Source organism: Triturus cristatus, chromosome 2_1, assembly GCF_964204655.1.
Source record: "Triturus cristatus chromosome 2_1, aTriCri1.1, whole genome shotgun sequence".
In the NCBI taxonomy this organism is placed as follows: Eukaryota; Metazoa; Chordata; class Amphibia; order Caudata; family Salamandridae; genus Triturus; species Triturus cristatus.
Window position 1 is genome coordinate 1,059,105,770 of NC_140581.1, and position 72,089 is coordinate 1,059,177,858.

The 72,089-nt window shown below is 43.8% G+C and overlaps 1 protein-coding gene across 2 annotated transcripts; it reads right to left on the reverse strand.

Moving 5' to 3' along the window:
• Positions 1–3,926: 3,926 nt before the first annotated feature.
• Positions 3,927–57,415, reverse strand: C2_1H4orf54 (chromosome 2_1 C4orf54 homolog). 2 transcript variants are annotated; one of them, XR_014970868.1, is made up of 3 exons: positions 52,961–57,415; positions 33,863–33,967; positions 3,927–8,268 (listed from the first exon to the last, which is right to left on the reverse strand). XR_014970868.1 is itself a non-coding variant. In XM_085635776.1 (2 exons), the coding sequence occupies exon 1, from the start codon at positions 57,329–57,331 to the stop codon at positions 52,976–52,978; it is 4,356 nt and encodes a 1,451-aa protein (XP_085491902.1). In that variant the 5' UTR covers positions 57,332–57,415; the 3' UTR covers positions 3,927–8,268; positions 52,961–52,975. The 2 variants fall into 2 exon arrangements, 1 of the variants encoding a protein (XP_085491902.1); XM_085635776.1 differs by lacking the exon at positions 33,863–33,967.
• Between the last annotated feature and the right edge of the window lie 14,674 nt (positions 57,416–72,089).

The following is a 72,089-nucleotide window of genomic DNA, read 5'->3' on the forward strand; positions in this document are numbered from 1 at the left end:
CCGGTGAACAAAATAAACATGGCAACTCACTATCTTTGACTCTATACAAAATGTGTTGTGTGCTTGGAATTCCACACCTCTGGAGACCACTGTAGGTAGTACCTTTTCTCATGCCTTTAGGCAGGGTTCTTACGTTTCAGTTTGCCAACGAGAAAGGTTGTCCATTCTTAAACAAATGGGTTATTTGTTGTCAATGAGTGCCAATATCAGGCTAAAATGCCCATTTGCTATCAATTGGCCTAAATCCCAATCAAGGAAAGCAAACCACAGCTTCAAATCAGTTCTACAAGGTGTATTGCTAAGGAATCTTCCTCATCTGCAAAATGCCACCATTTTGGTTTCTTTTGTGTGCACAGTGATTCTTGGGTTTCCTCATCTTGTACCACAGCAGATATGTTAGGTAAGAGTGGGCTAAGTTATGTAATTTTGCCCCTGTGTAAAACACACTATTGTGGACAAAAACTATGCATTTTGCCCAAATCATGATTGGATGGCGGTCTGCCTGAAAATTGTATGGGAATATGACCTCAAGTACGAAACGCATGTGAGATACCAACTTAGTGCACGGAGTGCTTGTGTGCATGAAAATTCTACACGTGCCATGCAAGAAACCTGTTCAATAAATTGGTTTGTCAAATGCATTACATTTTCTACTCAAACCAGACTCCCACATGTAAAACAAATAGACAAAAAGCATAAAGGTAAGAAAAAACTAAACTATATGCAAAAACACAAGAAACCAACCATGAAGATTCGTGTAAGATTGCCTTTGCATAAAAATGTTTCACCCAGGCCTAGTTTTAGTGTCAATGAGCAATCAAATTGGCATCGCCTATATTCTTACAATGAGTGACAATCATCAGTCGAAGATTTATCTACCATGATCAGATAATGCTCAATTATAAATGTATTTACTTAGCTATCTGTTGTCTCCATTGATTACTTTCCTCGTTTATCTTGTTACCTGTATGAGGAGTGCAGGATTCTCATGCATGTTATTTGCTGCAGGCAGAAAAGCTTGTCATGACCCCACCATAACCTATTGAGATCTAAGCACAATCCCAATAGCACTGACCACATGAAGGAGTGGCAGAAGAGTTTAGGCATCAATGAATTGGTGTGGGAACAAATATGGCATAGTACTATGTATGTTATTGGTTGGTAGCACACAAACCTGCATGTGTTATATTGCATGACGATATTATTGCATCCATGTCATCAACCATATTAGTACATCACAGGTCTAGTAGATATGGAGTAAAGCATAGTAAATATAAACTTAGACTGCGATAAAATATTTAAGTCTATGTAGCGGCTGTGTTATTATTATGTCAATATTGTCCATCTCGAACTGTGTCCTTATATTTTGGTCCCATGCCCATACACTATCGGGAACAGACATATCTAAATGCTGGTACACACTGAAATCATACCAAAGAAATAAAAAATAAAACTTGCTTTCCACTGCTCTGATGTAACAATGGTCACGGTCTATAGACAGCTATAGTATTCATTTATTCTATTGGATGATTGTGGAAGCTTACAATTGTCTGCTGTTCACAAGGATACTTTACAAGTTGTATTTTCACAAGTGCAGAGTCTCCGCACATAAAAAGATATGGCTGTTCTATCTTTTTATGTGCGTAGACTCCGTAGTCATAAAGGTACTACAAGTAAAATACTTTTGCGAATAGCAAACATTAGTAAACTTACACAAAAGTGTATTTACCTTTGTGAATCAGGGCCCTGTGCAAGTAACATCTTCCATCATATAGGCCCAATTATTTGGAAACAATTACTTGCAAGTGTGCTTGGAACACTAATGGCTTAATGCCTTTTGATATTAAACATGTGGGTAACATAGTATCACATTAGTGCCCGATATTCCAGTGGAGGGTGCATATTCAGGCCCTCACTACGAGTGGCTAGGTATTTGGGCCAACGTTTCCTGGACCTGATAAAATCTTATTCTGGTACTGGGCCTTTGTGGACCTATCTTCAACATTTGATTGCGTGAATAGGAGCAAACTGTGGTTGACTTTAATTAATCTAGGGGTAGAAGTCCCCCTAGTTAATTTCCTACATTTCCTACATGAAAACCTAGGGGCTAGGGTACGTTATGGCCGTCAGGTGATCTCTCTGATGTTTTTCCATTAGCTAGCAGAGTGCGTTGTGGCACCCTTCCTTGTCATTATTTTCATTAACTATCTCAGCACCCATTTGTTCATTTCTACAAGGGACATGCCTAAAATTGCAAACTCCTTTGTTCTGGCACTATTATATGCAGATGGTGCCATCCAAATGGCAAAAACACCCCGTGCCTTACGCACTCTGGTTGATTCTTTTGTAGCTTTTAAAAGTAAACTGGATATGATGATCAATTTTGTGAAATCACACATAATGGCCTGTGGACCGGTAAGAAATCCCTGTCGCCCCATAAGCTCCAAGAGCAACATCTGAGTGAGTTCAGTACAGAACATTTGTTACTTGGGTGTTACTTTTAAAGCTGGCAACTCATGGCAACCCCAAGAGAATGCAGCACCTCCGAAATTGGAAAGGGCAGCAGGATCTTTGTTTAACCCAATCCAGGAGGACAGAAAGGGTACTATCTCTTCCTACCTTACGATTTATAGGCTGCTGTGTGTACATGCAGCAATCCTCGATGTGGGAGTATCACAATGCCTCCCCATGCAGGTAGAGGAGCATTTAATTTGTAGGAGGCTGTTGAAACTTCTGCCCTCCAGCCCCAATGTCATTCTGAACTCTATCTGGAATATGTCTCTGGTACCATTAAACTGCCCCCCACTCTTGCTCTGAGCAAGCGTGTGGACTAGTAACAATGCAAGTTTTAAGAAAGATGTTATTTTAGATTGTCTCAGTCAAGACTAGGGTCTTTCCATCCCCTGGCTCAGATACATCAGTAAGTCATTCTTTGACATTGGTCTCCCCGAAATGTTTTTCTACTCTAGATACTATTAGCAAGACTGATAAGAGGCTAGTCAAGTTCTGTCATGAAGAGTTCACCTTCTCCCAAAGAAATGAGGAAGTGTTTAGAAAACACTCCACCTGTAACTACTTCATTTCATTATCAGCAGGAAACCTACACCTCTATATAACCCTGGAGCTTACACGCTGGGAAAGTTCACTTCTGTTTAGATTTAGGGAGGCACTGTGCGGCGCTTAATGTGCTTCTCTGAAGGAGGGAAAGTATGGGATAGTAATTTGCATCCTTGTCTCTGTGAAGGGATGGCAGAGCAACCCTTGTTGTGCTTCATTTTTTTTTCTGTAAAGTCTTGCAATGTTGTCTTAAGCACATCATGAGATTATTGGCTATGAAGAAGTGCAGAGAGGCTAATGTACCTCTAGATGTTGTGTAACCATCACATCAGTTTCCGTGTTTGTTTCTTCCTTAAAATTAATATTTGTAGCAGGAAAACTATGGAGGGGTAATGAACGCAAAGGCAGTTTAGTATTTTGTAAATGCACTTTATGGCATTTCTTTGCACTGATTTATGTCTATTATTGAATTTACATTGATGTTTGAAAGTGACTTTTAACCTTGATATGTACAGTCTGTATGTGATGTACTTTATTGTATGTATTCTTATGCACTGAGTCGGTTACTCAGAGAAATCTATTGATGGCGACGACAGGCAGAGAATATGTCTATGCATTATGATGTTGCTGCCTTCTTTGTATCAACATCTCGTTCTTATTTATATGTGTCCCACTTTTTAAATTTTTACTTCAAATTTTGATGTAATGTCTGCACTTTGTACTTTTATGATCTTTATCTAAAGGTCAAATAAAGATTTTGAAACTGAAACTATTAATAAGATCAAACCGTAACATCTATGAACAAGACCTAATTCTGAAAGATTTTACACTTCACCACCCGATTTCCTTCAATTGAAAAGAGAGTCTGGTTTGCAAGATGTCTTTTAATGAAAAATACTTTTGAATTTGTGATAGTAACAATAAAAACAATATATAAAAGCAAATACAAGTATTTAAAAATATTTCTTTCCAAGGGGTTCAAACAGTCCAGTCTCACTATATGTCTTGTTGCATAGTTCCCAAAGTGCAACACACGAAGAGTGCAATTCTTGATTCTCAGATTTCCAGTTAACTACACTGGGCAATGCAGTCAATTCACTTTTCAGCCAACGGCTTCTGCCATAACATATTTCCTACTGAGAACAGGAGATATATTGAAATGTTCTTTTTGTCCTGTTCCACTTTTCTTATTAGATAGTCCATTGTCAACATACTGTAAACATTTCAACATCTCTACATCACGATTTGCTATGCGACCCAGCTACCGTACTTCATTAAAACACATACATTTTTCACCTACTATGTCTCAGTCTCTGCTTGCATTCTTCAGCAACACTTGGAAAAGAACTGACAGTGTTACATTCCAGTTTCAAAAAGGAAAAGATTTCCATTTAAAATCACACTTAGGCAAAAGTAGGCACCTTGAACTAAATAAAAATATTGTTTTTAAGAATGCGTATAACAGGCCTGACAGTCACACAAATGTGAGAACTGATACTTGTAAAAAATACAGCCCTCATCGTGTAATGTCTTCATTTTACATAATGAATCTAATATGAGCCAATAAAAAGTTGTTTACTAATGTTAAAAAGTTTGCAAGAGTGCAAAGTGTTTACTAATGTTAAAAAGAGCATAAACACTATGCACCTCTTTTTCGATAGGCTCAGTCTTCTAGAGTGCAAGATCTGGCAGTCCTTTCTTTTTGTCAGTAGGAAGTGTTTCAGGTGTGCCTCCAGCACAACCTAAGGTAACTAAACTGAAAAAAACAGACTTCAAATCATCTAGTCAAAAATATAATCCTTGACTTTATATATATAACTATCACTAAACAAAAAAAATGACACTCACCCAAATCACTAGCAAGCACTTGTCATCAAACATAGAATAAGTGGAATTAGAATAGTGAAATCAATTTGATGCTACAATATGTAGGAAGCGAGCTTGGATGAATTTAGTAGCTTAAAACATGTCAAATATTCTGCAAGGAGATATTTCAGCAAAGTCCAGATTCAGGTAGTTTTTTTAAGTAGATGACTTTTACAAATTCTGCAGTTTTAGTGTACATTTTTACATAAAATACTTTCAAGCACAAAGAAAGCCAAATATATATAATATTTGCCTGTACAGAGCTAAAAAGTATTCTTTCAGTTTCTCTCTGTCTAGGCTTGATTCACAAGTATTTTACATACTTAAGAGTCACATTGGTTCCAAGAAAAAGCCATTTGCATTTGTCAGTGCTACATTCACAGTAACATAACAACGAATGGTGAAGGATTAGTAGAATTTTAAGAAAACAATTTGTACTTACAATGGCAGAACATCTGAGAGTAGGGCAGATATTCTCCCATTGTACGTTTGTTGTTAGAACAGAGAAAATGAAGCAATCCATTAGACAGAGTGTCAGAGGTGGCTATGCAAATATTTCAGGATGTTTGGAGAACATTTGGGAGCCCACTGAACATTAGCAGATAGTTTCTCACTCTCACAATACCTATTGATTCACACCAAAATGTTGGCTTGTTTACAGGGTTGAAAAGAGTAAACAAATAATGCCAAACATGATTGTGGTGTTGTGGCAAAAATAAAGTGCAAATCCCAGTTGCACTGATCATAACCATGTACAGTAATCTGGGGCCTTTTGTATACATATGCGCTATGCCAATACAACCTACTTACATACTATGTAACCTTCTTAGATTTTCAGTAGGTGGAAATTCTGCCTGGCGTATGAGTAATGGAAGGGAAATAATGTTCCAATGAGTGCACAAAAAAGAAACAATATTAAAAGCAGTGAAATATATCAGTTAAGGTTCCTTGTAAAAACATGACATGAGGGTGCTATTCGAAAAGTTTAACTCACCTTGAACAATGCAATAACTCGTGATTTGTGTTGGTGTGCTCATAATTGTTCTGGGTTTTTGGATAGCGCAATAATATGATTTCTATTTAAAGCAGACCTTAACTAATGTGTTACATGAGACTTTATCACATTTTACATGTTGTCGGTTGCAACGATTGTAGACGCAAATTCCATTGAAAAATTGTATTTTCATATCATTTCACATTTATGAAAGTGAGAGAAAATGATTGAGTACAGTTTTTGAGGTTTTGTAAGATCAATAATCAACTAAGTATATTTAATGATTATTCATACACAGAGATGCATACATAGTTATGTGTGCAGTATATCCGCAGATGTGCAGAATGCAATATTCTTTTCGTTACCATTGCTGATTCTGGGGAGGTGGGCATGATCCATGAGAGTTGTAGGTTTAAGTGGATCATGGTGCCTCTCCCTCATCAGGCTCAGTGAATGATTATCTGAAGAGAAGGACCTCAGAATGAATATAGTTCTCCCAATGGACATTGGATGAATTCCATATTTTACAGGAATTATGTAATATCCTAAAAACAAAATCTCTGTCCACATGTTTTATCTTCATGACGTTCCTTAGCCACATTACAGAGCACTCCCACTGTTGGGCCTCTAAGATTAAGTGTAAAGGTAATTTATATGACACTTTATCTGAATAAGGAGGCACGAAAATTCAAATTAAGTGGCACATTCTCTGGCACTTTGTAATTTTAAATCACTGAAGTAAAAAAGCAATTGTTTCTGTTGAAATCTGAAAATTATGTGGCAAGTTATGCGCTAAGTTTGGAAAATACACAATTAAGTGGTGAATGCTACAACTACAGAATAGCATAATTACACTATCTGTGACTATTGGCCATTTTATTTAGTAACAATCTATCGATAAAGGTAAACAGTTACTAAACATTAAAATTCCAATCAGTGGTCACTGTTAACTGCCCCTGCAAGAGAACAGCTTCAACAATGTATAATATGCACCTTTATTGCCATAATCGGATTCTGGTGACATTTACAAACCACTCAGCATTTGGCCTTGTGGTTTATGATTTCATCAGAACACCGCAATGGCAACACTGGACATTATTATATGGTTAACTGTTATGTATCCTAGGCGTATCCTATATGGAACCATTATGTGTAATATGTTCTCAACCCCAACGAGGCACTTTGAACTGAACAACAGCTCTGTAACATTGAATCTACCTGAGTAAATGCTGGCTTAAAAAAATATTATTCTATTTTGTATGAACCTTATTAAATTCAGTTTAATCATAGGCTTATAGAGCATAACTCCAGGCTCCTGATAGTAAAACAAATTTACGAATATATTTAAAAAAATGATCTTAAAATAATGGCTTAATGCATTGATAATGTGAGTGTTAGTATGATGCTTTATGTAAGAAAGAATTGTACATCACTTGCTCTTCACTCCCTCTCATACCTCTTCAAAGTACTTTTGTATAATGTACAACTACATTAAAGCACAAGAGTGCAAATTAAAAAATATCTTTACAAGCAGCAGAGGAAATACTTTTAAGCCGAAACTTAACTAGATAAACACGAAAGAAAATCTATATGTCATTAGGCTGGTTGAGCTTTCATAAAGTGAGGTACACATTCCCTTCAACATCTGAATTCAAAACTCCTCTTAAGTTGTCTCCCCTGAGAAATACAATACTGCACCATACATTTTGTCATTAATTACAGGTTTGTGTTTTTAGTTACAGAAATGTGCAATCTGAATACAATAGACACAAAAAGCTGCTTCTTTTTAGGACATTGTAAAACCTGCAAACCCTGAGAGAGTTCATTGTGCAAACCAACAGTTTGTAAACTTTAACATGAACCTCCTCTCGGAGTAGTAAAATAGTCAAACATGTACAGTATCTCATTAGTATGTTTTACACAGATGCCAATCAAATGTATGCACCATACACTTGCATTCAATGAATGGCCATAACAAACTTTCTTTGGTGCTTATGTCATCCTACAGTTCAATGCACTTATCATAAAAAAGAGAACACACATTTAATATCACGCTCAAAATGGAACAAAAAAATTAAAAAAACAATTGTTGTTCAATAATAAATTTGACAGAAAAGCAAGTATTTGTCCAAATCTAAAATAGTACATTCAGGGAGGAATACATATGACAAGCAGTCACCAGCTCTTCTCCGAGAAGTATGAGATTTTGGTGCATACGTAAATGAAAAAAATGTCTTCCATCCAGTTCTGAAGAAGGTGAGTCAGTCATAACAAAGTAAAAACACACATTGAACATAATTATAGCTGTATACTTGCAGTGCACTTAATCTTGAGGATAGCTGAATCTGCACCTGTAACAGAAGACATTCGAGTCAATCACACATTTCAAATGTACATACAGCTGTACATGAACAAAGTCAAAATACAATTTACACCACATGCTTTGACATCGTTTACCCTAAACATGTTGATTCCTGCTTTTCTTTTTAATGTTAAAAGTACTTAAGAAAACAGTGGTAAATAGAATTACAGTTGCTGTCTTCGATATTCGTTTTTTTTTAGGTAGAACTGCATGTTCTGGAGAGACAAAACAGCCACTTCAATACTCTAATAATTATCAGATATATTTGTCTTTGAAAAATGTTCAATACAATTTTTATTATTTTCAAAAACATCAGATAATACGAAGAAGAAGTGAGATCTGAATAGAGAAACCAGAGCAGACCAGAAGCAATACACAACCCTATTTTCTTGTTTTCCAATTGTAAAAGAAAAGCTAAATTGTTCTAGAAAGAGCTCTCAGACTTGTACCAAATCTCCAAGTGTTCAGGGAGCAATGGAAGTCTACCCCTAATTGATTGATCAGGTTTTGATTGCTATAAAATACAAAAGAGTGTATTTTCCCTCTCCTCGTCTCAGAAATAGCATAAAAGGCAGCATCCTGCCACCAAAAAACAGCAAAGGTGGTTAGATTCAAGCAACAATGGATGTCCAGAGTTTCCAAAAGCTCTCACAGCTGCCAACTGTGCCTTCAGATAATCTCTTGGCATGATCTGCTAGAGTTATGGAGACACCCATGAGGCTTCAGAAGACGCTACGTTTTCTACTCCAACAATAACATCTGATAAAGTCTTTCCAGATTCACTAGCCAGTCCTCCAAGAAAAGGTGACTAAAAAGAGTAGCAACACTGAAAATGGCTGCCCAGGAGAGTGAAGAACTGGTACCTCTTGTGGATGACATGATTGTAATGTGAAAGGACGCATGTGAATGAAGGAAAGATCCAGAGCTCATTAATGGGATGATTCTATTTCAATGTCTCTATTTTGAATCTGGGAGAAGTAACATACATGTTCACACTCCTCCAAGTCTCCAATGCAACAAAAAAAATAGCGACAGCAGATTCTCTTCTCCATCTCATTCTAGGAAACTGGAATGAGTGTCCCTTTCTCTTGATGGTCTTAAATACCTGTTCCAACATTTCACTGGGTCCCCCGGTTAAAGGTTGGTCAGTTTTGGAAGAGCCATGATAACACAACTGTGTAACTACTGAAGCTCACATCTAAGAACCAGACATATGTCATATCCTTCTCTTACAATTTAAGGAAATTGTTCAGCTTAATCGCTGATGCTCTTTTTAGCTTGTGAGCTGATGGCAAAGCAGTGGAGTAGTCACGGGTGCTTCAGGGGTTGTAGGAATATGACTTTACTGGCCTTGAGAAGAGAAAGTAAAAGCAATGTGAGGCATCAGTCTACCTTTTTGTCCCCTGAACAAGAGGCAAAGTCTGGTGAATTGGTACAAAACAGCAGATACTTAAGCACCCATGTACATCAAGAGGCTACCAGTTGCCCAACCCTGAACCTGACTGGCAATGTATTGCTCCCTGCTGCCTTTTTCAATAACTCTCACAAGAACAGTATATAAAGCCATTGTCCAGTGAAGGGTATGTTTTGAACCATAACTCTCTGTGATTGGTTGGCATTCCAAGAAAACAGCCAAAAATGAAGAGTGACTGCTCTTCATCCAGGATCCCAGCCAAAGTAGAAGGTAGAAGGAAAGTAGAGGATCCATAAATTTAGAACAGTACTTCACTTATAAATCAATGTTGTCTCTAGGGGAGTTATTCTACTTAGTCACTGCAGTGTATACCAAGAAGGCAGTGAGCAGCGTGACCACTTTGAAGGGAGCCTAAATTTATTTTGAAGCCCTAGAGGGGACACATTTTCTGCCAGTAGCAAGAAATTAAGAAACTTCATCCTTGAGAGACCACTTTTTGGATACTTTGGTGAAACTGAGTCTGGCTTGGAGGAAGAATGATATTGACTTAAAATATACATCTGTCTCTAAGTCCAATCAGAGGTGGTCGGAAGGTCATGGACTCAGAAGGCCATGTTGTCAAGAAGATGGTTAATCCATTTACCAAGCATCTCTCTCTCTTGAAGCACTTCTCCTGTTATCCAAATTCGGCTCTGGTATAAAGTCAAACATGGTCTCCATATCCACTTCTTGCTGTTGGTGTGGATGCTTAGACTCCATTTCCAGAGGAAAGCACCTACTGAATACAGCCAACACAAACTCCTGAAGTATAGTACATAGCTGTTTCCTAGACAGTGCTTGGTCTGACATTAGGAACAATAGCCAAGGCAAGATCAGCAGGTGCCTTGAGCAGAGACACAGGGATTACAGCCAACGAAGCTGGTGACACTTGTACCTACAAAGAGTTCTGTTGGGTAGCGCAATTCTCTGAGAATTGTGAAGAATGTTAACATTCAACTTCAGTTACAAAGGGTCAATAAACAATCCCTTTAGTAAAAGAGAGGGGTGAAATATTCCCCTATCTACAAATGAGAAAACACAAATACCAACTTGTTGTGATAACAAATCAAAAAACACACAAATGAAAACCCAGACATGACACAAAGGACTCTTTGTGTCATGTCTGGGACCGCCGCGGCCCCGCCAAGCATATTAGGAGTTTCCTTCCTGCCATTTTTTTCATGGAAGTTCCTCTTCCATGAAAACCTTGGTGGTGAGGAAATAAACGGCCGCCTTCTGCCTCTGAGCCCTGGGGTGCATGCAGTGGGGGCACAACATATGCCCCAGTGTGTGTATGCACCCCAGTTCAGTCCTTGCCGCGCAGGAACTGTATTTGGAGTTCCCATTGCGGTGCCCATATTTAGAGGGCACCGCAATGGGAACCCAAAAAACATATTTTGGGCTGTGGGAACGCCAAAAAAAAGCCCACCTGACAGGGGGAAACTCTTCATCTGGCAGGCAGCCTGACCATGGTTTTGGCAGTGGGGCGGACCCTGCGCCGCACCGCCAAACTTGTAATCAGGCCCATAGTATGAGGGTACAGAATACCAAGGCAACATAGTTTTGATTCCACCTGATGCCTCTTTAATTCACCACCAGACACTCTTTGCTTCTTTACCTCACTCTTGCAGTTTGTATCATCCCTGCTTTCCCCCTTTGTCACAGTTTTTTCATCTTACTCCTACTCCTTCTTTCTAGGGGTTGGCGGAATTTGCGAAGTTGCCTTTCGCAAAATTCCGCGAAACGGCAAGAAATCTCCGCGAGCACGCAAAAATTGCGTGCTCGCGGAGATTTTTCTGCGCCCGTCGAGTATCGCCTGTAAAGTGGCGCTACTGTGTTTGCGTGAGAATAAACCAACCTGGTCACCGTGTCTTGCTATATTTATTTATTTATTTTATTAAATTGCCGCTTTGCGGCCAACGTGTCGTGGTTTCTCAAATCGCTGCTCAGTGAGTCGCAAAATTGTTTAGACTTTGTGCACATTTAATTCTTGACCTCTTTGCAGAGCTCACAGAGCGATGGTTAAATATGTGCCAATTGTAACTGTGATTTTAAATGAAAAGGAGGCACACCGCTGTTAAAATTTGACAGAGACCATGGGAAATAAAATACAATGCTTAATCCTGAGTTGGTAGTTAGGTTGTGTGGGGTCCGGGTAAAGTGAAGAGATGAGCACTTACTTATACACATCCCTACACACTCTTGCATTGCTGAAGGTGAGCTGTCCGTTCTGTGAGGGAGGGACGCTTGTACTGAAGCAGCCCTTCTTATGTTTGAGAAGCATTAATCACACCCACTGCCTCATACCTCTTTCTTTGGCACCGCGAGGCCTCTCGCTGCTAGTCGAGCTGTCTGATCCGCAGGGCACTGCTTAATATTAACACGACCATTGCTCGAGTCGAAGACTGTGGCTGTAGGGGGGGTGGATATTTGAAAACCTGTAGCGCGCAAGATCACTCAGCGTGACACACCGTCCACCAGAGTATGCGAGATTGTGACCTGCTGTGGGTATTTCCTTGCTATAGAATTTTAGTGAGTGAAGCTGGGGGCAGTGACTGCCGCCCGAGCATCCGACTGCTGACAGCGGAGCCTGGCACATCTTGGGCACTGCTGCAGTGTTACCACACCGAGGCACACTTGGACCGTGGCTTCACGAGGCTCGTGAGCTGGGCACCCACAAAAGTTTCACCAGGCAGGGCAGGGGCTGGGAACCAAACCCCCCCGCTCTTGGAAATGTTTACATTTAAAATAGATTTGTTTTATCTGTCTTGGCATCAAAAGGCTGGCTAGACCAATGGTCACCGTTTCAATGCTTTAAAGCAGCTTAGTTTGTTAATATACCTGCACCAGAATATTACATGTAATTTTGATCTTACATTTCAGGTTTAACTAATATAGTTTAGGTGTGAAAGCTTTTGGTGCAGATATCCTTGTGTAACCTTTGCCCCTCCACTTGACGCTTTTCTTTTGCATCCACCTACAGACCCCTCATCACTTGCTCTGCACATGGTGGCAATGAGGGTGTTGACTTAGACACAGTCTCCCTCAGCCCCCCTCTGTCTCAGCCTAGTTCAATCTAGCCTTTCTGTTGTTGTCTCTCTTCAATTCATTGTGTCATGGTGCCCTGTCACATGCCAGTGGGTAAGGAGGCAACAAGTGGGGCAATCAAATCAGTCAGCTAAAATCCATCCAGATGGTTCAGTGTTGGCTAGCTTAGTAGTGCATCCAGCTCAGGCCATACTTCCACCTCACCCTACAGCAACAGTACCCCTTAGACACAATTACTTTCACCTTCATTGCGCGATTCAGATCAAAGCAATACAATTGTCTAAGTGTTTGATCAATCAGTGGCACATCCTTCTGTTCTGCTGCAGATCACAGAAGTTTCGACATTTTCGTGTTCCGCGCGGAACGTGGAAAATGCCGAAATTTCGCAAGTTCCGCGAGCGGAACAGAGTTTGCCGCCCACCTCTACTTCTTTCCCCCTTTTCTCTCTTTTGCTCTGGGCCAACTCTTTTATTTATTTTTTATTTTTTATTGAGCAGAGCCTTGGTTCAAGAAATACATAGTAGACTGAAAAACATTCTTACTGACGTTGAGAAACAGTTACTATAGAAAACAAAAGTGACAAGAAGCTAGAAAAAAAGCAACAAATTATGTTATCATTCATGGAACAAGTATCAAATCTATCCAAAGGCACATCAGCATTAGGAAAAGCTCCTGGTGTACTTAAGTTCCTTTTTCCTTTATAACTGTAACATTTTCTCATATCATTAACCAAAGTGCAAAAAGCATTCTATAAAGTGCTAGAGCTATTAAAGTGCTAGTGCTTTTAAAGTGCAATGGAAAAAAGTGCTAGTGCAAAAAAGCTGCTACATTAGTTAACCAACTCAAGTGCTATGATCTCTCTTTAAATTCTTCCAATTCACTAAGAAACTTCCAATTTCTTTCGAATTTTTTTATGGCCCCTACCCTCTTCGCATAAGCTTCCTCAAATTTTCTGGTTCTTTTCATTTTATTGTACCATTTCAGATGGGAAGGTATTTCCAGAGATTTCCACTTCTGCAAAATTAGGGAACGGGCCACCATACATGAAATAAATAGAAAAGTCTTTTCGGATTCGGATAATAACCTTTCGTCGCTACTGATCCCAAATAAGACAGCTTCGGCCTCGAACAGAATGTTCTTACCGATTGCTTGCCCGATATCCGAAAAAATGTCCTCCCAAAAAAACCTAAGTCTTGGACATGCATAAAAAATATGGTGCCATCCGCCCTCACCATCTGTTTGGCAGCGAAAACACCTATTTTCTGCGCCAGGAAATCTTTTGCTTAAAGTGGCCGGAGTTAAATAGGATAACCAACGTGATAAGAAGGCCATCCTTTTAAAATTTGCGGCGCGCAAAGATTTACTTCCAAGAAGGCACATGGACTCCCACTCCTTAGTAGTCAGCCTACACCCAGTTTCACGAGTTATTTTGTCCAGATGGATCTCTAGCACGGAAGCCTGACCCTGTTTATGCAGCAACCTATACCAGTTTCCCACCCCTTTAATGTTGGCCCCATATAGGGCTGCCATAAATTGATTAGGAGTGTCCAAGAAGCCATCGGTGTTTGTTAGGAAATGAACAACACGCAAATATTCAAGAAAAGTCGGCTTTCGATGACCTTCTACCCTTGCCGTTATTTCTTGCCAGGAGATCGGCCTCTTCTGAACAATAAAATGCCTTAACTCGGAAAATCCACAGCCTTTCCAAATACTTGTATGTCTCATTTGCAACTGTAGGCCAAGACTTGTACATTCTCTTAATTTTAGGAACTGGAGACCAGATGAGCCCATCTTTTTAAAAAAGGACTGAAGTCTTAAAGAATAATCTTTCAAAGTCTTATAACGTGTTTTCTTTGGTAGTTTGGAAGTTTTTAAAAACACTCGAGTTAGAGAACCGATTTCTTGGGTCATTTTATCTATAAAAAAGTTGTCACTAAAAAAATTAGATCCTATCAAGCCAGATACTAAATCTAAAAAGGCAGCCTCATAATAAACTCTCACGTGGGGTAATGCTAAGCCTCCTTGTGTTATGGGTAGTTGAACCACACTTAATTTCACCCTCAGAGCTTTCTTACCCCAGATGAATTCCCTGAATAAAGTATCAATTTCATTGAAATAAGACTGATTTATTTTGATCGGGACATTAGAAAATAGAAAGATGAGCAGGGGAAGTATAGACATTTTTATCATTGAAACTCTACCCACAATCGAAAGGGGGAGTAATGTCCATTGTTCTAACAGCTCCTTGATCTTACCCTTCGTTTTTATATAATTTAATTCAAATAGCTGATGATATTGATTAGATAAGTATATCCCAAGATATCTTATAGGATCATTTTTTATAGCTTGTATCTTTAAACAAGATGGAAAAGAGTTCAAATCAGTATTAAGAGCTAGAACCTCTGTTTTATTAGCATTTATTTTATAGCCGCCTATTTGTTCAAACTCCGAAAATTCCCTCAGAGCTGTTTCGAGATTTTTTCTATTAGGAATCAAATATAAAATAATATCGTCGGCAAACAGTTTAACTTTAGCCATGCCGGGTATCGGAGGTTGGATAGCAGCACTATTTCGAATCTTTAAAACCAGAGGTTCTATAAAAAAAGTAAAAAGTAATGGCGAGAGCGAACAGCCCTGTCTGGTTCACCGGTTTATTTTAATGGCTCCTGCACAGTTAGAGTTAATTATGACCTGGGCGATAGCCCCCTGGTAAATGTTACTTAGCATATTAACTACCTGTGCAGGAAACCCGAACCGACCCAGAGTAAAAAACTAAGTTTTCCAATTCACCAGGTCGAAGGCTTTCTCCGCATCAACCATTACAATACTAGCCGGAATGGAGTTTGTATTAAAATAATCCAGTGCGCATATTAAAAATTGGGTATTAGCCGCCATTGATCTCCCGGCTATAAAGCCGGTTTGATCTATATGAATTATTTCTTGAGCGGCTGGTAAAAAACGTTCTGCCCATACCTTCATCAAAAGTTTATAGTCAGAATTCAGCAGGCTGATGGGCCTATATGAATTCACATCTTCCGGGTTTTTATCTTTTTTAACGTGTCTGGCACTTTCCCACCCATTTTAACAAATTAAATAGGTTTTTCAATGGAGTAGCAAGTTCTTTTAAAAATACTTTATAAAACTCTATAGGAAAGCCCACACGCTTTTGCCCCGGCTGTTGATTTGATAGCTGTAGAGCTCTCGATAGCTTGTATTTCCCTTTCCAATTCGCCAATCCGATTATCCGATAATTTAGGGACGCTAATATTTGTAAAATATTCCTGGATTTGCTCCTCCGTCACCAAGTACTCAGTAGAATATAACTGGCGAAAATGATCCACAAAAGTCTGTGAAATATCGCTGTTACTAACTATTTCTTGGCCAGTTTGAGGGTCCCGTATTTTAGTTATTATAGCTGATTCTTGTTTTTTCTTTGAGGAATTTGCCAAAAATTTACCAATTAACTGGCTTTCTTCGTATACTCTCTGTTGGAATATACGTGAGTTGCAAACCTTTTCTAAAGTAAAAAAGTCCCTCAATGCGGTTTTAGCCTGCTCATATTGATTTGGAAGAAGCTGAAGCTGGAGAGCATATTCTTGATCCACTTCAGTTTGCAGTTGAGCTATCTTAGTCCTCCGGGCGCTGAACTGGGCAGCCGTGTAAGCTATTATCTGTCCACGGGCTGCTGCCTTAAACCCCCCCATACTGAAAAAGGGGCAGCAGTGCTATCGTTAATCAGAAAGTATTCCAAAATCTATTTTCTGAATTTCTGAACGCAATCCTCATTTTGCAAGAGGAGACGATCCAGCTGCCACCTGGGACGTTCCCTACCTTTTCCCCCAAGCACCAATTCTATCCCGACATAGGCATGATCTGAAAATGGATTACAGCCTATGGCAACATCTCGAATCTGGAAGGATCTAGAAGTAAGAAAATAATCTATTCAAGATGCCGACCGAAATCGGTGTGAATAACATGTATAAAATTCTTTGTCTGGATTAACTTCCCGCCAAGGGTCCACCAATTGATATTCTTGTATAATGGTTCCCATTATTGTTTTTGTATTTGGTTTTAATTGTCTTTTATTTTTATTTGAAGTATCTTTCCTCAAATCCTGTATATAGTTAAAGTCCCCACCAAATACCACCTGTCCGGGGGATCCTATCAAAAAATCATTAATCTGGGTCAGGGGTATAATATCATCTGTAACAGGACCATAGTAATTTATAAAATGTAACATTGTCCCCTGTAACTTATCTATTACCCATAGCCATCTCCCATGTACATCCCTATGGATTTGTTTAAATTCCCAAGGAAGTTTACTAGAAAAATAAATTGCTACCCCTCTAACAGCAGAACCCGACGACGCAAAAAAAACTTTTGAAAAAATCTTAGGTATAAAAAGATTTGGAGAATTAGATTTCAAATGCGTCTCCTCTAAAAACAAAACTTGGGGATTTAAGGAGGATAGCCATCTAATAAGAGCGCCATATTTCCTTCTATTTAATTTCCCATTAGTATTGACTGATAGGATCTTACATTTACTGGTTTCCATATTTAACCCTTTTATATGTATTTCTTAGACTTTCCGAACCTTCTGCTCGTGCTCTTTTTCCTGCTGTAACACCCTTTCCATCCCAACAAAGAAGAAATCCACTCCTTTGAATGTCGAAAAACCCTACAACCCACGCTCTCCACATTCCGCCCCTCCCATCTGATTTCCTGGGTGTCATGAAATTACACCCTAGGTAGATCCGCTGACCCCTAGTCCCAACCGGGTAAAAAAGAGAAAGAGAGAAGAAAAAAAAAAGGGGGGGAAAGAGAAAAGGAGGAATAAGGGAAAAGGTCGATCTCTGCGTATAACAGGAGCTGAACGCAAGATATCGATAGACTCCCCCCTCCCTCCCTCCCCCTTCCCTCCTCCCCCTCAACCGGTACGGTTAGACCTAGTAAAACCCATAGCAATAATAACATCAAGTACTCTTAATTACGATTGCCAGTTATCTATCAAGAGGTATTTACATTCTCTGACCAGCCCAATTGATATCTTTCAACTTACATCTTTAGGGAGAACATCCTAAATATTTGTCATTGCTACTATTAATTTCTCTATTTATTCCAATAATTCAAGCGCTGGCCCCATCTGAGATATCCTTTAACAGAGCCTGAGCCTCCTCAAGATCTGAAAACATAAAAAACTTTCCTTTAACTAAGACTCTAAGTTTGGACTGCTGAGCAATCGATGCTTGCGCGCCATGAGCATTAAACAGATGCAAGATTTTAACAAATTCTTTTCTCCTACGTGCAGCGACAGCAGTCATGTCAGGAAATATGCAACACTTATTAGTCTCGTTCACAGGAAACTGTCTCTGCTGGATTGCTCTTGTCAAGATTCTCTCCTTGATGCGAAAGTCAGCAAAATTCAACAAGATAGTTCTTGGTATTGGGGAGCTAGGGAAAGGCTGTGCGAGGACACGGTGAGCTCTTGTGATGGTAAGGTCGCCCTCAAATTCAGGCAAAACACTCTGCTTAATAAATGAGTTCAGCCACTGTAGAGGTTGGGAGCCTTCTATTCCTTCAGGTACCCCAACAATTCGAAGATTGGATCTACGAGAATGATTTTCAAGTTCCTCCAATTTGTTCTCTATATAGTTTTTCGCCACCTCTTTTGCCGCTCCCATGGCCGTATTCATTTGCTCTTCCAACACGGAGATTCTAGCCTCTGCCTCCTGTAGTCTTATAGGGAAGCTGGTCATCGCTTCCTCAATTTTGCCCAATCTTAAATGAAGAGCAGCAGTTTCCACTTGCTGCGCCTTTTTCATTTCACGTATCTCTTCCAAAATTAGATTCAACATGTCTCTAATATTTAGCTGGTAGATCTCTGTTGACTCTATATTCTGGCTAGAGTTGTTTTGTGAGTTGTCTGTGCCGATACTCGGACTTCGCATCTTGGGATCTATCTGCACTGCTGTAGCTTCTGACATAGCATGTCCTTTAGGTCCGACTTGAGGCTGAGAATGGGAAAGTAGCTGAAGCTGGGGCTGGAGCTGTGAGGGCATCGTATTCCCAGAGATTTCAATTGTATTCCTACTAGCTGCTGAATCTGTTGAATCTTGCGAAGGATCTGACCTAGAGATCTTCTTCGCTACTGCATTCGAGGAGGTTGATGACATGCGACATGCTGCCAAAGTTTGTGCTTGAATTAACTCCAAATGCTGCTGCTGGACTCCTAAGTGATCTATTTCAGGATTTTGTAGCATTGCTACCTGGTCCTCAAGAGCTTCTGATCCTGTCTCCTGCAGTGAGGCTTTAAGCGATCTTATAACTAAGCCTGAGTTTAAGGTCGGTGAGGAGGGTTGGGGGTATAAAGGTTGTTAAAGCTGTGGGATAGTTCTCTTTACGAACAGCAGAAACTCTTTCATTTCTTTCACCTTTTTATTTAGGTCATCTGGTTGTGAACAAATTAATACAGCAGCGGCTTCCGATTGTTCTAATATGTCGATTGACTGGTTATTTGACTGGTCAGCCGCCAACACCGCTGTTTCAGGCTGCCGCTCACTTTGCAGAGAGAGAATGGTAAGGGAGGGCTCTTCCTCTGAGCTCTCAAGGGTACTGTCGAGGCCGGGAGAAGTGGAATTATTTTGTTTTCCTTTGTCCTTTGCAGCCCGAAGTGCAGCTTTTTTAGCTAAGGCCTGGCGCGTTTTTGTCTTAAGGCGAGCCGCAACATCTGCTTTGCTAGATTTACTAGCAGGATTTCCTTCCTTCTGGGGCTTACCCATTTTTTCCCCCTTTCTTCACTTTCAATACTTTGTGAATTTCTATCCCAATACAGCTCTCCCTTAATCTCCCTTAGCCCTTTTTTTTTTCACGTAACTTCAGTTTTCCTGTTTTTTTCTTTTCAAATGAGGCTTAGACAAATATCTCCATGATTTAACGTCTTTCCTAGACAACCTGTTTCTGTCCAACTCCTCCTACCCTCCTCCTCACCTCCTCGTTTCCGTTTTTTTCCCCCTTCCCCTTTAGGCTTTTGGCAGCGTCGCTTTGCTTTGAAATTGCGCTGTGTGGCTGTCAAGCGACCTCCCAGCAGCTGCTGTCACAAGAGCGGGCCCCAGGTGGAGGGGGAGAGCCTCAGGAAGCGCTGCAACTCCGAGCCGATTTCACCATCGAAAAGGGCGCGAAAGAAGATTTCTTCGCTGTAGATTCTCCGTTGCTATTTGCCTCACAGTCCCTTCCTCACACGAAACCGGACTTTGCGCACCTCGCGCACCACGTACCAGAAGCAGAACGCCAGCATTCCCCCAATGGAAGAAGCTCTCCGAGGCTCAGAAACCAACCACCGCCATTGCCGGGGGGGGGCGGAGTCGCGGATCACCCGTGACTACACGGAGGCGTGGAGCTCCGTAGCCAGACCCATCGAGGTACAACTTGTTGATGGTCTGGGCCAACTCTGATGAGGAAAAATAAGTGCTGGTGTCTAAAAATGAGGGCTAGCGGGTTCCACCGGCAAACACCAGCTTAAATTAAACACTGGCTACATTGGTTAATAGGTAACCGAAGAGGTACAACTTTCCACGCTGGCACAAGATGAACAATTGAGAGGGATTCAATCAAAGCACATGTAGGCAACAGATATGCCCAAAAAAAACCAGAACCTGCAACAGTTTGCATCATGCTCTGCAATAGAGGACTCCTACCAGAGATGACCAGAAGCAGGCCAACACTTTGACAACCATGGTGAGAGGGGATTAGGAAACTGCTACATCAATGTGTGGAACAGATACTAATTTAATAATTTATAAAGTTTTATCTAGTGTGAAAAAGACCATAGTCGGTATAAGAGTGCTTTACATGAAGGGGTAAGTAGGATATAGATGTGGGATTAGGAATCAAACACATATACGAGCGAGGAACAGACACTGAGGATTATCAAATTAATAAACTTTACCACCAAACGGAGTCAGAAAAGTAGTAGTCAGCATCAGCAGATGAATAACAGGAAGGCATAGAATCAATATACGAAAGATGTACTCCTAGGGCAAACACTTGTTCATCAGAAATGGTTTCACTTCTTTTTTAAGGCGGCGGTCGACGAAATCACGCTGGCATCTGTAGGCAGAGCATTCCTAATCTCAGGAATGGTGTTCTGCACAGGTACTTATCAGCATTTATAGAAGTTCATGGAGTAGTGGAGCCTCTCAGGAGGCTTCTGACAACTGCCATGGGAGACCATGGGCACCACAGCTATCAGACTGGGCCCGTCCAGTGCTGCTGTTTTGCCAGTCTAGAGGTAAGAGGGGGTAAGGACAGAGGCAGTAACTAGAAAACGGTTCTGGCCTACGAACACAGACCCATCCCTATAGAGTGGGGTAGGTGATGGTGTTCACAGTCAAAAGGTACTGCTTTCTCACAGCATCATTCATTTCCTCCACAACACCAGACTTTTCCATTGCACATCGAACACTGCAGCTCTCCCAGATTTCCATTCCAATGATGCGCTGTGGCTCATGCAAACATGCCCCCTCCTAATGTGTTTATTCCTCTATAATCTCCTATCTATCACCTGGCACACATTGGCAGTTTCCCCAGGCACATAGCATCCTATTAAGAAGAAATATCACTCTTGATCTAATTCAGGCCCCACGACTGGTGTGCTCGGAGGGAATGGCTACCCAGTTTGTCCTTGTTCTCACCTGTGCCTTACTCCCACCACTGCATGCGCCATTGAGTCTTTTGATCCTGGAGAATTCTGCCACTTACACAGACCCCTGTGGTTTCTCTGATCAACCCGTCCCGTGCCCAACCCGAAGATTCCTTTTGCCATTTTGGACATATTGCATTATACCCTGCTTAACCCAGTCGTACGGTCAATGACTTTTACCACCCCCTCAGCAAAAGTCCCAAGATAAGGTCCATCTCTATGCCTGGGACTCTGTGACATCTCCTCACCTGATACTGTATTTTATGATGCAAACAAAACACCCTGTCCCACTCTTTCTCTGGCAACGCCCCTAAAATCTGGAACTCTCTCCCAGTACATATTAGAACCAATCCCTCCATTACGAGCATCAAGACGCAATTAAAAGAATTTCTCCTCAACCGTCATCTCTATCCCTCTGGACAATAGCCGGTCTATGTCACCTCTTCATCCCCCACTAATGACGGCTTACCACTGCCACAAAGCTCCTCACTGCTCTGATCCGCAACTTCTCAATCAAACCTCTTCACTCTGCCTGAACTGAACTTTTACGCCATTATTTAGAATTGAAAACTATCTAGAATCTCTGTTTATTAGTGTACTATGGCTGTTTATGATTCTGTCGTGTTTATTGCTGTAAAGCGCTCTGATACCCCATGGGTCATGTCAATGCTACATAAAACTCCTAAAATAAATAAATAAATAAATAAAATGATCATGCAGTTGTAACCTGTGGCTGTGGCAAGCTTGACTCTAGGAGCTTGTCTCTAGACGGAGGGGAGATTAAACCATGTAAGAATCTATGTCCAAGTGCAAAGGGTAGAGTGAGTATGCACCTTGCTGAGGGGACATGTGGTAAATGCTTGGGAAAGTGGCTTGTTGATTCTTAGTATCTGATTGAGATGCTTATTGCAAGCGAGACTGTAGGCATTCCATGGAGGTTCATGCACATCTTGGGCATCAACATGAGCATCCATCTTGGAGCACTGTGCCCAGGGCTTTAAGTGGGCCGGGTCTCACCGGTGCTGAGCACCGGCAGATTTTTAGGGGAGGCCTCGAAACGGTTCTCTATCGGGCTCTGTTTTGTGCCCTGGCACAGTTGGTCTGGTTCTTTCCGACTGAAGTGACAGCAGACACATCGATGTGCGCGTGCTCACACTGCTCACTTCTCCCTAGTGGATAAGTTACAGCATGACGTCATGCCAGGTGAGAGTTGTAGGGGAAGGGAAATCCATTAAAGATAATAATATTCTCTCTGGATTTCCCTTTGTGTATTGAAACTGAGGAGCTACAACATCGTTGTGGTGTCACCAGGGCTTTAAGTGGAAGCTTTTGCAATATTATATACAATCCATAGTTGTTGCTTATTTATCTGATGCAGCTAACAACCCTTGACGAAGTCAATAGTCCTGACTTGTTGTAGGTATGATGCTAATTGTTGTATCATATATCTGAATGCAATGACCAAAACAGCAAAATTCAAGTCTCTGCTAAGCACAGATTTTTTTGCTTAGGTGTTTTTAAGCCGTGCCCTTAATTACATTGGCCACGCCCCTTTAAGAGACCCCCCAGTTTTTTCATCCCACTTAAAGTCCTGACTGTGCCCATGCTGGATAGGCAAAGTATAGAGACGGGGTGATGTCAAGCATGCACTTTGCGGACTGATAGTGTGTAGTATTCTCATGTTATGCTGTTATGCTCCCTTTCACCTTATCTCTAGCTGCTCAGCCAGTGTGAGTGTTCCGTGCTTTAATGCTGGCACCATTTATTGAAAATTGCATTTGGGGTAATCAGTGGTGGGGTAAGATGAACTTGCTCTCCTCTCTGTACCACTGCGCTGGGTGTAGCAGTTTCGGACCTGCTGTAAATGTTCCTGGAGGATTTATCTTAGAGGGACAGATCACTGCACTTCATCAGATAAGATAGGAAACCCCTGCATATGGACCTAACTGCACAGCACAACCAGCCTCCTGTTACTACCTATCGCTTTCCTAAACTGAATATGACTCAAAAAGGCTCGGCCTTGGGTTTGCAGTGTTTTATAGTCATGGTTTTGGATGTCTCTATACAACTTCAGCCTTGGTTAATTTGGCCCCCTATCATCGGCTGTTTTGCTTAGGAATAAAGTCATACTGGTAGCTCAAGTCTATGTATACTTTTTTGTCTATGCGCCGTTTTCTCCTTTGACTTGTTTCAAGGCGAGTCTGAACGTTGTTCAAGTCCTTTGACTATTCGTTTTTCACCAGCAGCGCCATGTGGCGAAATATGGTTTTGACTTGTACCACACTTGGACTTTGCTGTGTCGTGCCAGAGAAATGCTTATGTCTGTTGTGCACTGAGACATTTCCTGAAGAAGGCTCTTCTTGCCTGAATGCTACAGCTTTCTCTCCTCTGCAACAATCACATTTCCATCCTTGCTAAAGTTCTTTACCTTGCTGCTTGTTGCCTGCCTCATCCTGGTGGCTACTGTGGTTCTAGTCTCTTCTTGGTTCCCTGATCGTGAAGTATGGGTTACTCATTTTCCCTTCGGAGGCTGGCTGTCTTGTTGCTGTGTCTCCTCGGGCTATGCAGTAGGCATCCACGGGTTATCACTTTGTGTGGGCATCTTTGGCACATTTTGGGGGTTGATCTATGGCACTGCTTCATTCAGAATCGTTGATGAGAAGGCTTGTATTCATGTTGGGCTTTCATGGGCAGGGAACAGGTTTCCTATAAGAACTGATGTTGATGTGCTTCAGGTGTGTTTGCTAAATGTAATGGGCAGGTGCAAAGTAGTATGGTTCTACAGTGACGTGACTGGCACACAGACATCTTTTGATGTCAATGATGCTATTCAACTGGAATTGTTAAGAGTTCACAAGGGGTACAGGGGCAGGCATAGCTTTGAATGAGCGCGAGATGAAAATATGTCATCAGACGTGTATTGCTAGGTTTAACCTGTCCTCCAATCCTGCACCGCCCAAGAGGATATCCTGCATTGTGGTGTGGAGGTTTTTAGATTGGCAAGAGTTATGCCACAGGAGAGTTTGCTGTGCACCTTCCACCTTGAGACACCTAGATGGACAATGTACTAGCTGTTGTTCACCGAAATTCTTAGGGGGTAAATTGCAATGGTGGGCCATGTACACCCTGTACTGGTCTGGTTACGGGCTTTTAGAAGGGCACTGTAAAATGGTTGTATCAGTTACGATTGGCTGTAGTGGTGTTTGCATGATGTCCACCTTGGTACGTTTGAGGTGTTTGGATGTGGTTTCATAGTATCAGTGTCCGACATGCTTGCTGTGGATGTGTTTTTATGTGTGTGTGTTGTCTCTCTGGAGGAGGAAGTTCCCAGTGGCATGCTACACCCTCATGGATTTGACTGAAGCTCTGTGTCTGCATGTACTCGTCGTTGTTCAGTGTCTTTTCAACTTACATATATGGTTCATTGTGTGTGTTTGCTTGCTGAATATTATCATCCCTTTCTAGTGGTTAGATGCCCTTTTCTGCTGAATGGGTGCCTGTGAACTGGGTTTGTATTAGTGTGTTAAGCAGGGCTGGACTGGGACAGAAAATAGACCCAGGCGCCAAAAAAGGTATAATAGCTAATAAAGTATATTAGCTAAAAAAATGAACCACATTTGCAAATCAGGGTAGTTTTGAACTTGTAAAGTCATGCTCTGCAGGTGCTTTACAAAGAGTGGGAGACTGCATGCATGTATGCTTGCTACAAGCAATATTTTTAGTAATATGTATCAGAAAAATCAACAGTAGACACCGGCTCACAGACCATATAAACTAGAACCACAAACAGTCAAACAACCGGCCCAAGCACTGTCCTGTCAGCCCAGCCCATTGGGCATTGTACTGATTGCCAGTCCGACCCTGCTGTCAGTGGCGGCTGGTGACATTTGAAAGCAGTGGGGCGGAAAAGTTGGGCATGACTTTTAAGCAGCAAGCGAAGCGAGCAAAAGTGGGGTACAGGTTGGGTCCTCCTCCCAAGAGAAAATTGGAAAAAGATTGGCAAATGGTGCAGTTTAAAGCAAATGTATTCCATGATTAAGCCAGGCTTATAAAGCAGTGGGAACGTATAGTCTTGAAATAGTGTGCACCCACCCAGAATCTCAACTCTGCCCAACCCCATCAACAGGTTCAAACACCTTCAGCCATCATAAACATGTTTATAACTATTTCCCTGATGGTCTGTATCATCATTAGCAAACAATCACCCTCAACAGTAGTCATCTACTGCCAATTACATTATAATTGACACACTTAGAGACTCATTGGCACTAAACCACTAACACCGCCTCTTACTGAGGGCCACTTTCACTATTACCCACGCTATGCGTTCTCCTGACACCATGACCTCCCCACTGCCACTTTCACTCAACTCCTATATCGCCACTCAGACCACTACCTTTCCAAAGCCACCCAAGTTATCAATTTCATAGTCACCCACTCACCTAAACCTAGCCACACTACTACCAATCACTCACTGCCACTGACGAAGGACAAATTTGATTGCGACATTCATATTTTGTATGCTTTGTACCTAGACATGATGCTGACATAACAAAACACTGTAATGTTCCGATTAAAAGTCACTATTTTTCATCTGAATGTAATAACTACCTTTCACTGAGAAACTGTCCTAGCTAAAGAAACGATGGGTTTAGAAGATAGTTTAATCAAGCAGGGATGCTTAGAACTGAACCAGGAAGACAATCATTGAAAGGTGCCCGTTCAAATCTCAACCAATCATCAGCAATACTCTTGGGTACAGAACGTAACTATGGCAGTGAGACAGCAGTGCGCGGGGTAATACAGAATGACAAAGAAGTTGTTGGCCACCGCAATGCAGTTACATTGCCGTTAATTATACTGGAAATGTTTAATTATACTGGGAATGTTTAATTAATTGATTTCTGTCCCGCAAGATCCCAGACAGAGTGACAGACACTACTTATTCAGGACAACATGACACGTAGAGCAGTGAAAATCAACCGCACAAGCACAAAACTTAGCTGTAGGCGAAGCACCGATTCTTCGAGAAGCTGGAGACTCGTCCCTGGAGGAAAGCAACTCAGAGCCAAAATCCATCTGAAAACTGCAATTCCTGTTTTTGAAATATGGAGCCAATCTGCCCAACTTCCTCACTAATATTACACGTCATGTTTCAGTGTAAGAGCGGTGTAGTGTCTAGCTAGGCACGCTCTAGTGTTCACCAGTGATGTAATACACACTTCACACCCACCCACCACAGGCGTCACCAGTCAGGTGACGCTACCAATAAAAGGGGCCGGGCGCTCATGCCCTGGGCAGTTGTTACACCACCCTGCAGAGTGTCTGTGTCCGTCCTTTATTACTATGTGGGCCTGAGGCCCAACTGTACAGTGGCGACGAGGGTGGGATGTGTCCGCGTGTGCAGCTGCCGTTTGTGAAGGTGGTGTGAAAGGGGATGTGTGCGGCTCGTGTTAAGGGCACCCCCCTTGCGGATGGTGAAGCTATTGTTGGAAGAGCTGCGGGGAATGTGAGAAGCCCCGGGGTGAAGAAGATAAGCGGGAGCCCACCCCCAATTGAAGAGTTTACAGCGGTGCCGTCCCCCACGAGGTAAGCCCTGCGAGGCCAGACTACCCTGACGCCGACTGTAGGGCGAGTAAAGGGAGCCATGGCACGCTTCCGCCGCCTGCTTACAAGAGCACAGGAGGTCTGTAGGGGCCCTCCTGCCTTGAAGGTGGAAGGCAAGCCTGCCACGCAGAGGAGGGAGAACGGAGTAGCTACCCGCGAGGAAGAGGAGCTCTGCCAGTAGCGGAGCAAGGAAGTTCCGGCACCGGTTCTAGCCCCTCCCCCCTACTTCTCCACACAGCGAGGGAAGTGGAAGAAGACTGCGGAGGGCGGGTAGAGTAATGCAGTAATCAAAGCAAGGGAGAATTGAAAGTAATTATCTGCAGCACGTACTGCGAATAATCAACTGCAGCCGTCGGAAGTGGCAAGAAGTGTCTCTCCATGTAATCCACTGAAGTTGCACCTGGCCTGACTGCTTGGCCCCACTAAAGAAACAAGACTCACTGCGGTGAAGAAGGTCCTGCCGAGGCTGGCAACAAGCGTGCTTCCCAGAGGAAATATCCGTCTGAGAAAGTGCCCATCATGTGGCTGGGAAATCCTTAACTCCAGTAAGCCCGCAATCAAAGCACCGGAGGAGATCTGCAAAGTCAGCAGCCTGAGAAACTGATTGGGATCCTTAAAGCGGCGATGCCTAAGTAGTGGGGCTTAAAGCGGCAATGCCACCTGCTGGCTGCTGAGGGGACCACCTCTAAGAAAAGAGCACAGTGTTGAAGGAGAGTGCACGGAAAGACAGTTGCATGCTGCTACAATAGAAACAGCAATTGAGGCAAAGGTGAAAAAAGACTAAGTGACAGCAGGGGGGGACAAAGCAGCCCCTACTACAGTGGTGTCCCGTGCTAGATGAAAGCCCCCACAGGGCACAGTGCAAAAGAAAGAAACACAAGTGATGGGAGGAGAGCACTAAAGAAAAGACTGTACACCGTAGTTAGATCACAATGAAGACTGCCAGGTCATGCAGAGACTGGAAAAAGAGAGGCAACTCCATACGCAGACGTTGAAAAGGAAAATACAACATCAAGCAAGTGTGCAGCAGCACAGGAACAGCTGCTACAGTCTCAGACACAGAAAACTGAACAAAATGTGCAACAAGCGCATTCAGTGGAGAAAACGAGCGAAAGGCGCAGTCGGATGCGCGCCAAGCAGAGGCGACCAGAAAGAGGTTGAAGAAGTGGTCAGTTAGACCACCAGAAGCACAGACGGCCTGAAGAGGGCAGAATTGAAGAAGACCCCGAAGAGGGCAGAATTGAAGAAGACCCCGAAGAGGGCAGAATCGAAGAAGACCCGAGGAGGGCAGAATTGAAGAAGACCCGAGGAGGGCAGAATTGAAGAAGACCCCGAAGAGGGCAGAATCGAAGAAGACCCGAGGAGGGCAGAATTGAAGAAGACCCGAGGAGGGCAGAATTGAAGAAGACCCTGAAGAGGGCAGAATCGAAGAAGACCCGAGGAGGGCAGAATTGAAGAAGACCCCGAAGAGGGCAGAATTGAAGAAGACCCCGAAGAGTGCAGAATCGAAGAAGACCCGAAGAGGGCAGAATCCCAGAAGACCCCGAAGAGGGCAGAATTGAAGAAGACCCCAAAGAGGGCAGAAGAGCAAGACCTTCTCACAGAGATGGTTGCAACGAAAGTCCCCAAGAGGAAGTACAAGTCCTACTGACAGGACAGACCTGAGACAGGCCCACAGGGAAGGTGAAACTGTTTGGACGACGACGCGGCCAGCGAGGTGTCCATGTGACGTCAACATGAGACGTCTGGCAGGATATCACCTCCACGTGGGATCCTGATCGAATGGAGGAGAAGAGAGTGGCATAACGCCAGCCACTCCACGAAGGGAGAAGGAACAGCGACTAAGTGCCACAGGGCAGATAACCATCACGGGTGTGCAGGAGAAAAGGAACAGAGCGACAAGGCAGAGGGCTCATATCACCACAATATGAGCGCACCCCGAGACACCAGACAGCCACTCGCCAGACCGACGTCCCGGGAGACAGCCCACGGAAAAGAACCAAACGCAAGCCGCAACTAGCGCGAAGCGAGTATCTCTCCAATGCTTCCCCGCCCGACTAGTCAGTCCCAAACATCGGCGACCCGAGTCACATGACATCCCTGCATCTCACCGCAGATGCCACGGGTGACGGACAGCCTCAGCAAGATAAAGGCAAAATGCGAAGCCCTTCCAGTCCTTGCTCCACAAGATCAGACCGCCGCCTGCGGCCCAACTGAAGAACAATCACCGGAGTTCCACGAGGCGAGCCACCCAGGACCCGTCTGTGTGTCACTGTCAACCTGCAGCAACCCGAAGTAGAGCACACTCACGGTCCACACGGCTCCAGGGCAGCCCAGCGGGAAAACTCTCCAGGAGGCTCCAATGGGAGAAGAGTGTGAGTGAAAGAGGCAAACCGGAAGTAGCTTGGCAGTCAGAAGCAAAGAAGACCATCAACCACGCCGCCTCCAGATAAAGGCTTTACATACAGAGATCTTCCAGAGTCGACCTCACCACAGCTCTCAATGCACTGATGCTGGACCTTCATACAGGGACTTCGATGCTGCGAGACCAGACCGGCCTAAACACCTTGCCACGGCCAACAAAAACATCATGACCATGCCGTCCAAGGCTCCAGCACCGCCTGGCTGATGGCCTGAAGAAACTGATTCAGTACTATCCGTTGTGTGTTTATGTTGTTCCAGGTTGGACTGTTATTTTTCTTTTCATTAAAGGTGGGGGGATGTAGTGTCTAGCTAGGCACGCTCTAGTGTTCCACCAGTGATGTAATACACACTTCACACCCACCCACCACAGGCGTCAGCAGTCAGGTGACCCTACCAATAAAAGGGGCCGGGCGCTCATGCCCTGGGCAGTTGTTACACCACCCTGCAGAGTGTCTGTGTCCGTCCTTTATTACTATGTGGGCCTGAGGCCCAACTATACAAGCGGCAGTCATGTTAAAATAGGCTTCCTCTAGCAATTCCACCATGACTTTCCTATGGTAATATGATATTTCCCACATAATCATTAAGCTTTTAAACCCCGCTCACAAAAAATTTCAAAGCCTCGCAGGCAACGAGTAAACATCTAAAAAAAAAAAAACAGATAAAATGGACAGGGCTCAAAGCGTGAAATTCTGTTTTTTTTTATTCCAAACTCAGGCCCTCAACACGAGAAATATGCGATTACCCATGACGGCAGCAATGCTGTCTTTCAGTAGATTGCTGTACTGGCTAGTCAGTTGATAAAGTAATAATGACGGTCGGCAGACATGCCCAGTGTCAGGGAAGAAGGTATGCGCCTCCATCACTCACCGGCCAGAGAGGGCTCCGTGTAATTAGGTCATTTTTGGCGGGCAGGGGAGGGGCTGGGGCCCGCACTATCTGCGAAGGAACTGACAGCTCCCTCCCGGAGCAGCACCATGCCAGGCCCGCAATTACCTCGCCGCCGGTCCCGCAGGGCGACGGGCAGTGAAAAGCTGGCACTTCAGAGGGAGGAAGTGCTCGGATGTGTGTCCCCTCGGCCGCGCCATTGGCTGCACCGCCTCGTTACGGGAGAGTAGACATTAATGACTTGACATTCTCGAAACTTCTTATATTGAGCGGGCTTTTTCCATGCATGCTGCTCTCTTCCATAGTCTCACCAGTCCCTGGGAAAAATTAAAGCGCCCTTTTTCCCCGTTCACTGGTGATTTATTGCGCAGCAAGAATTTTGATATGAGCCCAGCCCTCTTTCAAAGAAATGCATGTCTGATGGACTCTAATGTAACAGATTATAACCTAAACAAAGCCAGGCAATGAGCAAATCTGGTGTCACTTATCCAGAGTGGTACTGAAACACTTCAGATTCAAAATCTCAATTTTTTGTGGGCTTTGGATTCCTAAAAATATTTGCTCTCAATACATATATAATAAAAGGCTCAGCGTCTTACTTTGACAACCATTGCTGCTTGTATTTTCATCCTGAACTCGGCAGCTGTACGGTGAATAGCGCAGATAAATCTACCTGAGTTGCCTCCGCTTAAGGCTGGTCACGCTGCACTGGTGAGTCTGCGTGTTCCTGCCCTCCCCTACGCAATGCAACTCAAGCCATGAAGCCAATCACAAGGCTGGTAGGCGCAGCAGGCGAGCGCCCCAGCCGGGACATTTTTTCTGCGTAGAGAACAAGGGAGAATGGGCGGTCCTGCTCTTGGGCAGTGGGGGAGTGGCATACCCACTGTTGTGGGTACTGACTGTTTGGTCGGCTCCAGGGCAGACCAAACAGTCAGTAGCCACAACAGTGGGTAAGCCACTCCCCCCCTGCCCTCGAGCAGGACCGCCCACCCTCCCGCCCCCAACCAGACAAAGCGGCACTTCTGCTTTCTCGCAATGCGAGAAGGCAGAAACATAAATGGTAGTTTTTACCGTTTATGTTTCTGCCTTCTCGCACCGCGAGAAAGCAGTGGGGCGACGCCTCCACGCCCTAATGGGCGAGCCGCCACTGCCTGCTGTTAAGGCATCATGTCGTGGGACGACCAGCACATCACAAGGCGCGTTTGTAGATCGATCTGAATTATAATCTGTTTCATTATAAAAAAAAGGTGTCATCTTTGTACGCTGATCTCCAGATACGGTTTGAGGTGCGTGTGTATGCTCTTTGGTAATGTACCCTGAAGGACGGGTTAAAAGGTGATACTGTGGGCCACAATCATTAAGACATTTTTTGTATGTATGGCATCTTTCCGTGGGTTTCTCCTCCTTTTGTTTGCTGGCAGGCCTGCTTTGGTAGTTATAATAATATTTGCTAAAAAGTGTTTTCATCATTTCCCGATGGACTCATTCATTGTCTGTTTCATGGCTTTGCTTGGTCCAGATTAAGAGAGAGATAAAGGATGGAACTTCTGGGGCAGTTGATGACTACGAGGCTAAAGGAGAGGTCTGAACGCTAATTCTACGAATTCATATAAAATTCAGAGGTGTATGGAATTTAATGCACCTTTGGATTTCAGATACAACATATAATATTAGTAACTTATAATGAAGCATCTGACCAATCCAGCATCACTAAAAAATCATCAACCAAGAACAAGTATTTATGAAACGCTGATGACATTTGGTTGGGTTTGGATAACTATTATGATATCATTATCAGATAGTTTGCAGATGTCCATGAGATTTAATGCGCAGTGTAGGGAATATAACTGTGGCCTTCTATTGTTCCAAACCAAATCTAAAACCAAAAGTTAAAGAACTCAATCAACACACAATAACTCCAAGAAAAGATGTGTAGTGCACCACTGACATTAAAAAACTGTTAGAACTGCCAAAACAGAGGGGAGTACCTACCACTGGTGCAGACGGTGCAATGCACCTGGGCTCAGGGGCGGGAGGGGGCGGAGTCTGCCCTACACCAGCTGAAGTTATTTCAAAGGCTCCCTGATCTGATTTTTTTTTAGATGCCAGGAGCATGGCTGCTGTGCTTAATTTGAGCCGATGGTTTACAGTGCTCGGCACCGGCACTTACTTCATTGTTAACACCAGCACTTATGACAGTTTGACACATGATGGCGCTGTCTATCTATCTAATTTAGAGATGAGAACAACAATAGTTGTTTATTAATTCTGTCACACTTGTAACAGCGTGTTGGTTAGTTGTTTTTACCTGCAGTGCTGGCAGGTGCAATGGTAAGTGCAAAACGCACTGATCTCCTGACAAGGGCACTGGTACTTATTTTTTTACAGTTTAGGTACTGCTTGGCTGTGTTCACTTTTTATAGGGAATAATACAGAGGGAGTAGAGGATAAAGGAAAAATGAAGAAGGTAGAGAACGGGATGAAAGAAAAGGAGAGGGTGGAAGAATGGGGAGAATAGCAGGAAAAAGTGTTAGAAAGGGAGTAAGTAATAAGGTTAAGTGAGAAAGAGAAAGGATTTAAGGATTAGCAAATTAGGCAAGGGAAAAAGAAAAGGAAGGAACCAGAAATAATGAGAGAAGGGATGAAGGAAATGAGGATGAGTCAGAGACAGGACAGAAGGAAGTGAGAGGCTGAGGAAGGGGATCGAGAAGAGAGCATTAAATGAATGAAGTTGGTCGAGAAGTGCTGGGGTGGAGTTAGGGAGGCGAGAAGGAAAGACAAGTAGGGGGAGGCCTATAAATTACGTTAGTGTAACAAGTGCAGTGACACCAGGGTGCGGGGTGTGATGAGTACAGTATAGCAGCATTTCAATATCAGCTGGGGGGTCTAAGTTTTATTGCTAGCACAAGGGCCCATGACCCTCCAGGCTACGCCACTGCACACATGGCATGGACCTTTACAAAGTAGGATCAGTGGCGGCTGGAACAGGTAAGAACGGTGAGGTGGGGAGGGGCAGGGTGCGGTGGGGAGTCGACAGACGACGGGATAGGTAAAGTTGAATATAAACATTTACTTTGCGCTTGCCGCATCACAGACTTGGCGATGCGGCAAGCGCAAGATAAGTGGTTTTATTTATTTTTTCATATATTTTTACCTATCCTGCCGTATGTTGACTTCCCTCTCACCCCGCCCTGCCACACCACTCTTACCTGTACCGGCCGCCACTGAGTAGGATACACAACAACATGTTCCCTTAAATGTACATTTTAATGAAAGACGAGGTGCTGCGTCTGTACATTGTACAAACACCTTATTTTTCATAAAAGTTTCACGTGTACCATTTACTGAACCTTGAAGTTAGCGCGTTCAGCATTACAAAAAACTGGTTTCATATGCTTAGTTGAATTATACCACATGTTAGTTGTTTTATAGGTGGATACTTTTAGTAGAAAAACACAAACTTACGCATTATGTATGCAGAACACGAGCCAAAAAAAGTAGAAAATGTTGAAGTTTCAAGATTGAAGATAGAGAATTGCATAATTTTTTGCCGATTCGTTTTACTTGCATCTGTAAAATAAATTAAGGACACACATTGAATCTTCGTGTTTCCCGCACATGTGCAATTGTGCTGACAGTGAATACTGCATCTTGATTGTGCAATTATAATAGTAAGATAGTAAGCATTTAAATCATAATACACGCAGAAAGAAAGAGTCTAATGCTACTATCATACAAGGTTAATGGTGCGGCACTAACTACCATTAAAGGTATGTTCAATTTTTCGGACGTCAGTGGTCTTGTGTGATGGGCATGTGAAGCCAACACAATCAATACTAGTTTTTGTAACACTATATGCTTGCACAGTGATAATCCTACATTAATATTTTCGTGCCAAAAAAAATTAAGTTAGATGTCAGCCCTCATACACTTAAAAGCTACATGGAACATCTCACATTCAAGATATACATCACAGACAATTTGTCCCTAGGCGAATGACAGCCAATTTGCCCCTGGAGCAGAACCCTTGTATAGAGACCACCAGGACCCCTCACTAGTTTTGCCAGTGACATCACTGACTTTGTTGCATCCCTCGCCATCAACAGATATGGAGCACTAAGCACACAGCTCTTGCAATTCATATTATAGATATAGAATATGCTGGCAGCAGCCTGGCATCTTACTCCTCAGAAGTCCAGAACTCCATCTGTGGAGTGCCTCAAGGATCATCGCTCAGCCCCACCCTCTTCAATGCATCCATGATCCCTCTGGCCAATGTCATCTATGCACATGATATCACCTACACCCATGACATGCAACTCATACTCTGCCTCTCTGGCAAGCCCACCAACACAAAAACGAGTTCATTGATTGCAGGACCAAAGTAGCAAACTGTCTCAAGCTCAACAGGGTCAAGACAGAAGTGGTGATATGCGGCACCTCACCATGGGACTTGAAATGGTGGCCAGATGAACTCAGCCCCACACCCCCACCCCGCACCCGCACCAGGAACCTCAGAATATTTATCAGTAGGAAACTGGACATGACCACACAAGTCAACACCATCACTAGCTTCCACACCATGAAGATGATGAGGTAGATCTTCAAATGGGTCCCAAGAAACACTAGAAAAACTGTCACTAATGACCTAGTCGGCAGCAACTTGGACTAGGGGAACACGGTTTACGCCAGAATCACAAATCAACTTACTAGAAAACTACAAATAATCCAGAACTCAGCATTCAGACTCATACTCAACCTTCCACATAGAAATCACATTACACCACACCTCAGGGAGCTCCACTGGCTCCCGATACACAAACACACTAATTTCATACTCCTTACACACACATTCAAGGCACTACACAACTTGGGCCCATCCTACCTGAACAGTCACTTCGCCTTTCATCAACCACCTAGACAACTCCGCTCTGTATGACTCCTACTCAAACACATCCCACGCGTAAACAGAACTGGATCAGGAGGACAGGTGTTCTCTTACATCGCCCCTAAAACGTGGAACGGCATCCCACTCCACATCAGAACCTCGTTCTCTCTTTTTGAATTCCGCAAGAAGCTGAAGACCTGACTCTTCAATTAACCAAACTACTATAGGCACGGCTAGTCAAAGGCACCTTCTCAGCGCCAGGATACCCTGGAGGGTGATAGTGTACTTTATAAATACACATAACATGACATAACATAACAATGATGAGAGTGAGATCCGGTGGGATGAACCTGAATCACTAGCAAACATTTGATGTGGTCTATAAAAGGCGATTTAAAAATCTCACATTTAAGTTCCTCCTTTGTAAGACAGACTACAAATAATTTAAGGTATGCAAAAAAATTATTTACACCAGTAACACAGCAGGTCTTCAGGCTTGAAAATGTACTTCTTTAATTAATATTCTGAGGTCTTGAATTCAGTGGGGGCAATTAGGATGGAGGACATTGTCACAATGTACATCACTTGTCAATCCAGGACCTCTTACTAGGTGATCTGCAAAGATCAGGGTGTCCTCAAGTTATTGAATCGATTCATTAATATGTCAGTAAGTTATGGGGATATTATTCAAGCTTTGTTCTACCTCTCTGTTATTGCATTTGATGGTTTAATGTTAGTAGTGACAGTATAGGTTACATTTCTACATAGCCTTGTAAGGCCTTCAGAAAGAATGAGATATTAGTTGTTCGAAAGCTCACTAAGATGCCAATTCAGAAGGAAGTGTACGTTGAGTATGTAGTACTCTTTGGGGCCCACACCTCCTTATACTGGTCCTTCCTGTATTTGGGTTTTACAGCTTACTTGTTCCACCGCTTACACATCATTCAGAATGTAGCAGCACGGTTGATCCTGGAGTTACCTGCCCGTGCCTCTGTCACGGCCTCCCTGCGCAAATTTCATTGGCTGCCCATTGCTAGCCGCATCACATTTAAAGCCCTAACACTCGCCTATAGAGCACATGAGCATAAAGGGTCCAGCTGTCTAAGGAAAAGATTAATTCCCTATCATCAGGCGAGAGCACTCAGGTCCAACGAACAAAAACTTTCATTTGTCCTGAGGATCAACAAGACAAGAAGAGATGGCCGTTCCCTTTCTTACCTGACCACCAAACTCTGGAACTCCTAACCGCCAACATTCCGCAAATTGCTGGAAACATACCTATTTGATAGGTAGGCTCACTGCAACGGTTCTGACTAATCCCGCAGCACACCTCAGAACCGCTAGTGCTGAGACGCCTCCTCGGAGGCAGCCATGCACTCTATAAATGTTATTGGATTATTGCATTTCCTCTGGGTGTCTCACAGAGTAAGTGAAACAAACCTACCCATCACCATTTGACCTTCTTCATTCAGTTACTCAACACTGAAATGGCTTTCTGAGATGGTGGAATCAATCTTCCAGCCATTGTTAAAGTGGGACCTCCGAAGCCATGCAAGACACAATGAGCTTTTCTACACCGGAGACCTATGTATCGCGACTGGAAATGCACTACCTCAGCCATAGGTGTGAGAAGTAAAGGGTTTCTTTTCTAATTGTGTCCACTGAGGAGATGAATTGAAAGAAAAAAATAGAAGATAATAAATAACGTTGCACTTGCTGGTATTAGATATACATTCACGTTAATAAGGATAGGCCATTCTGTAGCATCGACAGGTCTAGTCTAAAATCTCATTGCCAGAAAAGAGGAGCTGGTTGTGCCACAAAGGTGCTGCAAATTTCCCTCCCACACTATTTGCATGTCACTTTATGGAAGAGAGAGTAGAAGGGAATTAGCCAACATTGAACAGCAATAAAGTGGGGGAAATGGAAGATTGGCTATCAGTACTGTTTGTCTTATGAAGTTTGTAAAAGGGGTAGTTATTAGGTATTAGAGGACTACAGTGCTTACAGGTTCGTGTGAATGCAATGATGTAAGATACCTTCCTCTTGGATTCGCCAGCAGTGCTTTCAATATTTTATTGGATTGTATGTTTTCCGTTTCACTTTAAAAAAAATTAATGGTATGTTTTTTTAGATTCTTCTTTGAACTTTATTTTATGTCAAGGCTGTATGCTTCATATTATGCTTTACTTTCTTACTTTAATGCTCATAGCAGCCAGAAACTAATAGCTGTATTAACTGAAATAACAGAAAACAATTACACGAACTATCAAATCCCATAGAACACTAGAACTAATAGTGAATTCTATATAATCCAACCATTGTTTAATTGTATTGAGGCAGCACAATAGTCCTTCCTCTTTTTTTACTGCTCCTAGCAGTCAAATAGGTACCATTTTTTTCATTCAAAAGATATCTTGTGTTTTCATAAGTTTCCATGCCACTTTTGATGCACCTAACACATAAAATCCATTGTACTTGAATTTTATGGTATACACCATATTCAAGATGTGGTAACTCATCAATTCTGTTAAAGTAATTGCATTTTTCTGAAGATTTTCAGTTTCACTGTTTCTGATGATGTATTATCAGGTATACTTACAAATGTAAAAATCTGAATTTCATTACTGAAAATACAAATAAACATTTTAAACACCATTTAGAAGCATTTCAATGTGCACGAATGTCATATCTGACTTATTGTACAGAAATGTAACATAATAATGGGGAAGATAAAGTAATTCAATCCATATCCAATTGCATTCAGTTTTTACTTTCTTTGACAGAAAATACTATACTGTGATTTTGACACCAGCTCTGTGGGGTTTGGGATGCAGTGCAGCTTTTGCATGAAAAATGTCAGCCCGAAATGCTGAACAACAGAATAGAATATGTAAGCAACTAAACTTCCATCACAGAATGAAACTCCCACCACCAACCCACCCAATCATTCACACATTGATGTGGCAGGAAACACTAACCACCCCACTTGCTTCCTTCCTCATACTTCTAAAGGTGATATTCGATGTATTGCAAGCATCTCGTGTACCACAACATCACCCACACTCTCAAAGATCACCAGCGAGTATTAAGTTAAAATATGTCTGTATCAGCTACCACACCACCCATTATAGGTAAGAAGTTCACTTGGCTAAAAAAAATCACTCCGGCTGCAAATGCATCTCTCACAGCACAAACTTGATGAAACTGGAGACCTCCAACAGTAGAAAAGAACAAGCATTTGCAATGCAATAGGTCTCGCATTTTCGAGAGTTAAAGCTAATGGTGTTGTAAATTACAAGGTATTTTAGCTATGGTTTTTGGTTTGCAGTGTAGTGAATGTATGGGTTGTGGAGTGGAATTGTGTGGGTTGTATTGGAATTGTTAGTTGTGCAATTGTGTGGGTTGGAATTGTGAGGTGTTGAGTGTATTTGTGTTGTGGAATTATGTGGCATGGTGAATAGATAGGGGTGAGAGATGCACATAATAGACAGAAAGGAAGATAGGGAAGGGTACGTAGATTGTGCAGGAAGTGCTGAATGAACTGGAGATAGAGAAGCAGAAAGATTGTTTGAGAAAGATCCTTAAAGTACATTATCCTGGGTGCTGTGTAGGCCAGTGATTGAAGAGCTATACAATTAGTACACTGGGTCAAACGGTTTGATTCAGGAATACATGCAATGATGTTATATATTTTCTTGGTGTAAAGTAACGCATCCGGTGGGAATGTCGCAGTGTCTACTCTATGCTGAGCTGACTCCCAAGCTGTTAACCTTCAGAAAACAAATGATGACCCTCCCCTTCTTCATCTACCTTCCCTGCTCCTACTGCCTGCTCCCCAAAGCAGTGGAGCCCTAATCTGTATACACAAATCTGTTTGTTTCTACTTATGCCCATTTCTGTTTGCATTACTGTGTTATCTCGTGCCTATGTAAACATCTGTTTTTGCTCCTGCAACGCACAGGTCTTGGCACATATCCCTTAACCTAAGGAAAGTGCTCCTCTGCCCTCCGCGCTTAATAGCTGCAATGCGTTTTAAAAATATATCTGTCTTAGATTAGGTGCCGCTTTCAGATAAGGTTCACTTTATCCCTCTGAGCTGCGACACTCCCTTAAGTGTGTGAAGTGGGTGCAGATTGGGAAAGTGCAGCAAAGGAGCTGCTAACAGTACAGACAGTTGCCTAATGCAAAATAAAGGGGGGGGCTGTAGAATGCGATAAGCGGCCCCTGATTCTCCCATATCTCACAATTATTAATTGAGCATGTATGGGTGCCCCTGATTGTTGTGAGACCCTCCTGTAAAATGGAGAGCCACCAAACACTGCCGGGCCGGCCTGAGAGAACTGGACTTGCCTGCAAGGGGATGCCTTGGGGTTGCACCAGCCACAGCCCGTACAGATAAGAGCGGGGGGACGGGGGGGGGGATTTCTGCAGACGACGACCAGAGAAAAGTATTTTTTTATTTAATTTTCCCTCATGGTCGTCTGTCAAATCCCCCCCACCCCCCAACAACCCGGCCCCACCGCTCTTACCTGCATGGGCAGTGGATGGGTTGCACTGACTGCGGGCCACCTCCATGTGTGCAATTTGCCCCATGAGCAAACAATTCCCTCACTTGTGTGGAGCCACACTCCCATGCAAATAATGGCCTGCCCTGGGTCCTGTTGATACACTTCTAGCACTGGCATGATCAACAGTGCTGAAGGACTTAGGAAGCATAGGCACCCACTTCTGTAATAAGAAAGTGGCCCTAGGCTGCAAAAACCAAGCGCACACATCCCTCGGACCCCTGGGCTTTTTGCATAATACGACCCCACATGTGGAATTGCAAATCTTCTCCATTGAGAAATACTGAGAACTTTGGGACAATTAATGAATTGGGACTCTTATTACCATAGTGCTCAGTTCACATATCGTATCGAGTACAGCAATATGAGTAACAGGAGTAACTGTTATTTATAGAGCTTAAATACGACAGAAGTCCTCTATGAAGCGCCATATAAAAACAGGTTACTATTGTAAAAAAAAGTAATACTGCAGTTTAGTTTGAAGTAGTCAAACTACATTAAATATCCAGGTGAAATGCATGCAAACCCCCTCTCACCACTCTTTTCACAACTGCATAGTGAAGATTCTTTATACTCCTCCTTTTCTCAATGTGGGTTCCTGGGTCACCTCAATAAAGACAATATTTATGGTTTCTGTAGCAAAACTAAATTCTTTGATCATAGGCGTTTTAATAACGCCTATTGATCATAGGCGTTTTAATAACAAGAAATCTTCTAAAAGACTAAAAAGTCGCAAAAAAATAAATATAACATCCTTTGACTTGATGTCTCCAAAACTTAGACCAGAATAACCATGTTAGAAAACTGCATTTAGGGCGGTTTGGGACTTCTGCTTCGGGTTACACGTGTGTATGTTGACTTCAATGTTGTTTGTATGGTGGAAAATGTTATAAATAGTGCTCTAAAGAAAGCTACTAGGTTTAACAGAGCTCGGATGTCCGAGCTTTGAAAATACTGGGTCGTCTGAGAAAAAACAAAGGTCAGCATTTTACAAACACTCAGCTCTGGCAACACCAACCGTTAACTTCAACCGCTGAATTCAAAAATTAGATAAACCATCTTGTCACTCTATTTGCTTAATGGCCTCTGAGAACATTTATTACATTTTTAATTGGGTAAGATCAACGCGATATTCAAAGTATAGCAAACCAAATCCTGGATACTGCTCTCATGACTCAGCAAGCACTTTAAATGTATGTCCCTATATATTCAAACTCCATATATTCTCTGTATTGTATCATTACTATTGTGAAACGCCACTGCTCTGATCCTTGTCCTGTTAATTACAAATAACTTTCCCCTTAAAGATAAACATTGTTGGAGGTTTGGGGTAGGCGATGTTTTATCATGTCACAGTGGGACAGCTGAGTCATCTTGTACTTTTGCACTTTTTTTTGACTCATCATACCCTTATGCAACGTGTCATACATTTGAGGGCACAGAATGTCACGAATTCACTTTTAGTATTGCTCTTTTTTCTATTCTTTTATTTCGCTTTTAATATTTCATGTCTGAATACGCTGCTATGTTGTGTTCTTTCATGTAAGACTGTACTGGATCGCATCTTTATGATCATTGGATGATTGAATAAAGAATGGCTTGATTTGGCGTGACTCATCATACTATTTTTCCCATAGAACTCAACAGAGAATCCGCTGAGGCGTCTTTTATGTTTTAGATCTGGATACTGACAGACTTATCTAATCGACAGAACCACACGTAACTACTCGACTGTTCCCATTGGGCGCAGGGTCAAGACTGATTTGCATATGGCTGGGTTCAAACTGGAATGGCATGGGGAGAAAAAAAACAATGGATTTAGGCCCAGATCTCTGTACTGGGGTGAATGTATGACATTGTTCTGCATTCTGTCCATCAACTGTTGTTTTTGCATTTGTCACCCCGAGTGTGACGGGTATGCCCAGACGTGGGTCCTGTGCTCTCCATGCCACTAGAATCAAGCTATCCTGGCTTAAGAGGGGTGAAACCCCGAAACCGGTCCTAGGATGCTTGTTTCCAGTCCAGGGAGGACCTGGCTTGGCAGTTCGTGCTGGACTGTTCCCATGAGGCACAGGGTCAAGACTGATTTGCATATGGCTGGGTTCAAACTGGAATGGCATGGTGAGCAAAAAAACGATGGATTTAGGCCCAGATCTCTGTACTGGGGTGAATGTGTGACATTGTTCTGCATTCTCCCCATCAATCGTTCTTTTGCATGTGTTTACCAATGCAAGGGCTCAGGGTGGCCTCAGCATCTCCAGGTGTGCATGCCTACCCATACTCCTGCACCAGAAAATGCCAGTCAGGTACTGCTTTATACATTGTGTATTTACTGATGCAAGGGCACAGGGCAAATACTGCAATGCATACCTTGCAGTGCATACCTCCTTATGCCCATGCACCCCTTAAAAAATCTACTTCGGCAAAAGATACATACAGCAAAACAAACACAGAAAGGTTCTTAGGTTCATCCTCTTTCTGCAATTGCCTTTTTTGGTCAGGTCTCCCCAACTTTGGGACCAGCTAACAGTACTTCACAGATACGTATATATTTTTCCTCCAGGATCCAGGAAGGTATCAATCTTCTTCCAGGTGGTGTGCAGATGACTGATGTGCAGTGAGGCCAGGGTCACTGTGTGTGGTGAGCGCTGCTGTCTGCCATGTGTTTACCAAAAGACACACAATTGATGGACGAAATGCAGATCAAATCAAAACATTCACCCCCAGTCAAGAGATCTGGGTTAAATCCATCATTCTTTTGCTCACCATGCCACCACAGTTTAGACCTGTCAATATACAAATCAGTCTTGACCTTGTGCCTCATTGGAACAGCCCAGCCTAAACTGCAAAGCCAGGTCCTTCCTGGACTGGAAACAAGCATCCTAGGACTGGTTTCAGGGTCTCTCCCCTCATCAGCCTGGATAGTTTGAATCCAGTGGTATAGTGAGCCCGAGACCCACGTCTGGGCATAACCGGTGCACTTAGGGCGAGGAAGAAAAAAACCACACAATTGATGGATGGGATGCAGAACAAATCAAAGCATTCAACCCCAGTCAAGAGATCTAGCTTAAATCCATCATTCTGTTGCTTACCATGCCAGTCCAGTTTATACCTGGGCATATGCAAATCAGTCTTGACCCTGTTCCTCATGGGAACAGTCCAGCCTGAACTGCCAAGCCAGGTTCTCCCTGGACTGGAAACCGGCATCCTAAGGCCGGTTTCGGGGTTTCACCCCTCATGAGCCAGGATAGCTTGAAACCAGTGGCACAGTGAGCCCAGGACCCATGTCTGGGCATACCCAGCACACCTAGGACGAGGAAGCAAAAGACACAAAATTGATGGACGGAATGCAATGGTCAAGATCTGGTGAGACTGGGGCATGTGGTAGGTACATCTTCGACAGCAGCCTTCCTTGTGTACTTATGAACCTGCACTCTGTAACCACAGTTATTGAGCTCGCTCTCCACTAATGCCTTAATTTAACATGTATAAACCACCTTCTACCTACTCCTGTCCTCTAGCCACAGCAACACTACTTACTCATCACTATGTACTTCCTAATTCCTTGTGACATATATATTTATACTACCACCTATCCCCGCTCACCACTACCCACCTATCGCCCAATCACCACTGCTACTCTCACCTTCAACAACTTCCCCATATCACCTGCTTATCTCTGGCCTCCTAAAACCTGTTCACAAGTGTCCTCCTATAACATACCCACTTATAATATCACACCATCTGCTAGGATTTTAGATCTAGACATAATAGCACTTGCAACACCCCAATCCTTTTCTTTATATTTCATGGAAGTGAACACAAAACACTGCATCACTCCCAACACCGGATGCCACTGTCACATAACCATGCAATGTAAAAACAGATGGTTGATGAGAGTTTAGATGCTAGTGACAGACTCTGGCCTTTTTACATGCTCTCCTTTAATATGGGTCTACTGACCTTCTACATGTACTATCTTCAAACATACATTGCCTGTGCAAGTTGGAACCTACTCCCACCTCTGTTTAGTAGAGAAATCCCAGTTGGATGTGCCCCACTCTGATTGGCCAAAGTTATGGATTTTGAAGAATGCACACCCTTTTATTGCTCCTGGCTTGTGTACATTGTTCCAGAACTGGATAAGAACAGGTTTTTTCGTGTCAGCTCCATTTATTTTTCTAAGCTTCTTAAAACACTCTTTTGCACCAGTACAGTGGAATACATGCATAGTAATCAGATTCTGGGTATTATTGTTTGCCGCAAGACTGACAACAAGACTGAGATTCTTTGAGAAGGACTCCTGCTATAACATGCCTGTAAAAAGAGGAAATCCTTCTTCCCAGTGTGGAGATGACTCGACCTCTGACCCAGAAGTGAGCTTTCCAGGAGCCAAAAGGAACTTGCGGCTCAGCGGACGGCAATGAAACTGAGGACTACTGCTTTGTAAGAGAGCAGAGAATTTATGGGAAACACTGTACGACTGTAGGCATTTATCCTGCATTGCCACAACCTGACCCATACAACACATGACTTTGGGGGGACCTTACAATCCACCTTTCCAGCCTCAGTGAAACAAGAATGTTTAGGGAGAATTTCTCTTTCACTACTGACCTTAGGGAAGATTCCCATTTCCTCAGGTAGGATGCCCTAATTATGAAAAGCTTTGTGGTATAGTCTCAGAATATTGAGAACTAAGGGTCTGATTTAGAGCTTGGCGGATGGGATACTGTCACAAACGTGACAGATATCCGTTCCGTTGTATTACAAGTGCATTATTTCCTATGGCACTTGTAACACAGCAGACAGGATATTCGGCACATTTGTGAAGAAGTATTCAACCTGCCAAGATCTAAATCAGGCCCTAAATGTCTTACTTCAAACATATTGGATCAAAAATACCAATTACCGAAATATAATCAAAGTAAGAATATGGTTATGGTATCAGACCATTTTGGTCTAAATATTGTCGGACAAAGATAATGAGTCCTAAATATTGTTTACAGAAATATTGCCCAACCAAAGATAATATTAAGACATCTAAACCCACTAAAACAAATATTTTTGTAAATAATATTTATTCCACATTATTTATGGCAGAATATATTTTTATCAATATTCTGACATATGTTTATATATACATAGGTGATGTCAGGTTTACTATATTAAACTTTATATAAATTACCTTGACAATGCATATATATTTTATGGTTACGTAAATGTGGCATTTAGAAGAGTAACTCTATAATACATTGGATTCTGTAATCCCTGTATAAATGCCAGTCTCTAATTTCCTTATAATTGACAACTAGAAACTCGACTATTTGAAGTTACCTCAGTCGAGTTCTCATGTCACATTGCCTGCTGCCAGAGCTAGCAGACCAGGCGAAAGGCAGGTCAGATCAGGGAGCACAATTGAAGCAGCGGTTTATAGCAACAAAATCAGAACATTGCTTTTTATTATTCTGCTCTATTTTATTAGCTTACAATGACAAGCAGAGAGAATATGTTTATTTTTTGAAACCCCCTTATATAGAGTAAAGCTTACATTTTTGTGCATATTTCTACACATTCCGAGGTACTGCAACGTTGTTTTTTAAACTAACTTGTATTGAATTGTTTCTAATTTCAGTGTGCAACAAATATCTAACAGGGGTTTGATGTTTTTCATTTTGCACTAGAGGTTTTATTTTTATTCATCATGTTTGCAAACATGCTCACTCTTTCATATGAAAGTGTTATGTACCAAGGTTTTGAATGGTGTGTGGGAAAGGGGTTGGTGTGATCATATTTTATATGGGAAAAAGTACCCAGTGGAATTACATTTTAAGGATAATGCAAGTCACCTCGGAGTTCCATTACTATTTAAAGGTACTCAGACTTCGGCTTCCTTCCTCTATATGGTTATGTAACTACTCTGTGACTTGCAATACCCTTATAATGTACGCAGTGGGTACTTCATCCCTTATATGCTTGCCTATATATATTTTTTATTGTCAATTTTCAGCTGTTGATATTTTTGTTAAGATATTTTTGTAGCATGATATTCTTAGGTTTGATATTTTGACATGCAAGACCCTTTTTACTAACTTTCAGCCCTTCAATGTTTCAGATATACCACAGGCACAACTGTACTTAAAGGCACAACTGTACTATAACTCTAAATCCATGTTCTCTAGTTGCAAGCAAGAACCCCAAACCCACAACCCCCCGAAGTATTGTCTGTGTAGTGGGCCACCCATGGACACTACCCCAATCATATGACCAATAGCCACCCATTTGGAATAAATGACTTTGGAAATCTATTGGAGCTATAACTGATCTCCTTTATTATGTCCAGTGCCTCTGTCACTGACAATTGGCACTCAATTGGGTCGATTAGCTGAATATTGCTCTTTGACTCTTTGTCCTTTAGCTTCTGGAACTGTGTGTTTTCTTTAAGATGTGTAGAGATCCTTCTATGTGGTACTCATAGCTCTCTCTTTTCCCCATTGCTTCACATCTTCCCTATTACTTTGAATTCTCTAACTGAGGACCTGATTCACAGAGCTAACTTAAGACAAAATCATAAACTTGCTACCATTTTGGTATTCACAGAAGGCACTTACTCATTTTGGTAGTCACAGAAGGCACTTACTTACTCATTTTGAGTAGCTTACTCATTTTGAGTAACGTACTCATTTTGGTATTCACAGAAGGCACTTACTCATTGATGAGTAAGTGCCTTCTGTGAATACCGAAATGAGGTAACTTACTCATTTTGAGTATCTTACTCATTTTGAGTAACTTACTCATTTTGGTATTCACAGAAGGCACTTACTCATCAATGAGGAAGTGCCTTCTGTGAATACCAAAATGAGTAAGTTACTCAAAATGAGTAAGTTACTCAAAATGAGTAAGTAAGTGCCTTCTGTGAATACCAAAATGAGTAAGTGCCTTCTGTGAATACCAAAATCGTAGTAAGTTTAAGATTTTGTCTTAAATTAGTTCTGTGAATCGGGCCCCGAGTTTTTACGATTCTGTCACTATTCAACCATTCTTTTAACCCTCATGTATCTGTTCCCAATACCCTTATTCCTCCTCCCTTATTGCAGCCTAGCACTTTAAGTGTATTTTGTGAAATTTCTGGTGAATTGCCTACTTTTTAAGCAAAGTCACTAAAAAGGAAAAACAGACCTCTATTTCACTGGTTTAACTTTTCAAAATGTTTAGTTTGAGGAAAAACAGCACAGGAAATGTAGGTAGATTCACAAATGGATTACCTGTGAGTGTGGCATTTAGTGATAAGCAGGGTGGGGAGCTGGTTTTTTGTCCAGCGCAATCAGTGTCCGATAATCTTTTTTTTTTTAAAACAGGACTGAAATTTTTTTTGCTGAACTTTATTCCACAAAGTAATTTCAAAGTAATATATTTTCTAAAAACTATATATTTAATACGTTTTGTTATATTACACCATGAACAGATAAATTGCTGACTGATATGCATGTTTAATATTAGGTTGACAAGTTGATTGAATGTATGCATTTAAAAAGCACACTGTAGATGAGCAGGTCTCCAGGAAGGTCGCACCTAGGGGTTCATCTGTTGAATTAATTTCAGAAAGTAAAGTTCCAAGACAATTCTTTGTTTTGGCTGTATGTATGGGATGCAGTGGATCCAGGAGAGTTTATTTTTGTATGAATAGTGCAAGTTAGTGGTGGGTAAAATTTTCATTTGGCTTGCAAAGTTGTGTGAACTTTATAAACTTTGGAAAAGTTGCAATGTTTTGTAACCTTTCTTCAATTGTAAATGAAAACTCTTGCAAAAAATGATTTTGTGTAAAAACTTTTTTGTGACAAATTCTTGAACTAAAAGTAAGCATTTGATATCTGCCCAAAAACATTTATTTTTTATTTTTTGTATTGCTGTTTAAACTTTGCTAGCTTGTAAGAACATTTTAGCAAGATTGATGGGGAAAGAAATTCACAACTTCTAATGCCCGTAGTGTGAATCTATATGTTGAAGATTACCAGAGGTGAAACGTGTCTTGGTGAGTCTTTGGTTTAAAGAAACAATGATTTAAAGTTTCACAGTGAATTCAGGAATTAGAGGTTTTTTTCAAAAAACCTTACGTACAGGCAACATTTCCATTTTTACTGCAAATAGCATGAAACAATATTTAATGTAAAGCGTATACAGACATTGGTTTAATAAACATGAATCCAATAATATCGTCTGATGCAACTCTGCATTTTCAATTCTAGGTTAGTATGCCGTATGATTATGTCTGTAGACTGATTTTCTAAACAATGAGTCTACCTCTGTATAATATTAATAGAAAGGGTCCCATGACAGGTTCCATATAAAACGTTGATGTGGTAATATTTTACTCTATTTTACCTTGGGATTTCGGTGCACATTGATTTCCCTGAAACTATAAGTATTTCTTTTTAATTGTGAAGTATTATTAAGAGGTCAAATCTTTAATTTTTTGAATTTTACACAATGGATGTTTTTTGTAAGTGATGCTTTCTTTCTGTTTTTCTCACCTTAAAGCTCCTCTTCAAAACAGGTAGCAATATTAGCAGCATACTTTCTTGCGATACACTGATGATGTCACTGATCTGGGCATAATAAGGGAGCAGCAGTAAAGGAAGCTCAGAGTGTGTGTCATACCTGTTGTTGAGTCTCCAAAAAAAGTCAGTGCAACATTTATCCACTGGGCTCTTTGTAGGTCCCACAGAACGATGGCTGAGAGTTGAACATTGCTAAATGTTTGCCATCTATACAGTTCTATGGTATAAAATTATATTCCACAACCGAAAGTTAAGCTATTAGTTATGGGCTATTTACCTACGTTAAGGGTCTAAGATACAGGGCCTGGATCGGAAGGGGGGACACGGAAGATACTGTACAGCCTACAATAGATGGCTCTAACGCTATTGAAACATCCCACCCACTGAGAGCAGGCTGCTGTACATAAAACAGGAGGACAAACAAACATTGAAGGGCTGAGGTTGTACCAGCAAGTAAATGCATGCTAGTCCACTGTCTTCAGTGGGTTCCAAACGTTTTTTTTTATTTGCATTAGTACCCTAAACACAGTGCAATCGTCTGTCTAAAAGTCTACCTATAGGTCAAACTATACAAAAAACATAACTCCATTAAAACACTAACAATTGTATTTGCAAATGCCATTACCCAAGAGCAAAGACAAAAAGTCTTCCACTAGGAAGCCAGACCCAACTGGCCTCTTGGCTCCATCTAGAGGAGATAGCCTCTGTTCCAAAACCCAGCACCTTTCTTCCCTACACAATGGACAAACCAGCATTATATGTGGTACAGTGTCTGCTTTCCCTTGTGATTGCAGATCTTGTCCCAATGACCTATAATTACTCTCAACTTTATCTGAGCATGGCTAAATACTATAAATTGATCAAATAAATATGTTTGTGGAAATAGACATAATTCTGGAAAGGCACATGATGAGTCAAATATAGCTTTAGCATGAGGTCAATTTAGATATTGTTTCAAAGTCTCTTGCGAGCTGCTGATTTTTTCATTTTGAGCTTAGTTTATTCATACCAGTCAAAATCTGCAGTTTGGAGATTGTCCTATCGGCTGTGCTAGCCATGTCCTGTAACACTCACAGCTGGAGCCTCCCCCGCTAATTCCCTCTGTAGAAGGTCTCTGCCAAATACAAAAATGTTTTGATGACTAACACCTGGCTTGGCAGTTCGGCTCGACTGTTCCCATGAAGCACAGGGTCAAGACTGATTTGCATATGGCTGGGTCTGAACTGGGGTGGTGAAGTGAGCTAAAGAATCATGATGGATTAAACCCAGATCTGTGACTGGGAGTGAGTGTCTGAAAAGTTTCAGCACTCCATCCATCATCTCTTTGTGCTTGCTTTGCCATGCTATTCCAACCAGCACTTGGTAAAACATGGAATTCGAGAGGCAAGTTTTTCACTTTATCTTCACTGTTGAAAGCATTGCCTTGCTTCTTAAAGTCCTGTGCCCAAGGTCTTGGAGTATAGCCGGGCCTGCAGTATATGGTCTTAGCATTGCCTTGCTTCTTAAAGTCCTGTGCCCAAGGTCTTGGAGTATAGCCGGGCCTGCAGTATATGGTCTTAAATTCAACAGTGACTGCAAAGTTTAGCTTCAAACTTAGCCAGATCTTCCAATATCTTTTATGGCTTTTTTACATTATCGTGGCCCATACCCCTCAAATTTAGTGCTATAAACTAACACAGGGACTACATTTCTTCATACAAAATTACCAGAGGGATAAAACCCTTTCAATACATATGGTGAGATTGCAATAAAGGGCTATGATACAGGTACTTCCCTCTAACAATGGTGTTTTGATACACTGACCAACTGCCCCCTACTGGTTAGGTGGTCCAGGTAGTTGAATCATTCAATTCCTCCAACCAGTTCCCAGTTAAGCTCCAACTAGCAAAGAGGTGCTACTGAACTGATTCTTACCCAGTTAATCCGGTATACGTTTTTGAAGCCCCTTGGACGTCTGGTGAAGAAAACTCACATTGTCTCTATATAGCAAGTCTGACAGTCTACTGCCTAAAATTATGGACACCACAGCATTAATTGGTATAAGTGTTTCAGGCAAATGAGAAGAAATATGTTAAACAAAAATGATGCCACCAAGCAACTTTCATATTGTCCATTAATATATATTTGCCTTACATTTTCCTATTCCCAGAGTTGACATATATTTGTTTGGAGTTTGAATGCAAGCAGATAAACCATAGTGTTTAATCTCATTTTAACCAGCTTCCACCTAACGCCCCTCACTGTGGACCATATTAGAGGATGAAAAGAGCATCTCCCACCCTGGTCGGGATCCCAGGGCAGATAAAGGCCACATCTGTAGTGGTTAAATAGCTTGCCGCTTGTGTCCTGGGGTCTGTTCTTCTATGGCTCTGCAAACTGGGCCAACTACAACCCTTTCCTTGATTTCCTGGGGCTGAGCAGTCCAGGGCTCCTTAGGGAGGTTGCACTGGGGCAATAGCTGAAAACTCAACAGACAACCAACAAACACAATAATCGCTTTGTGCCGCCCAGTGATTATCTCAGCAAAAAGAAATGTGTTATCACAGTAAAATGCAATTTAGCAATATTCAATTGAGCTCAGATGTAAGAATGCAATTGTCACTATGATTCTTAGTAAAGCAACCAACTAGCTATGGTATCCACTTCCCAGACTAGGAGTTGGCATAGTTACTACAGCTCTTAGGTTTTAGTCATAGACACTGATCATGCACATGTTCACTAGGTCTCTACTCAATCAAGCAGTTTGCAGTTTAGTCAAACGTTTGTACCCAAATTAAATGGATCTATAGGTAAAAATCAGTTTCTGTTGCAGGACACGGTCTGTGCATTTGCTTTAGTATCTCGTGTGAGGCCCTTTACCCGCTGACATTGTACACAGTCAACTGTCCCTGGTGGTTCTTGGTCTGCGCTCTCTGCCCAATCTCTCTGCTAATAAGGGAGAGGTGGCAGTTTCACTTGAAGCTGGACCCACTGTGAGGGAGAAGCAAGCAAGACTACTAGGAGGTTGCCCAAGTAGGCAGCTGCAGCCTCCAGGCTGAGAGCTGATACGTGCTAGTTTAGCAGTTGCAGACTCTGAAGTGTGTTCACATAAGGCTTGTGCTTTTTTGGGCAGTTCTGGACTTCAGACAGGGATCAGCTCCTGTTTCAGCTGCAACCTTAGCTCCTCTTCTGCATTCACTTGGCGGTTTAGGCAGAAGCTACATCAAGTTTTCGGTCAGCACACAGGTGCTAGACAGCGTGGACTGACTTCTTGGTTTGATTTTTGCATGGGGTCGACTGCAAGGGCTGCAATGGGAGACCAGGAATCCCCTCTTGACAATGGTCAGCTCCGGCTTCGCTCCCAAGGACGGTCAGCAACTTCTGAGTGCTCCTCTCACTAGGAACAAAGCTGGATCATGCTCTTGGACAGGCTCTCCTCCTGCAGGGCCAGACACTCGCCTTTCCTCTCTGAAAAGGCAAAGGGTTCTAGGTGCTAGCAAACCGTTGAGTATTGTACAGAGCACTCCCTTCCTCTGCCATGAAAAACCTGGAGCTGAACTAAAGGTTTTTTTTTTAAACCCACTGTGGGACTCATTTTCCAGGCAGGAGATGTAGATGCACTAAGGTTTCAGAAAACGTTTGTATTGGTTCGCTTTCAAATATCATGGTCTGGCAGTTCCTCAGATACAGCCTTTGTGTACGGTTATGGCCATCACAGCAGGTAGCAAGGGGGCTGGCTCCAAGCAAGAGTATCCAAAACATGGGCACAAAAACGTGTGAGATATCTGCACCTTTCTATCATCAGCCTTCCTGAAGCAGCATTCAAGGTCAAACAAGAGAGTAGGCATTGCCTACAAACTTCCTCATATTAAATAACAGAAGCTGCCATCCCATCGCTCGTGCCTACCAACTTTCAAATGTCAGTGCTCATGGAGAGCTAATCAGCAGCACTTTGCTAACAAGGCCCTCATTTATTTTCTAAGTGAGGCCTTGTCTCCCTCCTCCCTCACTTCACTGTCTGGGTCTCCACATTCCAGTCATGGGAATGTGGCAGTAAATAACTGGAACTTTACATGAGAGGAGCCACTATGCTCACTTCTCCTTGACACACGTCACACTATAGAATCACAAAGAAGGGGGCACTGCCACCGCTGTTTTATGTGATGCATCCAGGGCATGGGCAGGAGTCCGCTGTTCACTAACAGGGCAAGCCTGGTATGCCCTACAAGGTCACAGAACAGGTTCTGGCCCTGGCGTTACCAGGGACAACCAGACACCTCCTCATACATGCTAGATTAGCATTAAGGCAGGGCCAATAAAAGTCAGGATACCAGTTTCACAAGCAGTCGGGCACTCACGGCAGGGATACCACCGATTTAACATGCAAGGGGCATTTCTGTCCCAAAAGAGGTCTAAGAGCCAAAAAAGAAATTCAGTTTTCCAGGGTACAGTTCCACCTTTCTAAAGAACTAATATACGTAGAGGTTAGTATTATGATTTATATCACATTCAGTGATTACTTATCGTGCAATATTTATACTTGGCTTGATTGTACACATAGAGAAACACTCACCAGCAAGCTTTTTCCTCATCTGTGCTCAACCACAAACCTCATGGTTGTGCCATCAAAAGATGGTGGGGCAATGATCCTGGGTCCAGGTTGCTGCTGGGACATTATACTAATTACAGGCTTTCCTTCCGGGTATCCTGCAGGGCCAACGCCTTTTTGATTGGTTTGTGCCGTGGATTTCCCAGTAGGCATATAGTAAGGGCTATCAGCAAAGCCTCTTGTCTCCCCCTGTTGGCCACTCTGGCCTCGAAAGTTCCCCATATCATAGCTCTGTTCACTTCCTGAATGTGAGAGCTGGCTTTGTAGGGTGGGCATCACAGTAGTAGTGGGCACGAAGCTAGGACAGATCATGTAGGTAGCACCATATGCACCCGGACTAAGTGCTAGAGGGGACATAGGGAGGTGCATGGGTGTTGCAGACTGCTGGGGCACCGGCACGTCCACATACTGTCCGGTCTCTGGATCGAAGAGCCTGCGTCGAGCAGGGGGTGTTGGGGTGTCCAGCATAAAGTACTGCCCAGTGGCCAGGTCCAATAGCAGCCTGCGTTGTCCCCCCTGTGGTTGGAGCAGCTCTGGTGGTACAGCTGTAAGTGGTGGGGAGAAGATAAGTTGTGTGGGTGGGCCTCCAGGCAGCAGTGGGGTCAGGCAGGGCTGCTGCTGTTGGTAGATGACAGCAGCCGGAGGTGAAGGGTCAGCAGCATGGGTCCTGGTGGGTGGGTTGCTTTCTTCTCTGCCTCGTGGATCTGATGTCTGGCGTGGAGGGCTCCTACTTACGATCTTGTCACTGAACGGTGGAAGACCACAGCTGCTTGGTGCTGTGACTGGGGCAGGCTCCACTTTGCTCTTGGTTGGCATACTCAAGTAGTTCCCACAGTCAGCACTATACTGGCGGATGGGAGGTGGGCCGCGGGTAGGCTGGGGCTTAGACCCCTCATCAAGAGACAATGATTGGGTGAGCAGAAGGGGTCGCGGCCCTGGAGATTTGCTCATTCTTTGGATGCTAGATAAATCTTGTTGCGGAGTGGCCTTAGCTGCAGCAGGATGTGCTGCCCGTTGGCCTGCACTGAAATTGGCAGTGTTCTTGTTCCCTCCATTGCTAGGTGGTTGCTTTTGGTAGGCTCTGACAGGATCCCTCTCCACCTTGCATGGTGGAATGATGCGACCAGGACTGGCAGGCTCTGACTTTATGCTGGTGTTGGCTTTGCTGCTGCTACTGTCTGCTCCAGGGTGTGAGTTTCTGCGTGGCAGAGGCTTAAGCTCAGGTGTACGATTAGTCTGTTGGCCTTTGCCTCCCTGGGGCCACTGGGTGCCACCACTGGGCTGAATCCTGCCCTCCTCACTGGCAATGATAGAGAGCACATGACTGCCAACCAGTGCTGCCCCACCTGCCTGGGCACCTCCAGCTGGGTCTCCCTCACTGCGGCGACGCCACTCTCTCTTATCAAAAACATACAGCTGTTCCATGGTCTTCACTGCTGCAGTCAGTTTGTCCAGCGCCGGATGTCCTGGGTCTGTGGGGTGTGGTGGAGGTGACTCCTTTGGCTGCTCAACACCAGGCTTGGCGGACTCTAGCTTCTCATCCTGCTGCTGTCGCCACTTGCAGGCCTTTGAGACAATTTTGACCACTGGCATCCGCGGGCCACTCTTGTTGGGTGCAATAGTTGCCACAGGAAGTCTACCCGAAGCACGGTGCACAAGGATAGTGTCCGGGGAAGAGGACCTCACCCTGGCTTGCAAGGCATCGTCCTTATTATTCACTGCTTGGCATGTGATAACCATGGGTGAGGTTGAGGAGCTGGCCCCCTTGGCACCAGCCTCCTCTGGGTGGTAGGAGCTCTTCATCAGCTTCCTAACATCTCGCACCTGATGCAGCGACCCTGGGGCCTTGTTGGGCTTGCTCTCGCGTACATCCCGTACCAGGAATTGGGGCATCTTCTCCAGAAGCTCCACCTTGGACGGAGAAGCAGGGGGCTGATTCTTCAGCTCCTCGGCTGCCCTGGCCAGACTCGGGGTTAGCAACTTAGCGATGCTGAAGGGGTTGTTGCCACCACCCCCTTTGCTGTCCGCTCCCACCTTGGCTTTGATTGCTGCCTGAACCACTTGCACCTCAGGAACCATCTTCTGGGTAGTGCGCGCAACTGCTGCGGGACTTGCAAAGTTGTCCTCCTTACGGTCGGCCGCTTGCTTGAAGCAGGTTTGGTGTGCATAGGTAGAGGCAGAGTATTTGGTGGCCTGCTTCTCAGGCTGGTTTTCTTTAGGCAGAGACTGGATCCCCGCCACGTAGAGGCTGGACAGCTTGGTCGTCCGGCCAACCGTGGTGTCCCCGTGTTCGACCCTCCCGTCATACCCCAGGGGTATCTTGATTTTGCTTTGCACAGCTACTTTTTCTTCCAGAATCTTCTGCTCCAGCTTCTGGATTTCCTTCTCCTTCCAGGATCGGAAGGCGCTATGCTGGCTGCGCAGCAAGGTGGCCTTGGCTGCCTCCGCTGCACTCTTGAGGGCTGCCCCCGATCCTTCAGTGTGGGCTGACTGCATAGTGGTAGACTTGTGCGCCCCACTGTCCCCGGGTGAAGGAGCAGCTTGTTTTCCCAAAGTTGCTACTTTCTCTTCTATAAAGTCACCAAAGTCCACCGGGGTGGCCAGGCTGTACTCTGAATCGCACTCCGAATGCCGCGACCTCTGCCTCTGGAAGCCCCTCTCCCTGCCTTTTTCCTTCAGTCCCTCAAAGTCCTTGGAGGTCAGGGAGGTAGACAATGCCTCGTTGGATGTGTCAGTGATCTCCCCCCTTTCCATTTTGAACTCCTGCTCCAGCTGCATCTTCTTGGAGATGACATTCTGCAGCAGGTTGGAGGCGAACTTGGACTTGTGCGTGCCTTGCTCCATGCTGTCTGCAGGGTCTGCGGCTGGGCAGGTTGGATTGCAACTGTTGCTGTTCGGCAGCTCCTTCTCCGGCTCTTTTGGAAGCTGACCTTTGTCTTTGCCCTCACCAGGTGCAGGTGCTTCCTTCCAGGCCAGCAGGGAGCCACTGGCCGCGATGTGGCTAAGGCTCAGGGTCTCGCTCAGGGTCACCACCCGGGCTCCAGCGGAGGTGGCCGCCTTCTCTGCCTGCAGGCCGCTCACCACCAGCTCCAGAGATTGGCTGGTCTGCACCGAGTCTATGTGCACATTGCTCTTCCCCGAGCCACCTTTGCCACCGGTGCTTTTCTGATGAAGTTCCTTCTGAGCAGCTCCGCCCGCCCAGTCCAGGTAGCCGGGCCACTGGCCGAGGCCGGCGCCCTGCTCCGAGGTGGACGAGGCGCTTGAGCTGAAGTTCAGCGCCTCGAAGTAGGGATAGGCGAGGCTGCGGAAAGCGCGGGCAGTCAGGCTGCGGACCTCCCTGTCGGCTTCGTCCAGCTCACTGACAGCGCTGGAGGCTCCGCTGGAGCAGCCGGCCCCCCGCACCGCGATCACCTGTCTCCGGGCTTGGTCGAGCGCCAGACACTGCGGCTGCCTCCCCAGGCTGCCCTCGGGGGCTCTGAAGGCGCACAGGCTCATGTCTGCCTCTCTCTGGGCAGCGGGGGCGCTATGCTGCTCCCTCAGCAAAGGCTCATTTATAGCCCAGGGGGCGGCGGTGATTGACAGGCGGACCTGGCCCGGGCTGCCGCTGCTGCCCCAGCCCCTGGGCCAGCCTTCCTCTGCAGGGGTGTCGCTCTCGGAGTGGGTGCCGCTGTGCGGTTCGGCGCTGCTGCTGGGCATGTCAGTGCTGCTCTCTCGCCAGGGGCAGGGGTCGCTCGCCGTCGTGCTGATGTAGCTGTCGCCCCCCTCAGTCTGGGTATCCTCCAGGGTGCAGTCGCTGTCGAAAGAGGCGTATTCCAGCAGCGAGCGGCAGGGGGAGCCCTCGCCCAGCTCCCAGCCGCCCGGCTCCGGGCCCGAGTCGCCGTCTGCGTCGTGGTCCAGTTCGCAGAGCTGGATTTGGTGGGTGGTGATGTAGTGGGCCTCCTCGGGGTCGGAGAGGAAGCCGGCCGCCTCCTTCACCGCCTCGTCGCCCTCCTCGGCCGGGCTCATGTCGATGCACTCCGTGTCCTCGTCGCTGGAGCCGCTGTAGGGGGAGTAGCAGGTCCAGGCCCTGGCGTCCCCGTTACAGGTGTTGTTCGGCGCGTTGGGAGGGGCGTGTGGGATGTCGGTGCCCTGCCCCGCTGGCACAGAGGGTCTTGCCGGTGGCCCGTGTCCGTTAGATAGACCTGCCTCAGCCCCATCCACTGGGTATGAAACACCCATGCCAACTTCGCTCTCTGGGGCTCTGCCGGCCGTCTGCTGGGCACTCTTGCTATGCCAGTCGCCCTCTTGACTGCGGGACGTCCCGGCCACCGACGGGGGTACCTGCGGCTCCTTCATCTCGAGGACGAGAGAAGTCTGGGGGGGTCCTTCGGTGCAGGTCCCTTTGGGCTCTACTCCCTCGTGTCCGGCCGTGTGGCCTGCCACCGCCGCTCTGGCACCGGGTGCTGTCAGTCTGCGTGCCAGCGGTAACAGAAGGAGCCGCCGCGGCGGGGCCGACCCCCCAGACAGCCGCAAATATAGGGAAAGCATATGGAATCCCTGTCCCGAAGGGGCAGCGCACGTCATGCCAAGGGCATCCACCGGGGAAACCCCTGCCCGGAAATGTAGTGGGTGTGCAGCCGTACCCAGGCAGTAGGCAATGGCAGCGCAGCACTGCGGGGGTAAATCCTGCCAGTCTGGTCCCAGTCCACAAGGTGATTAATTCTACTTTTGCAAGTTACCTAATATTACTCATACCTGTAGGTACGGTGCCTTTTTAAAGACCGTTCTTTGGGATATATTGAACTGTTCTACAGTCACCCTTTTCTACTGACGATTATATATTTTTTTTGTAAACGCGCTCACGCTTTTTGTCGACGTTCGCACCATATAAAACTGTACGTCACATTTTACATGTGTATGTGTATTAAAGTGCATTTTCGGTATTTTCTATTCCAGTTGCTTAATATAAACGGGGAGTCGGAGAGCTACACGTTACAGGTTACATCGGTGCGGCAAAACTAAGAGCTTCATTTCGATAAACTGAATTTATTTTTACAATTCCCGTTTTTTTACTTTGGATTTTTGTGAATAACATCCGACGAGGAAATAACATGATGTTTATTTTTACGGCCTCCAATCCGATCTGGTGCTCTGAATAACTCGGTGGCAGGTTTTGCCCAGTGATGTCGACAACTTTCAGCTAAACATACCTCCCGGCGGGTAGCCGACACATGGAAGCGTGGCATAAAATACACAGTGAACGGGCGGCTTGCAAGCTTTCGGATTCTCTCTTATCACCAAGTTAACCAAAGATCTGTTTCTAATGTTTTTGCAGAATGTGTGTGTTTGGAGATTTGAGCGGTGTTTATTCCACCCATGTGATCGTCTTCCTGTGTGTTTTTTAAAAAAAAAAAAAAACGTTTTGTTCACCGATTTCAGGGGTAGGACACTATGACATTTCCTAGTACTTTTTTTTCAATCGATCAATCAATCAATCAGTTGGAATGGTTCTACAATTCAGTTTTTACCTCCAGCCATTCTCGACTGATATTTTTCCTAAAAGATTAACACGCGTCCTCTCTTAAAAATTCAAATGACGCTTTTTCTTCAAGTTGAACACTTGTGTAATTTTCCGTTCTGTTCTTTTAATGTTCCATTTTAATCTAGAAGATATGCATATTCGAATGCAGTGCAAGTTTGGACATGTTTAAAGTTAAGTTTCGCACAAGTCCGGCAAGCATGTTTAGCTGGGATTGCATGTATATTGCATGCACTTAAATAGCTGTGTTACCTCAGGAAAGACGCGGTCATTCGTTTTAAAGTCGTTATGCTATAGCGCAATATTAAAGCGCTTCGCAGAGAGCGTTTTTATTGGTTTGTATAGTTAGGTGTAGAATCCGCCATGGCGAGTCCGCCTCTGGTGAAGCGTTGCCGGGAGTTATTGTTTGCAAGGGGAGGAGCCATATGCCAGGGCATAGCAGGATTGTAATAACCCCAACAGAAGGCAAGCCTTGCCACGTGGCCATGGTCGCTGAAATTGTGTGCTACCTGTGACATTTCCTCCAAACCTAAAAGCTCATTTTTTCTTATTGTTCAGTACTAAAAGTACTGCCTTTTTGTCATCATAGCATCAGTGTGATGCTAAGTAAATTAGCGCCTGGTGTGAAGTGGACTCGCTATTTTAGGATTTCCCAAAAAGATAAAACGCAACCGAAGGGCTGGCCCTATATATTTTTTGTTGCAGTTTTAATATAGCGCGAACTCGACCTGAAGGTATTGGAGCGCTTTATACGAGCGACAGCTACGTGACACATGTTTTTCAGCAGCACATTGTTTCATTATATAATTCTGAAAAATAAAAAACGAGCAGGATTTGAAATGACATGGCACCAGAGGAGCTCAGCTTTCACATACTTATCAAGGATAACCTACAGCATTTACAAGCAAGATCATGTCAGAAATACACACATGAAAACATGCTCAGCAGGCCATTTTTGTGTAGTCACTCGAATGCATTCACAGTGGAGAACAGAGGCGCAACTAGAGCCAAATTTCGGGGGGGGTCTAAGAAAAAATTTCGGGGGGGGGCTGAATCTTTAAGCAATAGGCAGAGTGAAGGTGCAGGGGCTCTTAGAAGGGGTGAAACAACAGGAATGCCTCATTAACATGCAAATGGTCTTTTAAAGACCTGTGAAGTGCTCGGGTGCGGCAGTGTGTGCCCGGGAAGCTGTCCCATCCCGGGCTGCCACACACGACGGGGGGGCGGGGGCTGAAGCCCTTTGAATCCAATCGATGTTGCCCGCCTGGTGGAGAATGACGCAAATATGCATGGCATATTATCATACCACTAACATATGAATGACCCAGCTGAGGTTAGAGTATGATGCCTGTGCTTTAACGTAAAGCTGTGGTGTGAAGTTCTCTTTTTAATTGTTAGAAATGTTGTGCGATCATACGCATTGCTTTTGGTGTGCAAGTTTCGGTTAACTTGGCCGTTGTGCAAGCTATGGTTTGGGGAGACAGCCACAACTGGGCAATTTCAGGGAGTTTTCAGTTTTATTTGCCACCATAGCTGAAATTTAACAGTGTTTTCTTTAGTGAAATTCAGAGTTTTTAAAAGTTACATTGAGGTGTTCTGACCAAAGTCTGCTCCCCCCTATCTCTTTTGATATAGTTGCTCCGATTCTGTCATTTTGCCCTCCTCCATATGTCTAAAGGCATTAAATGGATGAATTCCTTCTTTGTTTTGATATACCATTATACATGTTTCTTGGCGGAACTGAGACCAAGTGGGCACACTTACTTATCTGCTCTGCCACAAACTTCAGAGATAGTGTGTGGAAGACAGGGACGGCTCCTCCTCCATGGCAGGGGAACGTCGCCCCACTGCTTTTAAGCAGTGTGAAGAAGAGAATTATAAAATGATAAAAACTTTAAGTTATTATCATTTTATGCTTCGTGCCGTGCCCTACTGCTTTGCGGGCGGTCGGGTGGGCAGAGCTGCTCTGTTCACAGAGCAGGGCAGGGGAGGAGTGGTTTACCCACTCTTAAGTGCGCAATGACTGTTGTGTCGGCCCTATCTGCAGTGCTAAATTTGTAAAATATTAAGTGCCAGGGCTCTCACCAGGAGACCACTGCAGCTTGCACCACCCATCGCCCTCGTCATCGCTGCCAAAACAACTACTAACATTCTCTCTCACATGTAAATGCAACAGTTCAGATAATCTCAGGTCCCCAAAGCCATAGGAATGGCTGGGGAGGTAGGTGTTAGCAATTTTTTAATGTATATTGTATTCCTAAACAACCGTTGTTCTGCTCATCTCTAAATTAAATGAGCAGCGCCACCATGTGGTAGACTGTTCCAAGTATGGTGTTGATAATTAGGTGCTGGTGCCAAGCATAGGAAAATAATTTACTGCCAGTACTGAGCACCGGAAAGCACCGGCCCAAATTAAGCACTGCTTCTCAGGCCACCCAAACCAATCATGCGCACTTCCCTGTTCTCCATGCAGGCTGCATTACAGCCTACATGGAGAACATGCCCATACCTCCAGCCCCTGGCTGAGCACTATGTCACGGCGCTCAGACCAATCACAATGCTGCGTTGCAGTTTTGTGATTGGCTTAGGGGAGGGAGCATGGCTGCCTGCTTCTTGTTCCTGTAGTCGGAGACAGGAGAGCAGGAGCAGTGACGGGGGACCAGCCTCAAGGTAAGTTTATGTTTTTTTAATATTTGCGCCCCCTTGTGAGAGACACCACCAGAGACACCCCTACCCACGGCCCCCCCGTCTGGACCCCGGCCCACCCCCTACACGCAAGCCGTATCAGCCGCAGCTGCTCAAAGACATAGACTGAATTTTCTCAATGGATATTTCCCGCTTCCCTAGCTATGTCTTGCTTGGACTCCCTAATTATCTGGCCTACCCACTCTGCTCCAACAGGGGAGAGGCAATTTCATTGGCTCTTAGTTAGACCAGACAAGTTCTCGATTCTAAATGAGGCAAGGATGTGACGCCTGACCATTCAGACTGGATACACAAACTACGGGGCACTGTTGGCATGGAGAAGATCACAGCCTCCCTGGAATATGTGCCACCCCTCTTTGATAGAATGTGGGTTCATGCATCCAATTCCTGGCCCGAGACTTTAGAGAACTTGCAACCACCGGGTTTTCAGACTAAGTGAGGACCAATGAATCTATGGAACAAAACCTAACTGCATGCGCAAGGACGGTTGTCTAGTTCATCACCAAGCCTTTAGCTAATTCATAACCTCTTTCTTGGGTGGACGAGACCACTCCCACCTTCCCCCTATCCATGTAATGAATCCCTACTTTTACCCCTCCCTCTCCACCCTTACCTATGCCCAGTTATAACCCCCCCACTATTCCACCTCATCGTCCGATGGATATACTAGAGAGTATGTGTCTTGCAAAACCATAATAAAGAGATCTGAACGATACAGTTTCCTTTTCCTGGAATATCACTTGCTTAGCACACAAACTATCACAAGCTGTTACACAATATCTGTCTCAGTGTTGGATTGTCATTAGAGTGGATGTATCATCCCAGTGGTCATTCCATCTGACTTCCACCCATTATGAGGATTAACTTCTGCCTTATTACAAGTGCCATTGCTGGAAAGAAATTATAGCAACCTCTGCCTCTTATTTGTAAGCAAGCAAAATACTGCTGTAAAAAAAAAAAATGGAAAAATAACCAACATTGGTTATCTCTCTTTAAAATAATCAATACAAATAACGTTCTTGCATGGAGCGTGAACATCATTTAGGGGTTTATTTAACATGCAAGTTAAAGGCTTCAGCTGGATCCCTAAAATTAAAAATAAATAAAACCATTGCCCCAGAAACTTCTTTAGATCACAAAGCCATATTTATTTGGTTTGCCAAAGCTTTTTCCAAGTGCTATCGGCAAAAGAGTTTTTTGTGCATGGCAGGAAACTTGAGTGATTGCATGTGTTTGGAAGTCACACAAAGTGAGCTGAGGTGTGCCCTACATATTCTGATGACCCATCACATGGCTGATGGACCTTACTGAGTGGTGGGAGGAGTTCACACTGACACCTGAACAGGGCTGTGACTGTCCTCACACAAATAAGTCTCCACACCCTCTTGTGTGTCTAGAGCCAGGGAAAGGAAGGGCAGGGTCTTTTGCACTGCAAAGACCTTTCTTTGAAGTCTGACTACTTCAAAGGCTGAAATTGGGTATAAGTACTGGACCTCTGACACCATACACTCAGAACACTTCTGGACTGAGGACATTCTGCCAGGACGAAGAGCTGGATTGCTGTCAGAAGGGACTACCGCTCTGCTGTTTTCTTTGCTGTGTTGGCCTGCTGCTGGATGATTTTTTCCTGGGACTGAAAGGATTGGACTTTGATTTCTACATCCTGCTTCCAATTTTCTCCAAGGGCTTGAGTTAAGTTTGCCTCCTGTTAAGAAGTCTCAGGGCCATCAAAGACTTCACCTGCAATCACCTGGACTCTGCTGCTGTAAGACCTACTCTGTCCAGTGGTGCCAAATCCAGGTCCTGGGCCCTTGGAAGTGAGTTCTGGTGATACAAAGAAGAAAATCCTCGCATTGACTCCAAGCGTCATTCCGAACCGGTGCATCATCACCAAAACTCAAATTATTGCCGATGCCAGCACGGGAGCATGGTCCCTCCATGATGCAGTGACCGCTGCTTACAACGCATCACCCAGATTTTCATCGAAGCGCATGCAAAGAACTGCCGCTTTGTGAGTCTCAAGCACTGCATCACAGAAGTCTGTGAAGAATCGCCTGGAGTCCGATGCAGTGCCTGCTTCAAAGCAGTGTAATCAATGCAGTGCAACTTGGCTTGACTTTCAATGCATGTTCCTGGGTGCCAATTTCTCCACTGACACAACCCCGCAGTAAGGAACTGAGGTATCGTGCCCGCAAATGACTCATCACCTCCCCAGTCCAACCGTAAGGAACTAATGCATTACCTACTTTTTCGATGCCTCACCTACCCTGCGCCTCATATCAATTTTGATTCTTGACGCATCTAAGGTACTGTGGCCTGATCAAGTGCAGCCATGGATTTTTAATAACTAAAACTTTATTTAATCTTTGAAAATTCATATCCTGATTTGAGTATGTTGGATTTTTGTTGTTTTGGTCTTGTTTTAATCTGATAAATATTGTCTATATTCCGAAAATGGTGTTGAGTCCTTTTGTAGTGTTTTCAATGTGTCACTGTGTGTGTGTATACAAATACTTTACACATTGCCTCTGGGATAGGCCTGACTGCTCTGTGCCAGCCTACCAAGACGATGAGCAGGGGCTATCTGAAGTATCTAACTTACTTACCCTGATATCTCCCTACTTGGACAGGGTGCAAACCGCTGCCAACTAGAGACCCCATTTCTAACAATGAGTTGGTTCATGTACAAAATGTAAATATCAAGAACAGGATTCCTACCATAGATGGAGAACCTCTTAAATGGATCTGGAGTTTCGATTGTAAATTCAACATCAGGATTATTATTAGGCATTCAGCAAATGTTTTGGCGTGGAGATTTCAATTGTGTTCCGGACCTGGTGAAGCGCCGGTGCACACCTCCCGTACCAGGGGGCCCAATCACATGCCATCACAAGGCTGCTACAACAGTGGGTCCTTAAATGTACAAGTGCTAGATGTTTGGAGCACCTTGCGCTTACACCAATGAGAGTAATCACATTACTCTGTCCTACACGTTCTTCACACAAGGATTGATCTGGTGTATAGAAGTGGGGCATTGGCAAATAAATGCAAACCGGTGGAGTACTTAGGCAGGACATTGTCCGACCACTGCCCCTCGATGGTGACTATTCAGTGGGGTAGGTCCAGCCCGGTGATCCTCACCTGGTGCTTATAACCGTGGGTATAGGCAGACGTGCCGTTCCGGTCACATGTGAGGGTAACATATCGACAGATACTTTACAGAACATGAGGGCTCTGTCACGGGTGAGGTGATTGAGTGGGATGCATTGAAAGTGATGAAACAAGGTGTGCGCATGACTACACAGCAGGGCATGAAACGGGGACTTCAGACAGAGGTGTTATCTCTATAGGGTAGATTGAGAACAGCAGAAAGAGAATGTGCGTCTAACCCTGCTGTGTATCCCACACAAGAGGACATTAAGACAAACTACAGGGAAGTGTCAAGACACTTATCTGCCTTTGATAGTAAAGAATATATCAAGCGTCAACATGAGCGGGGGGATAAGACCAGTAGCCTATTGGCCTGGTTGCTGAAATCTGAACGCCTGTGCACCTCAATTGTGGCCATCCATGGTGAACTATCATTCAACTATTAATGGGGAATTTGAGGCCCACTACAGTGCGCTATATCGAGCCCCAATGGGTGTGAATAAAGAGGTGATCATGGCGTATCTGAGTACTATTAAGACTCCCCTTATTGACCCATTGTTGAGCCAGGAGCTGGACACCCCCTTGATCCCTGAGGAGGTTAAACTGGTCATTAAACAATAGCCAGAGGCAAGACGCCAGGCACCGACCGGCTACCAATAGGGTTTTACGCCAGGTACCATGCCCATTTGGCCACCTGGCTCTTAAAAATGTATGAGCAGGCCAAGGAGCATGGCAGACTTTCGGACACCATGAGGGAGGCTTCAATTACAGTACTTTAAAAATCCGGGAGTGATCTGCTTGAGGTGGCCTCCTACTTCCTCCTCTCACTATTCACCCTTGATTACAAGGTACTGGGTAAGGTCCTAGGGAACAGACTGACGCCAATGCTGCACACGGTGATCCACCCAGACCAGAATGGGTTTATCTCGGGTAGGAATATGTTTCTGAATTTCCATCAGTTATTCAGCATCATGGACAGTGCACGCAGAACGGATACCCATTGTTGGGTGGCTTTACTGGACATAGAGAAAGCGTTTGACACCCTGTGGTGGGCCTACCTGCAAAAAGTACTGCTGTAATTAGGGCTGGGATCAAGGTTTTGCAGATGGATAGGGATTCTTTATGAGTCCCCCATGGCCAGAGTGCTTACGGGTGAGATAATTTCTGACAGTTTTGCCATCTAATGGGGCACTAAGTAGGGTTGCCACCTGGCCCCTTTGCTGTTTGCCTTGGCCATGGAACCATTGGACTTTCTGCTGCAGGGGCGCGCCCTTCAATGGGGGTGTTGGGTTGCGGGTCACCCCAATGTGGTTTCTATGTATGCGGATGACACCCAAATGTATCTAAAGGCCGATCCGTCGATCCTACCGCCCATTATGACTGTTTTGGATCGCTTTGGTGGCATTTCAGGGCTGTGGATCAATTGGGGAAAGTCATGCTTATTCCCCCTATTGCAAACACTCAAACTGTTACGCCACATAGATGAGACGGACTCACTACAATGGAAACGCAGAACTATTAACCCCTTCAGTGCCCGCCCCTTTCCCCGCCCTGTGCCGGCCGTTTCATTAGCGGGCGGGGTTTGTGACGAGCTGGTCTCGGGCATTGAAGAGGTTAAATACTTAGGGGTCCAGATTTAACACTCGTAATATGACTTGATAGAAGTTAATTTGGGTAAAGCACTAATCACAATCTGACAGTCATTATCCTTTTGGACACAGTTACCCCAGTCGCCAATGAGTGTTGATCGCGAAAATGGTAACTCTCCCCAACTCCTCTACTTTTATACAGCTCTACCGGTGATACAGAAGAAATCATTCTACATGGAGCTTCAGGGGTTGCTCGCTTCCTTGATCTGGGGAAATAAGAGACACAAGGTAGCAAATATCACTTTATATGCTGCAATGGAGGATAGGGGCCTGGGAGCCCCAACTATGAGCTCTACTAAGCCACTGCCCAACTTCAGTGGCCGTTGAGATGGCTGAGGGATACTTTGAATCCTGAGCAGGCCATGCTGGGTTTTGTTTGATTTCAGGGGCAGCTCACTGTGGGAGTGGTTCCTGTAATACCTCTCCTTCCGTACCATACTGAACGTGCTGCTGAAGGTGTTAATTTGGGGCTGGAGGAGATATATGCATAAGAGGCAAGAGGGGAGTGCCATACGCATCAAGCCTACTGTTATATTATGTTAACAACATATAAAGCGCGCAAATACTCATAGGTGCCTCGGCACCATGTGCTGCAAAAGGTAAGTCCTAGGATGGAAAAAACCTATTAATTGAAAGGCCATGTTTTTATTTGTTGCCTGAATGACAATAGAGTAGGGCTTGCTTTAATCTGCAAGGGAAGAGAGATCCACAGCTTAGCCGTGGCAACTACGAAGCTTCTGTCGCCCCAGTTCAAAAATTCTGGCCCAATGTTGTGAGTGGCCTTATAGGCAATGCAAAGTGCTTTGAATTATGTTCTGTTTCTTATGGGCAGCCAATGAAGCTGTCTCACCACATTAGATAAAGACTTGAATTTCGGAGTACCCAACAGTATCCTAGCAGCCGCATTCTGCACCAACTGCAGCTTACTAAGAACCATTTCCTGTGTATTGATTAGAAGGCTGTTACAGTAATCAACTTTGGACATAACCAAAGCAGATATTAACTTTCTCCTGGCACCAATCAAGATAAACAGACGCAGTTTCTTCCCCCTTTTTACGACATAAAAGGAAGAGGAGTCCACTGCGTTAGCATGTTATTTAAAAGACAGCTTATTGTGTAGAATGACACCCAGGTTCTTGGCTTTAGTGACTGGGATTGGGTGTGATCCCAATTTATCCGGCCACCAGGCAGCAGACCACCCAGGAGATACATTTCCAAAGACCATTACCTCTGTCTTGGATTAATGTAATTTAAGGCAATGGGCACCACTACTAGGGAGGCACTGACAGCGACTTACCAGATAAACTGCTGGGTCACATCGGGGCATACACATTGGGGAGATGTGGTGATGGAAGGTAGACTGTGCGTGTTCGAGGATGTGGTGGAGTAGGGTACTCTTGAATCACAAAGATAAGAGAGGGGTCCTCCTTTACCAAAGGGACAGGACACCAAATTGACAACAAATCAAAGCAGCAATTTCCCTTTGGATTGTTTTAAAACACACTATCTCATACCAAATCCGTACAAAGCACACCACTATCACCAGGGAGTGTCACAGAATCTCCAAATCTAATATATAAATGTATCATTAAAAAAAACCCATAAAAATACATTAAAAAACATCAATTATTACACCGTAAATAAACTGCCAATATGGAAAGTCACATACATAAAATCATACATATAAAATTCAATATGGGAGAGTGTAATAGACATTAATGTTTTGTCATTTTAGGCACTAATTCGACAACAATTCCATGATCAAAACATCATTATGTACAGTTCTTTTTTTTGACCAAGACCAATTCAATTTAGTGCTTGTACTGTAGCTGTGCGACTCGTTTCGGTGGTTTATACTGTTCCAACCACCTTGTTCAGGCAGAAATACTTGATAGCTCCCAAAACGTCAATCAAAAATAGTGATGTATTGAAAATCGGTTCTTTAGGGATCTCGCTCCTCAAAGTAAAAGGACGAAAGGCTGTTTCTAGCCCATGTCCCGTGATCTTTTTATAAATAAGTAATCTCTATGAGCCTGTAGTTTAGTGGTGCAGGAAAGAATTACAATTCAACTGATCTGTGATTATGGGACAGGATACCCTCCAGGTTTTCGAACCTCCTTGCTACAACCACTCTTCTTGAAATTAAAGCCAATTGGCAGGACTAAACAGTCTCCTGACGCGCTCCGGTCAAAGTTCGTTTTGGGTGTGGGTGTTTGGGTTCTATCAGGACAATCACATGGAATTCCCAATTCCATTTTACATGGTTCAACTACCTACACCATACATACTTTTCACCGGACAGGATTGGGAGAATGGATCCAGGGACCTGGGCGTCATGCCCCAGATGTCAACATATTGATGCAGACTTTCTCTATATGGTATGGATATGGTCGGCAATAGTAGACGTTTGGCAAAAGGTGACCTCAAACATATCAGAGGTCGCAGCCTCTGTCCTACTACGAGACCCCGCCCACTGCATTCTAAATAATGGAGTAGGGACTAAGCATATGAAACACCTGGTTGAGTTCCAGGGCCTGGCACTGACACTTTCAAAGCATAGCATTGCCATGTTCTGGAAGACGACGGTGGCCCCGGGTCCCCTATGGAAGAAAGATGTAGTCTGCTGGGCTTCAGCAGTACTTTTTGGTGGATGCTAGGGCTATGGATGGGAGATGTAACCTTATGGACCAGTGGGATGACTTTTTGGCCCGATTGAAGGATATGCTCACTCAGGTTACTATTGATGGCTAACCGGGGTACTCTATAGAGATATTCTATGTGGGGAGAGGGCTCCCTGAAGGGAAGTGACATGTATACTTATGTCAAGGGTGGTGTGAGAAGTTGGCCTGGTATATGCTGTCCACTAGTTATAGTGAGCACCTTGTACCAGTCCAAACAACCCTTATTAATGATTAGGTTAAGGACAAACTTTATTGAAAGCAATCCTAGTGGTAGCTATGGAGAGCAGCCTTCAGGCTAAGTCTCAAAGGAATGTACCAGATTATAACCTCTTGAATGACCAAATGAAAGGAGAACCACACAAGGTATATATATATATAAAATATATCAATTATATATATATAAAATATATCTGTTTATTACTAAACACTCTCTACTAACCTCTTTATGAGATTAGAGAGCAAGATACACAATATTAAAGTCTTATAACGACAGTAAATAGCACAATACACAGTGGGCTCCAGGGGGAGACCAAACCATATATTAAGAAAGTGGTATAACAACCCCGACTTGACTAGACACAGTGCCTAGAGCACGTAGAATTGCTGGGACCCCAAGGAACCACCCAAGGTAGTGACACAGGGGACCCACGGAGGACGGGTGCAGTGTGAGAGCACAGACGCAAGCTTCGTGCAACTCCATGGGAAAGTCGTGGTTGGTATTTTAAAGATTAAGGACACTTAGGAGAGGACTTGGAGCAAACCCTTTCAGACTTAGAAGGTTCTAAGGCCAGCACCCATGTTAGCACTGGAGTACTCATGTTACCTCACCCAGGGAAGCCGGGTGCATGGGTATCAAATGGTGTCGGGAATCTTCGCTGTTTTCAATGGCGAGTTGCTGCAAAGTGCTGCTGCCGTGAGGAAGAAAAGTGTCCGTGTGATCCAAGCCTGGATCGTAGATGTGAAGAACCTGAAAGCAGAGGAGACAGAGTCTGGGTCACTTGCCCGTGACCAGGGGCCCGATAGACGAATGCCCACCGATGTCGGGTGCTTCAGGTGCGAATAGGTGAAGCTTGACTCTCCATAAGTAGAGGTCAAATTCTAATTTCATTAGTATGGTGGTCACATTCAGGCATTCTGATTCTTTCTGAGTCTTTCTCAAGATGACATTCTTAGATCACTTGACATACAGAACGTCTGTTCTATGTGGTCAAATCAGTTAAATGAGGGAAATACTAAAAAATGAACAAAGAAAGTGCTAAAAGTGAAGTAATATATGTGGTCTTCTCCTCATAAAGAAAAACAATCCAAAACAATATTTATGCTGTCAGTCTATGCAGTACTTAAAACAAATAATCTACATATTGAAATGTTGTATTCATTAGAAGACTAATGCACAAGTAAGTTACTTAGTTAAATTTCTCATGGGAAAGAAGTCTCTTTATACACGGTTGTATGCACTTTGGATGAAAAAACCAGGATAAAGAAAGTGGTTCTGACAATATATTTTCGTCAAACCAATGTTCGGTATTTTTTTTAAATCAAAAATAAGGGTTACCAGATTGACTAAACCAACCCGATGAAAGCCTTTCTCGATAAAAAAATGTCTTTCTTTAGTCTGTTGTTTTTTCACACTTTTTTGGTGAAGTTCCTCCTGGGGTGGTCTCTCCCAGGGTGGGTTCTCTCCCTTTAACTCTCTTCCTTTCTCACTTTTTCTTGCTGTCTCATTGTGATACTCTCCCTCCTGCTTTACTCCAATTTTTACAAGCTTATTATGCCCTCCACCAATTTTACTCTTTTTATGTTCCCTTTACTCTAACTCCTGACCCTTTATTCCCTTTTTTAAAACCTATTACTATTTCTCCTTCCTCATTCATGCACCCTCATATCCTGTATAACCACCCAATGCTCCATTATGACCTCTTTGTCAGCCTGTTCTTTAAAGTGAACATTTAGTTTTTCACAAAAATATTATGGGCCTGATTCACAAAGGTAACTTACTCTTTAAAGTTATTTACACTTTTGAGTAAGTTTACTACCTTTTCATTATTCTCAAAATCTGAGAGTAAGTTGCTGCTAAAATATATAGTTAAAGTCCAGCACTACACATGGCCAACCACTGGTACTGCACCACCTCCCTATAGGAAATATTGGAGTTAAGAAATTAAAATAAAATCCTATGGGAAATAATTTTAAATTGAATTAAATTACTTAAAACAGTTATAAATATAAATAGATATAACTTTAGGTTACAAAATATATACAATAATAAACATTTATCTTTTAATTATAAAACATTTAAATACCCTATTTTAACTTTTAAAATTCATGTAACAATAAATGTAATCACAGCATAAATTACTCAAAGGGGTAGTAGTCCTGGCCACACTGCATGATCTATTGACAAGGGAAGGGGGACGGGATTTTGCAGTGCATGCGTCTCCTGCAATGGAGTACTGCCAGCTTAATGTGTGTGCGTGCATGGCATGCATGTTGCAGATGGGTGCTGCATGCAGAGGGCCACCAGTCCCCGCTTCAAGCTGTTAGGAAGGAATGGGTGCTGTATGCAGGGGGCTTCTTGCCTACACTGCTGAACGCTTTCAAGAAGAGGGTGCATGCAGGCATGCTTTTGCTGTGAGGAGACTGTATTGGTAGCTGCAAGGGGGTGCACTTGGGGGAGCATGCTTTTACTGTAAGTTTGTGAGTCAACATTATCGTGCTTTGCATGTCGCTAATTGCTTGAGGCCATACTGCGCGCTCTCTCTGAACTCTGCAAAATCGTGCAGAGTTTTTTGGTAACCCCATGGAATTCTGCAGAGTGAAACTGTGTGAGCTCCACCCAGGCCTACTCAACAGTACGTTACTCCACTATTCTCACTATTCCACTCCACTGTACATCACTCCACTCTCCTCTTTTCCACTCTATGCCACTACACTTTATATTACTCCACTCTATGCCATTACACTCTACACCACTCCACTGTAAGCATCTCCACTCAACGCTATTCCACTATATGCTACTCTCCTCTTGACCACGCCACTCTACACTATTCCACTATATGCAACTCCACTGAACGGTACTCTACTTTATGCCACTCCAGTGTTTGCAACTCTACTCTACTCCCCTCCACTCTGCACTATTCTATTAGACACCACTCCACTACACGCTATTACACTAAATGCCACTCCAGTCTATGCCGTGCAAATATGTTGTTCCAGTGTACACCGCCACACTGTACGCCACTCAATTCTACACTATTCCATTTTATGCCACTTCACTGTACTCTAAGCCACTCCACTGTTCACCACAACACTCTGCGCAACAACACTCTATGCTAGGGGTCTCCAACCTTTCTGTACTGAGAGCTACTTATGGTCAATGAAACGAATTG

Bases quoted from the DNA above. Each gene is read 5' to 3' on its own strand.
- C2_1H4orf54 (XM_085635776.1), bottom strand. From the start codon at position 57,331: ATGAAGGAGCCGCAGGTACCCCCGTCGGTGGCCGGGACGTCCCGCAGT.